This window comes from Sesamum indicum, linkage group LG11 (genome assembly GCF_026168435.1).
Source record: "Sesamum indicum cultivar Baizhima isolate 11 linkage group LG11, ASM2616843v1, whole genome shotgun sequence".
Lineage (NCBI taxonomy): Eukaryota > Viridiplantae > Streptophyta > Magnoliopsida > Lamiales > Pedaliaceae > Sesamum > Sesamum indicum.
Window position 1 is genome coordinate 212,662 of NC_142667.1, and position 71,932 is coordinate 284,593.

The window sequence follows — 71,932 nt, forward strand, 5'->3', positions numbered from 1 at the left end:
TATTATTTGCTAACTTCTCAAGTTCATTTTTAAATTTAATTAGCATCCTTAAATTTTAGTTTTGTCTTAAATTGACCCCTTTGACCATATTATAATTGAGAATAAAATGATGAGGTTAGGCTTTTTTACTTCGCTTTTGGTTCTAAGTTCGTAAGTTGTCAATTTGAAGTTAGTGTCACTTCAAACAATGAAAATTAGATTTATAAAATGATAATTTGTTCAGCTCAGCAAGAGGCTCGGATGTGTTTGGTAATTTTGCAGCTGGCATACGTGCCGAGGGTAGTCAAGGGACTAAAGTTAAGCAGGTGGCTCAAAAGGGGCTCGAAGATGATGGCACGAGGAAGGGCTCAATGGCTCGGGTTGATTTGAATCTGGTGGATTGGAGCAGGCAGGGCCGGACCCAGTCGTATTCACCAACAACCAGCTTGAGTTCTCGTGTTCTGGAGATGGCTGAGACTAAGAGTGACGGGCAGATGCAGTATACTAGCAAGGATAAGGATCTAGGTATAGATAGAAAAAAAGTGATAGCGTCACAACTAGTTTAGAGCCAGATCCTATGCTAGTCGACATAGGACTAGACATAGGACTAGTGCGGGTTCTGGTGGTCTTTTCCGTAGAGCAACAGGGGGACAGGGTCATCACTGGAGGGGTCTGAGGGCAGCGGGTAGAAGAGGTACAGTGCCATGGAAGCGAGGTCGACCTATTGGTATCATCGATTTGGGCGAGGGTAGGGACCGTGAGGCGAAGCGTCGTCATTTGCTGGATGAGAATTCTGATGTCATATACTGCTCTGCCGGTTGCCATGAAAATGATAGCTTAGAAATGTCATTGGGGTCCCCTTGAAAAATTCATTATCTTAACGTGCTAATTCGACTCCACAACCCCCTATCTTCCTCTTTGAGACCAAGTGCAAGAAGCGTAAATGCGATATTCTAGAGGAGAAATTTAACATGTTTGGGGTGAATGTAGATTCTAAAGGGAATGGGGAAGGTCTGATTCTCCTGTGGCGAAAGGACATAAATGTTGTTCTTCATTCGTTTTCAGAGGCTCATATTGATGTAGGAATAACTAGTGACGAAGGAACACAAGGATGGAGGTTTACAGGAATTTATGTTCACCCGGAGGCTGCTAGAAGAGGAGAAACATGGAGATTACTTCAGACCCTTGGCACTTTGGTTCGTCCTTGGATTTGTGCAGGAGACTTTAACGAAATACTTTATCCCCATGAGAAAACTGGAGTATCGAGGCATTGACCTCAAATTGAGGAATTCAGCTCTTGCCTCTCGGATTGCCACCTCCTCGATCTCAGATTTAATGGAGATAAGTTCGCATGGTGCAACATGAGGGAGGCCCTAGACAGGGTTCGTTTCAGATTAGATCGAGCTTGTGTGACGCCGGGCTGGAAGGCGTTGTTCTCGGATGCTAATGTGCACATTGGAGCTGCTCGTGACTCTGACCATAACCCACTTACTGTTAGCATGCAAGGAGACGAAGGAATAGCTTTAAAGCCAAAGAAATTATTTTGTTTCAAAGCCATGTGGGTTGGGGCGGATGGATGTGAGGGCACCATTCGCCATAGTTGGAGTTGTGACCGTACATGCCCAGCGGGAGAGAGGGTGATGGAGTGTATTCTGAACACTTGGGTTGGGCTTTTGGATTGGGTACAGATCAGCTTTGGGAGGATCAAGGATAAGGTGAAGGATATCGAGGAACATCTTGACCAACTGGCAAAAGGCCCAATTAACAGTGAAACGGCTCAACGAAGGGTGGTTTTGCGCAAGGAATTGTAAGAGGTCCTCTCGTGGGAAGAAATCATGTGAAAGCAGAGAGGAAAAGCTCAATGGCTATAGGGAAGTGATCAGAACACTGCCTACTTTCATTCTGGGCCGAACTCACGACAAAAGAAAATTTTGATTGCTCGCTTGAGGAATCGGGAGGGTCAATGGTGTGCTTTGGCGCGCGGATGAGATGTATCATACGGTTTTAGCGCACTTTGAGAACCAATTCTTAAGTACAAATCCGAGGGACGTGGATATCAGTCGTAGTGCTTGGGGGGAGGACAGCTAAAGTCCGTGAGCACATGAACAATGTGGCTTCGCATATTTTTTTACATACTTGAGAGACTAATTAGTAATTATTAAGAAATTTAAATTTAATTACAAATAAATTATCAATTAAAATTGAAATACATTAAAACATGAACGGAGTAAATTGAACCTCATTATAATATTTGGAAGAAAATTTTATTAATTATGAAATTCAATAGGATGTAATGGGAATTATCAAAAAAAAATTAAAAAAATTGAATAAATTAAAGAAAAAGGAGGAGCAGCACATGGCCACCCTCCTCACCCCGTTGCTTTTTTCCATTTCAATGCACACACATATAATATATATATATATATATATAAGCAAACAAAAATCATAAAACACGTAATAATTCACACATTATACATACTGACGAAATAGGTACGCTTATTTTGATTTTAATTATTATTAATTTATATAAATATATTATTTAATTAGTCTATTTATTAAATATTATTTATATTAAACGATATACTATTTAATCGAAATATTTTACGAGTTTGACTATTTAAATTAGTGCAGAATTAAATATTACATTGATATAAAAATGATATAAATGTTTAATTAAATTATTAAATTCATTAAATTTAAATATTACTATAATTAATTTAAACAATTCCATTATAATGATTAACCAAATACATAATTTTATGTATTGTCGTTTAATTATTTGTTGGAACTGGTTGCAATTGGAGTTAAATTGATTGCCTTTCTGTCTAAAATTGAAAATTCTTCCTCATTGCCTACTGCCAGTGAAACCATTAGTCTTTGTGTTAGAATAGCATATATTTGAGTGGAAAAGGAAAAGTGGTATTATTAATAGTTTATTCTTTTTTACTTAACAAATAGACAACATGTAAAAACCCAGAATCCCAAATGTTTCTAATTGTATCCTTGCCTTGGTTTTAGGTACTCTCAAAAAAAACGTACCCAAAATCATATTAAGAAATATTATGCTATTTTGAGGAAAAACGAGATTTTTAATGAAAATCTAATTTAGGATGATATTAAAAACAACAATTATAAATATATAATGGTTTTGATTAAATAAATTTTTATGAGTCAGTTGATAAATTAAATACATACTTGGGAAGTTTAGAAATTATAGTTATTTAAAAGAAAATGGAACATAGGTTTGAACTTCAATATAGCTGAAATATTAAAAGATTGGTGGAAAATATACGAACATTATATAATATTTTATTTAGAGTTTATAATATTCTATATATATTGATTGTACATATAATACTCTATTATAAGAGGCGATAATAAAATAGAGGGTTGAGCAGTCCCGTGTGTTAATTGAAGCATTTTGAGATTTGAGGTAAGTATAGCTAATTGGATTTATATATATGTATATATATTTATATGTGAAGTATTATATACATATTGGTTTCTTGTATTTCACAGTGAACTTGGATTTATATTTATATATATGTGGATTTTGTATATTGGTTATTTACATATTTAGTTGTGGACAATTTGTTGGGTCACCTTAATATCGGTGGAATTGTTACTATGCGATATATGTGATTGTAATGTATGGACGTGAGAAGTGTGATTATGTGATCGTATAATTGACTATTATATGAAATCAAATTGGAAAATTATTACTGAGGAAATAATTATTATAGAGAGAATTGAATGATAAAGTTAGTGATATTATTGTTGTGAATAGAAATAAAAGATGGTGCTTACCTAGTTGGGAATATAGTCAATGATTTACGATAATGTGATTGATGATAATGTGGTTGATGATGTGATATAAAAAATAAATGAATTAAGTTAGGTACCATGGCGCGTAGTGTACCGAGGTATTTCGGGTAGTGAGGAGTATCTTGTGCTGTTAGCTACACATTAAGTGGTGTGGGGATGCGATGTTTGTCGTGATATCCTGTGATGATATTGCTACACACTGGGATAGAGAGTGTGGGGATATCACATACAACGCGGGTATCCTGTGCTGTATATGATATGACATTGATTGAGATGATGACAACCGACAAAATTATTGATTGATGTACCCTAATTAGAGCAAGCAAGTCCTTAGAAATAAACGATAATATTGAATATTATGTCGTAGACTGACTTATAGTTGTGGGTATGCATTAATCTACTGTTGCTATATAACGAATAATTGTTAGTTGATGTGATTGTATTTTACATGACCTTCTGTCTGTGTGTATATATATAGATTAGTTACCTATACTTACTGAGTAGGCAGCCCATTCCTTGCCATGTACTTTTCAGGAGATAAGTCACACTAACTAGTCACATTGGACTTTGAGCCATGTCGTTGTTTTTATTAAGTGGGTCAGCCGTGACATCTGAAGTTGGGATTTCAGGCTGTTTGGTTGTTAAATATTCTAGTCTTTTACCGGGTTTGTGTTTAAAATTTTGTACTGTTGGTTGATACACTATTTTCCTTTGAAGGTATGTATATAAGGATATCTGGTGAATATAAATATAAACTTTTGGCAATATCTATTATCACTTTGTGATATCTATATATTATATTGATAAAATAAAATTTATTTTATGGGTTGAAAAGAAATTACTTATAGAATGAGTTGTAATTAAGGAAATGATGAAATAGTGATAATTAAACATAGTGAGTAGGGGGTGCTACAAACGAAGTACTCAATCAACCTTTCTCCACTGATGAAGTGAGACTTGCTATCGCCCAGATGCATCCCATAAATCTCTTGGCCCCGACAGTATCTCTCCCGTTTTCTTTCAAAAGTATTAGCACATTATGGGTAGTGAAGTTACTTCTTTTGTTCTTGATTTCTTGAATAATAGTTAGTTTGATCCAAAGTTAAATTATACATACATTGTTTTGATTCCTAATCCTTAGCACAGAGCATGTCAATCAATTCAGACCTATTAGTCTCTGCAATATCACCTATAAGATTACCGCAAAAGTGTTAGCCAATCGTTTAAAACCTATCATGAATAACATCATTTCAGAGACTCAATCACTTTCTGTACCTGGTAGATTGATCATTGATAATGTTCTTGTGGCTTACGAGATTATACACTACTTAGCTCATAAGTATTGGGGTTCAGTGGGACATTTGGCGTTCAAACTTGATCTTAGCAAAGCTTATGATCGCGTTGAGTGGAATTTCCTTGAGAGAGTGTTAGCCAAGCTTGGTTTCCATTCAAATTTTATATCACTTATCCGGTTGTATGTCTCCACTATGTCTTATTCAATTATGCTAACTGGTAACAAGTTTGGTTATTTCCACCCCTAGCAAGGGCTCTGTCAAGGGGAACCACTTTCGCCATATCTTTTCTTGTTTTATGCAGAAATACTGAGCAATCTTTTGAGAATGGCTAAAGTGGGATAAAATTAAGGGCATGGAAATTAGCCGTCAAGGCCTTAGGGTGTCTTGCTTACTGTTCGCAGACAATACATTAGTGTTTTGGCAAGAAACTGGGGTGGAATTGGGGAGTGTGAAGTGTGTATTAGAACGGTTAGTAGCAGCTTTGCATCTCAGGTGAACCTTGAGAAGCCTTTGTTCGCTTTTAGTAATTTCAGCAACTAATTTTACCCCAAAAACAACAGCAATGTTTTCAGCAAATTAACGCCTAAATAACAGTTAAGAAACACTAGTAATTTTCGCCCCAAAAAACAACAATTTTCAATAGTAATTTCAGCAGCAATTTCAGCAATTTTCAGCACCAAATTAACGATAAAATCAACAGCAATTTCACAAAAAAATAAGAGGAGTGAGGTTTGATGTTACCGTGCATCTTCAAAATCATACAACCGTGTGGCTGTGATACCACTGTTGGATGGTGAGCCCATTTAGCGGAAGCTTTGTAATAATCTATTCAACTATTACAAACAATGGAGTACACAACTCCTCAAATATACAATAATAATAATTACAGAAGTAATAAAGAAAGCAGATAAAGAATATCGGCTCAGGGAGCCAAAGATCCGAGGTGGTCGACACGACCACAAGAAGGCCGGCAACCCACACACTCACGGTTGCTCCTTTCTCACCAAGAGTAACACCACTCGTTCACTAAGAACTTAGACGCAAAGCCAACCACAATGGTTTTCACAAAAATATTCAAGAGCGCCAAGGATTTACTCTAGTATATTCGGTTCTATTGATCCACAAAGGAGAGGAGATATTTATGCCGGTAGAAGGGATGAAAGAGAGGTGAGGAAGGCGGTGGAGAGGATTCCCAACACCCTAGGAATCCTCCATTGAAGATTCAAATGAGGAGGAGAAGCCAAGGAGGCGGATGAGAAAGAGAGAGGGAGAAAACGGCTGCTAGGAGAAGAAATGGGGGTTTAAAGCTAACTGAATCGGGTTATAGGCATGGGTTGGACCGGGTTGTGGGCTTGGTGATCAAAAGGGCCATCCAATGAGTGCATTGGACCTTCCAAATAATTGGTCATGGGCCACAAATATTTACAATATTAAACACGTACAACAGTATTTATAATTTACCAAAAAAGTTACAATTTATAGATGTACATACAACCATGAATAGATATGATCTTCAGTCAAAAAGATGGTCGTCGATGCTTCCCATACCACTAACACAATTCACTTTTAATAATTAGATATGTTACAAAGTTGACCACCTCAATAATTTTATTTGTTTATATATATATATGTATGTATGTCAAACAAATTAGAAAAAAATTATAATTTTCATTCGGTAAGTATGGGTTAGTCTTTTTTATTCTGTACAAATCTGTTTCACATTTTGGTCCTTTATAAGTTTTTTATTTTCGTGGTTTTGGTCAATAAAAATATGTATAAATTAGGAAAAACTATAATTTTGATTCCATAAGTATGGGAATTAATATTTTTAGTTTTATACGAATCTGTTTTTATATTTTGATCTGTAAGTTCTTAATTTTTGCAATTTTGGTCCTATTTCAAAAAACGTGGCCTAAAAAAGTCAGTGCCTTGCACATAACTTATTTCCAATCTGTTTGATGAGTTGGCTTTCAAGCTAATTTTTATGTTTTATTTTTTACTAAATGACATGAATTTAAAAGTCAACTTGGATTCTTTTTGCCAAGTCAACTAATTAGAGGGAGTGAGTCGGATCACGTGTTCCTTAGATCATAAAATAAAAATCTTTGGAAATTCCAAATAAAGTCTTCTTCCGTCTTCAACAGTCAAAATCCCAAATTCCCCTTTTCCCTTGAGCAATACTCCAATCGATCGGCGAGTCCGTTCCATCGTTATTTTCTGTTGTGAATCGATATGAAAGTTATTGTTGAAGGTTGAAAGACAATATTAAAAAACGGTGTAAGTTCGAAGCCAGAAGTGTGTCAACTGCCCCCACCCCCAATACCGTAAATGGGATCTTTGTAAATCTTTAGATTTTTGCTTAAAAAATGAATAGGGTTTTTCTTTTTTTTTTTTTACATAGAAATATTGACTTGTATTTGTATTCAATGGAGATTTTGTACTTTGTGGAATAAAAAGGAGAGCATGTAGTTCACACTTCTTTCTTTGTACTATTTTATGTTTAACTGTGGTCCATACTTACTTTTTTACTGTTTTATATTCGGTTGTTATCCTTCTTTGTAATTTTTATATGACTATGAAATGGTTGTTGCTTTTTTTTTTTTTTTAACTTTGTTGCACATCCTAGTACTATGAATAATGGCATCTCTTGCAAGCAGCCAAAATGCAATTTTCTTATTGAAAATGAGATGCCTGATGACTATGTGCTTGATTATTACTAATTTGACACATGTAAGAAACTATATGCACCTGTAATAATAGGGATTAGTTGAGAAACAATGTGGGAATACTCTTCATTTATTCCTCTCCTGCCACCAAATTTTGGAAGAATGCAACGAGAAGGGAACCTACTGCAGCCCCAAACAAGAGGAAAAGAAAATACGTTGGCAAGAAGGCAATGAGGCTTAAGAGGCAACTAACAATATATAGTGCATTGCGACATCTGTGGTGAGGAAGGGGCATAATCAGAGACTGTGACCACTCAAGACAGGTTTAGAAGATATAACACAGGAGGAGCATTAGGGGCGTAAGTATTAGAAATAGTGCAACGGGTAATTATATAGATAAATTCTATTTAAAACTAAAATTATATGAATTGATTAATACTGTAAGAATTGGTGATGGTGAGATGAGGGAAAACTCAAAGACATCTATAAATATAAATTCATATTGGACTATATTTCTGCACGATATAGGAGGTGTTTATTCTCTACATTTTGCATGTTGCAATAGGTGTTTGGCATATTTCTACCCCAATTGTTCACTATTTACTCCAAAATATTATGCATTGTTCCTTTAATCTCATAGCTCCAGTTATATAGTGTTCCAATACTCGTCAATTTTTGCCACAAATTTGGTCAATTTTTTTCCACATATTACTGCCAACATTCCTATTCTGCAGTCTTTCATTTAATCTAAAAGAAAAAGAAAAAAAGATTGCAAGTACGAACATAATCAGAATTAGTTTCAACAAATTATTCATTGATTCAACTTGAAATCCTTAAAACTCTGAACTTGCATAGATCATCTTCATCCCTGCTTCTGTTTTTTTTTTTTTCCCGACATATAACTGATGCACATCCAAGTAAGAAAAGAAAAACAAAAAATTACACCAACAATTAAAAATATCTTAAGTCTTCTATTGCACTTCTTCAAATTCTTCATTTTTTTCTTGCATACAATTGATTCTTCTAATAAACTCGGAATATTTCATTCGCCCTTGGGCATATTAGAGGATCCTCTCAGTCAAAGAAACGATAATCTCCTCTCTATAAATTGAGTTACCAAAAACAAAAAAGTTAAATCATAGCAAACATAAATATTCTGTTGGAATCATGCAACAATAAAATTTACACTTGGTTTTAAGAAGAAAAGCATGCAAAATCTATTTTTTTTCCTCACATTGAAATCATGGTATGTATGGATTCTTTTGGGAATTTTAGTTGTCCATGAAGTCCGAACTAAAAAAGAATCATTTTATTGGAACGGTTTTTAAATTATTTTATAACGTCTTTTTCATTTGTAATGAATTTTGTAAGGGAAAGGCCTACCGCGGCTAAATGAGACGTTACAAAGTATTTATAATGGCTTAGCAAAAAACCGTACAATTTGTAATAGTCTTTGTGATGGCTATCTGTAGTTGTTACAAACTTTGTGGCATGAAAAAGAATTAATTTGAAACAGCTTTTGTAACGGCTCGATCGAATTTGGTATAATTGTTATTGCAATGGTCTTTATAACACATTTAGATCTGATTTAGCCAAATATTTGGAACGATTTTTGTAATACTCTTTTAACTGTTTTGTATTATATTTGTATCTGTTTTTGCCACTGCATTTGAAGTTTTTTTATACTGCTTTTGTAACGGTCTATTTTCTAATTAATAACTGTTTGTGGCACATTCTTTGTAACGACTTGATGATTTGATCTTTTATTGGTGTTTTACAAATGTAGCTACAAAAATTATTATTTTTAATATATTTTAATTTTTTTTTACTTTATTTTATTTAAATTTATTTAATATGTTTTAAAATTTATTTTATATAATATATTTTAATATTTATTTTACTGAATATATTTTAATATTTTTTTTATAAAATTAAGTAAATGAATTTATATAAAACACACATAATATAATAAAAAAATAATAATTTAATTATAAAAATTAAAATACTATTACAAAATTTTATTTTTACAAAATACAAAAAAAAAGTTAATCTGAATTATTATCCCCAACGGCCCTGTGTTCGTCGTCGAGTGCCGGGGGATCAGCTGGAGGCTCGGGTTCTAGATAATCAGGTCGTCCTTCTTTCGGTAGACCTTCTCAAACACCTCCATCTGAGTGATGAGACGTCCAAGTTGTGTCTCCTAATCAAAAATTATAAAAATGATTAGAATTATAAAAAATTAAATGAAATTACAAATATGCATTGAAATACTTATCATCTTCCGCTTTTGGGCCCCAACGAATGACGACTCCCCACGGTAGACGATCACAACTGCTTCGGGGCTTGTTGTTCAGTTGACCTTATTTTTGGCCGGTTGTGCCTAGAATTCTGGGCTCGAAACAAAACTCCAGGAGATGGCGCTAGATCTCCTCAGCCAACCATAGCGGTCGGGCCAACTAGTTTCGGGCGTCAGCAAACCGCTTCAGCAAGAACTTCTCCGCCTGCGACTTGATGAGTTTGAACATGCTCTCGTTGTCGTAGTCCCACCAATACGGCATCTGAAAAATTGACAAATAAAAAAAAGTATAATTATTTGATAAAAAAATATAAATTTTAATTAAATTAAATAATGTTATACTTACCTTCAACTTTTGAAACCAGAATAGCTGTTGCTCGTACGGGATCTGCGATGTTGGCCCAGGGATGCAGATAATGCCCTTTGACTGCATTATTAATGGCTGCGTGAAAATTACGGTCAGACCTGAAAATAATAATTAAATATTAAAACAATTCAAAACTAAAAAAATTATTGAGTCAATTAATTAAATTATTCTACGTACTTCGCATCCCAAAAGCTGATGAAACGTCCCCGACCACTAGGGGAAGTAGTGGCATTAGTGATGGTTGTGGTGGTGGTGCATCCCACGGCCGAGCGGGAGCTTGTGTACTGTTGGCCCCCGCCGCCGCATTTGACCCCACTGCGGGGAAGTCTGTAGTGTATCGGCGGGGGCTGGAAGATTCCTTTGAGGATGGGGCGGCCGGAGATGCATCCGTTGGCTCATCCCGAGAAGGGCTAGGAGAGCCACGACCGCGGGCGCGACCACAGTCCCAGCCACGACCTCGTCCTAGAGGTGACAGAGCACCGATCAATATTATTTACCATTATAAAATTATGAAGATTAAAAACATATAAATATATTTTATTATTCATAATATTATATTTGTTTTTGTAGAATGTGCATTAAAGTTCAAATTTATCCTAAAAATTGCATTAAGACCTTAATTTTTTTCCTAAAATATTTATAAAAATTTCATTGAATTCCATTATTTTTCTAAAATTGGCATTAATTAATTATATAAAAGCTGTATTAAAGCCCTAACTTTTTCCCAAAAATATTTAAGAAAAAATCATTAAATTCCATTATTTTTCTAAAATAGGCACTAATTAATTATATAAGGTCCATTAATTAATATCCTAAATTTTGCCTAATATTACGTTAATGATCAATTTTAGCCTAAAATTCATAATTCTCCTGGAAATCAGATTTAGATTCAAGTTTTTGTTAAATTACATTAAAGTCCAAATTTCACCTAAAATTATATTAAGGTTCAGTTTTTTCCGTCTAATACATAATTCTCCTAGAAATTGCTTATAGGTAGAAATTTTGCATTAAATTACATTAACGTCTAAATTTCACTTAAAATTACATTAAGGTCTAAACTTATCCTAAATATACATTATGTTATACTTTTTTCTTACAAATTGCATTTAGGTCCATATTTTTTCTAAAATTACAAAAAATAAAAAAATTCAGAATTTTTTGAAAGTTTTTGAAATTTTTTTAAAATTACATAAAATAAAAAAATTTCAAAAAATGTCCAAAATTTTTTGAAAATCACATAAAAATATTTTAAGAATTTCAGTTAAATAAGAAAAAATTTAAAAATATTATAGCAAATTTTTAAAATAGATACATTTAAAAAAATATTATATAATTTAAAATTTCAAGAAAAAAAAAATTCATAAAATTTAAAACAAAAAAAATGTTACCTGGCAGGGGTGGTGGTGGCTGGTGGTGGGAGTGGCGGACGGGAGCGAGAAAGACAAGAGAGAGAAGAAGGAAACAAAAAATATGCAAGTGTTGTATATATAAAATTTTGGAACCGCCATGGCGGTGCCAAAGAGATTTACAATATTTGAAAAATCATTACAAAAGTCGTTACAAATTATATAGCGTAAGATAGCCATTTAAAAAGCCATTACAGAAATCGTACAATATAAGGATACAACGTCAGTTTTGTAAATTCCATTACAATTAATTAATTAATTTTATTAAAAATATTTAAAAAACGATATCATTTTTGATGATTTAATGCTGTGAAAACGTATCATTGTACTGGAACAATATAATTGAAATACATTAAAAAAATAGAAACTTTTATTTGACATCTATACATGTATGCAAAATGCAATAAATTTATATAATCATAAATATTAGTATTACATTGATGTAACTATTATCTTACAATGTTGAACTGCTTGGGTAAATTCGATCGTCAAAAGTACGATTAAACCGTCAGATATTGTCACACTTACAACAGAATTAATTCAGCCAAATTGTAGCCTTATTGGGTGTACGGATTCCGACATATCGTTCCTAGAACGTAATAGTAATAATTCAAGATGGTGTATTTCTAAATCAGGTCATGTGATTTAAAATCAGACTGTCTGATTTGATTTGATGGTTACATACTTGTATATATTTAAATTTGGTAAGAATCGGGTGCACCAATGTAAAGATATCATACTTTTTCGATCTGAATTTATGAGATGGCTCGTATTTTGTAACTGCTTTTGTAACAACTGGTATAACTTACAATTGTAACACTCTTTGTAACGGCCTTTGTTACAGCCATTCAAAATTAAAATGTTCACCTATTTTTTTATTTTGACTTCAAAAAATTTCATTTGTAACTACTTATGTAATGGCTTTTTGAATTTTGGCTGTTACAAAATTTTATTTTCCGCCTGGCGCCTAAAGTGGACCACTTTATTTTGGAACGACTTTTGTAATTGTTGTTGCTTAATTGGTAGATCCAAAATAATAAATTTTTAAAAAATATATATATATATTTTTTATTTTACAACATTGCAAAATAAGAATATTTCATTAAAACAGTGGTTTTTTTTTTTGTGGTCTCACTAGTTTGGATTTCTAGCCTGAGCTTGGCATACCTGATAGTGTTATTCTTGATCATGTTCCTCTGACATCAGAGATGTTTGGTAATGATCCATTTTCTTCACCTTTTAATCTTTTGTCTGTTGTTGCAGAGACTCATATATATATATATATATATATATAATGTAAGTTCGTATTCATCATCGTCAGTCTCGTAGTCCCTGAAGTTGTCTTCATCATCCTCTTCATCTTCATTATCAGTTTGACCAGCTTAAGTCCGTGAAGTACCTGTGCCCTATTGGTATGTAATCAAAAAATCGACCATAATTTATAAACTATTGAGATAACGTTGATCGTACAACTGATTGCCCGTAGAAACTTTAGGGACTAGTACGACTTCCTCCGGTTGATATGCGATCTCAGTCCATTTGGACTCATCAACGACTCTCCGAGTCTTGGTTTTGTAGACAGTCATCCAATCCGCTTTGTCCCTCTTCATACTTGGGTACTCAGTGTAGTACACTTGCACTGCTTGTTGTGCAAATACGAATAGCTCATCCTTTCGGTACACCTTTTTGAAGTTTACATCAATGAGGTGATAGCGTGGGTGTACCTTCATGTCTCTTACTGGATCAACTCAATGACACTTGACAGAATGATGTGCAAATTTGGAATAAGTGCATGTCAACTGAATGATCTTGTTGATGATTCCATAGAAGTTATTATCCTTGTCTGTACAAAACAAACTTTTAATACACACCCCACAATTCATTGTTGACTTGCCGACATTATGACGTTACGTTTGGAAGTTGTACCCATTCACAAAGTAGCAAGGCACCGATGTCATTTCTGCACTTGGACCACAATAATGACACTTGAGGACCTCATTGTCCGTGTAGTTCAACTCGAGATGTACCTGTTGCGCATTCATATATTAATCAGATACTTTGAACTTGAACACAATATACTTTTAAAAATTCAAAACAAAAAATATATTAACTTACACGTCGTTTGAACCAATCCTTGAACTCAGTCGATACAAGTCAATCAATAATTAGGTCGACCGAATACTGCTGCTGGTACAGTTCATTCAGTTATGACCTATAGATATATTAATCAAATAAATGATATGTATATACATGAATACACAAATTAACATATATGTGTAGCACCCCCTACTCACTACATTTAATTATCACTATTTCACCCTTTCCTTAATTACAATTCATTCTATAAGTAATTTTTTTCCAAACCCGTAACGTAAATTTTATTTTATCAATATAATATATAAATATCATAAAAGAGATAATAAATATCACAAAAAGTTTATATTACCCTCACCAGATGTCCTCATGTACATAACCTCAGAGGAAAATAGTACAAAATTTTAAACACAAACCAGAAAAAGATTAAATATTTAATGAACAAACAACCAAAAATCCCGACTTTAGATGTCATAGTTGACCTACCTAATAAGAACAACGATACCACTCAAAGTCCAATGTGGTCAGTCAATATGATCTATCTCTTGAAAAGTATGTGACAAGGAATGAGCTGCCTACTCAATAAGTATAGCAAACCAGTCTATATATATACATACAGGCAGCAGTTCACGTACCATGCAATCACATCAACTAACAAATATTCGTCATATCGCAACAACAGTTGTAAGGAATAATATATAACTACAACTATAAATCAATCCACGACATAATAGTTGACGTTTATCATTTACTATCTAAGGGCCCTACTTACTCTAATTGGAGTACAACAGTCAATGATTTTGTTGGTCATCATCATTTCAGTCAATGTCATATCATATACAGCACAGGATACCCGTTGTATGTGATATCCCTACACTATCTATCCCAGTGTGTAGCAATATCAGTACGGGACATCACAATAAACATGGCATCCCCACACCACCGCAATGTGTAGCTAACAACATAGAATATTCCCTGCTACCCAAAATATCCCGGTACCCTGTGCGTCATGTACCTAGCTTAATCCATTTATTTTTCATATTACATTATCAACCACATCATCATCAATCGCATTACCGTAAACCATTGATTATATTTCCAACTAGGTAAGCACCATTTTTTTTATTTCAATTCATAATAGCAATATCACCTAGTTATTTTCTTATTAAATGTTTTCCTTCGATTTCATTCAACAATCACCTATACGACCACATAATCATTTAACTCACGTTAGTACAATGCATACATATATAACACGTAATAATAATTTCATCGATATTAAAGTAATTCAATAGATAGTCCACGGTTATATATATATTAACAATCAATATACATCCACGTATATAAATATAAATTCAAACAATCAATATACTACATCCACGTATATAAATTCACGGTCGAATACATAAGCAACCTATAAATATAATACTACAAACACACACACACACATATATATATCAATTAGCTATACTTAGCTCAAATCTTAAAGTGATTTGGCTGACACAAGGAATTGCTCAAGCCTCTATTTTGTCGTCCCGTCCTCTAATAAATTATTATACGTATGATCAATATATATAAAATATCATAAACTCTAAATAAAATATTATATAATATTAGTACATTTTTCACCAAATCTTTTAATATTTCATTTATATTGAAGTCCAAACTCTGTTCATTTTCTTCTTTTTTTTTTTTTAACACCCGAAGGTGGAGGAAGCTTTTCGGAGTCCGCATCCCTTTTTCATTAAAATTTAACTAACAGTCATTGCTACATCATTACTGCAACAAAATCATAAAAGGAGGAGTACTACTCATTTACATTGTAACAATTTCTTCCAGCGACATCATGTTTTGTGTTTCTGCTGCCATCTTCTTTTGATTCGTCTTGTCCGAATTCTTGGACCACAAGAGTTGCTCCTTTGTTTCATCACTCGATTTTTCTCCTCCGAATTCTTGAACAGGTAATCCGGTTGCTCGTCCTGGTTGCAATTGGTCAAGCAAATTGGGACGCGAATCTTCAAAGGCCTGGCATTGCTGTCCATAATCTCCCCCTCATCTGAATTCTGTTTGATTAGCATGATAGCGTTTTCCACATGTGTCCAATTTCCATCAGCCACTTTATACTCCAAATTCTCATCACCCGTTTTATCATTATCACAGGTAGTGTCAGCAACATCAATAGAGACAATATTTTCATGCACAACCACGTGATCCTTTAATTTGCTCGCTGCATTTTCAAAAATAAAAATGGAATCAACACTAGCCACATAGTCAGTTCTATTTTCAGTGTGGTACCTGTCATCTTTTGTTATCTGAAACTGTTCTTCTCGGTCCATCGTCTTTGAGCATTCACATGCTTCCTTAGTTGGTGCTTTGTCCCGTTCACCACTTCAACAACCTGAGTTCCCTTCCTTTTCTCAATGTCAGCACCAACACGTTTGCTTGGCTTTCGGGGAGTTGGTTTGGTTGCATTGCCTGTCGAGTAGCACTCTGAGTCTCTATGCCAACATGTTTGCACAAAAAGTAGTAGTGTGGGATTTTCTCATATTCAATTCGTCGCACGATTGTCTCGCCAAAAGTCTGAAGCTTAAACTCTTGAAGGCGTGGTTTGAGAAGGTCCAATTCAATACATACCCGTGCCTTTGAGAGCTTAGACTGATTGAGCGTTGCGTCATCAATCTGCAGGGGGGTTCCAATCATGCTAGCCACTGTAAATAGGACATCTTTGCAGAACAAATATGCTGGAAGTTCTAAAAAATTAACCCAAATCGGAACGATCGAAGACTCCTGCAATGGCGTGAATATAGGAGTCCACTTGAAGACACGCATTGGGTATCCTTGAATACACCAAATTTGGCGGAGCCACAGGCGAGAGTAATCAGCTTCACTAGAAAGAAAAATTAAGGCATGTTTGCTGTTAAGCATACTAACCGTGAAATCGCCTTTGAGGCCAGTTCCAGCGATGAGTTTGTGCAGGTTGCTGTACAAAGGTGTTCCATGCGAGAATTTTCCAACAAGTGCAAATTGGAAAGGAGCTGCCAGAGCTTCAGTTTCTGCATCTGTGAACACCAGTGTTGGACCTTTGTCATCAGCCCAAACTGCACCGATTGAGGGTGGTAGTGAGTCTGCAAGAAAATATTTGTGGGATGCCGTGTGGAGGTTTTAGGTTTGTGAGGGTGCATAAATTTCAGCAAATGATTTTTTTGGAACATTCTCCGTCAAGTTCTGAGTTGCTTGCTGTTGTTTCTGTTCCATAGAGTTGACTGGCTGAGTTAACTGAGTCAACTCAATCAACCTGAGTCGCCGGCTATAGTTGTCGGAGAAGCCGCTACTTCCAAATCTCCAATGTCAACTTCTGATCGGATGGATAGCTCCGCCATGTTGAGGCGATTCCAGTGGTGGTACTCCGCCTGCGAACGGCTGTCGGACTGCGGCGAAGAGGTGGCGCGATTGTCGGTGATGGCGTGAAGGGAGGATTTTGAGATCTTTCCACAGAAGTGATGAAAATGGATGGGAATGGTCTCAATCGATTCGCAATGAGGAGAGGAAGCGAATGGTGGTGGTCCGCAATCGTGGTCGACGTGACGACGGCGAATCGAGGTGAGAACGTGCGACGGTCGTGATGTTAGCCCATTGATGAGTGTCGAAGTCACCAAAAATAATTCCTACTACACTTGTGAAAGTGGGAGTAGGGTCGATCCACAGGGATTGGTTTTAAGTTAATTTCTTTTAGAAAAATGGAAAATAATGGGGGAAGGATGTTGATAAAAAGATATGATCAAAAACTAAATAATTAAAAATACCTGATAGAGATATGAGAGAGAGATTTCCCGGTTAAGGTTAGGATTATGCTTGATTCTCGTGAGTTGATCATTGATGCAAGAATAACACATGTATGGACAAATAAACTAGTTATGGTCGTTGGTACGACCTAACAACCTCACCTTTCCTTACCTTTTCGTTAGCCAAGGTACGACCGTTCGCTAGATCTCTAATTAACAGACAATCCTGGGAACGTCCACAAGATTTAATCTATTAACAGCATTAAGAATTAGAAAGGCCTGATTCTAATCAACAAACTCCTACGAGGACAATTTGTTTAAACTAGATCATGCATTCCCCATAACATAATTAAATACTGTGACATAACTAATCATGCTACGTTGCCACTAAGTATTGAACTAAATAAACAATTACACGGATTTATAAAGTTCAATTAGCTAAGCAAACCTTCTTGATAATGAACAACCGGCCGAATCATTCATAAATCAAATGTTTGTAATTAAAGCACAGAGAATAACATGAATATTTGCTTGACAAGTGTAGAACGCAGATTAGATCTCACAACATAATGGGAATCAAGCAATCACCATACCTTAACCAGGAAATAAGGAATTTAGCCGGACATACTAATGGAAGAACACACTATAAAGTGGAATTCCATTAATTCCGGTAGTAAAATAAAATAAAAGAGAAGAGATGAACAGAGAATTCTATAGAGTTCTAAGATAAAAACTGAATGTCTTCTAATGAAGAGATCCCCCTATTTATAACAAAAGTCCCCTACGAATCTAAACGTAGTGGGGGGATAGATACGTGATAAACTCTAAAAAGGTAAATAGATTACAAAAGATAAGCTCAAAAGAATCCTTTCTAAATCTAAACACTTGATTCCTTTATCTCTTGGGGAAATCGTTCGTGCTTATCCTTATCCCGAGTTGACTACTCCATTAAGCGTGGGCGTACTTTGTCAATTTTGCAGAAACGTCCTTGTAATCTTCCTTTTTGCTGAATATGCAATAAAATCACATAATTAGGAATATTTTGGCTTAAAAAGGAAGATTAAATTGCTATAAAATCATTATAATTGCAGAGTTATCAAATACCCCCACACTTAGCCATTTGCTTGTCCTCAAGCAAAACCAAGATGCATTCAAAAATCCCTCCAAATTTTAAACTATTCAAGGCAGTTTGTAATCATGTGCAAAGTAAATGACATACTTTATGAAGGAGATAATTCAACATGTATCAAACAAGTTTTCACGTGATGACCATTATCAAAATCAATCGCATAAAACTAGTGGACTATTTTCTCTCCACTTTCCATTCTCTCAAGTGTATATATGGCTCAAGTGTATCTCTCGACACTTACTATGGCAGTGCTTCACCATAGGCTTGCCTATACACCACATCTCCACCACTTTTGAAATATGCACATATATGGATCAAAAGGTCTTTTATTTTGGTTGTAATGGGGCTTTGGTTTGGGGTAGGATAAAAGGATAATGAGGTTAAATTCCAAGAAACTAATTAGAGCACCAAAAGAATTTGAGTGAACAATAATTCGAAGCTCTCAAAGTTTACTTATCTCCCTTCAAGATCTTTTGACAATTCCTTGAACTATGCCTTTCTTATTCTTTTTGGAGAGTTCATACATTTTTTTTCTTTTTTTTTTTGTTTTTCTTTTTCTTTTTCTTTTTCTCCTCTCCAATTTTTGTGATAGGCATAGACCAAGGAAATTGATCTCGGTTCCCACAAAGTAAAGCAGAATATAATTTTGGAACCCCCACACTCATTTTGAGGTACATCTTTTAAGCATGTGAATCACAAAGATTTTGACGATCTCCTATTTTGAGAACTTGTTCTTTTGAACCTAAACCCAATTCCCTTGATGCTCTAGCAGTTCTTAGAGGGATCAAAATCAAGGTTTTAAACAAGCGACGGGATAGGTTTGTATATGACGGTTTATTCAACAAAATAGGTCAAAAGGCTCAAAGGAGTTCTCTAATGTTAAAAATGTGTTAGGTGGTTAAAGAAGGCCGAAAGTGGTTTCTAATGCCTTTATCATATCCAAATAAATGGACATTTGTGTGGCCTCGATGTGGTTCAAGGCAAATTCTAGGAAGACAAAGCCATAAAAGTGTTACTCTCTCAAGAAAGAATGAAGATTTTTATGAATATATCAAGCTCAAAATCTCACGAGGTATGTTTTAGTCCACTAATCCTATATCAGAAGATTTTAACTCAAGTCATTTTAGTAAAAATAAGCTTTCAACTAGTGAATTATCCTCAAACATAAAACATGTATTCTTTTTACACATAACATCATCAAGTCAAGATCAGTCCAAAATTAAAAGGGTTTTATCATGCCAAAATTTTCATGTTAAGCTCAACAACCACACCCCCACACTTAAAATTCACATTGTCCTCAATGTGGACATTGACATGCAACTCAAGGAAAAATTAAAATGAGAGAGAGTTTAAGGAAGCGTCCCTGAGTGCGTGCCGCGAAGAGTTCATGGCGTGGTTGGGCTGGTGGCAGATGATGGCGGCAACCTCCGGTGGATATGAGGGAGAGAGATCTTGGTGGTAGGTGAAGTTGCTGTGAGAGAAAGTGAGAGAGAAAGTTAATGAAGATAAAGATGAAGTCAAAGAAAATCTTGGTAAAATATATGAATAAAAGTGGAAAGATTTTCTTTTGATTTTTTTCGATTTTCTAAATTTTTTTTTTTTTTTTTTTTTTGAAATCAAGAAATAAAAATAAATAGAAGAAGATAGATGAACGTAAATAACAGCCTACGAAGTGCGACTAAGCGTGGGCACGCTTAGTGGCATCTCCAAATCTGTTTTTGTGAGGTGAGGTGAAACAGTTTTGAAAGATCGACTAAGCGTGGGCACGCTTAGTGGGATCTCCAAATCTGTTTTTGTGAGGTGAGTTGAAACAGTTTTGAAAGATCGACTAAGCGTGGGCACGCTTAGTGGGATCTCCAAATTTGTCAAATTCAGCCATCCAAACAGAATTGAGTAAAATTTGCAAAAACTAAAATTAAACGAAAGATGAAAGGAAAGGATAGAGATTTCATGGGTTGCCTCCCATGCAGCGCCTTTCTTTAATGTCTTTGGCTAGACATTGTTGTGCCTCAACTTGAATAAGTTGGACACTCTAAATCCACTTCTTCTATGTAATGCACCCGGTGATGGTGTGGATTTAGGGGAACTTGGTAGTCCATGGATGACTTCTTCCTTGAACTTATTTTGTCATGAAAGACTTTTTTCTTGTAAGTTCTTCGACTCGATCTTTTGACAATTGTTGTCTTGAATGCTTCTCTACCATTGAACATAGCATTTTTTTGCGATAAAGGATCAATAGAATCAATGAAAAAAATAGAACGCACATCGTTAGAATATTTCATGGCACCATCAATTTTAAAACTCATAACCTCATTATCAAATTCCATAGAGAGAATTCCGGCATCAACATCAATTTTAGTTTTTGAGGTTTTAAGGAATGGTCTTCCTAGCAAGATGGATGTAGAATTGGGAGAAATATCCCCCCTCATATCAAGCACATAAAAATCAGCAGGAAAAACCAATTCATTAACTTGCACAAGTACATCCTCAAGAACTCCTTCGGGGTAAACTACAGAACGATCGGCAAGTTGAAGAATAACCCCCGTTTCTTTCAATGGGCCAACATTCAAAGATTCATATATAGTAAGAGGCATAATATTGATAGAGGCACCTAAATCACACATTGCTTTTTCTATTCCAATCTTTCCAATTTTGCAAGGGATAGAAAACGTACCTGGATCATTGCATTTTGGGGGTAATTTTCGTTGGAGAATTGCGGAGACGTTCTCCCCCATACTTACCCGTTCGTTTCCCTTGAGTTTACCCTTGCTAGTGCACAATTCTTTGAGAAATTTCGCGTATCGGGGTATTTGCTTGATGGCATCGAGCAGCGGGATGTTTACCTCCACTTTGCGGAACGTTTCAAGGATCTCTTTTTCCTCCTCTTCCTTCTTCGCTTTGGTGAATCTTTGTGGGAATGGTGGTCTAGTTACCAAAGGCTGCGGATGGTCCACTTCGTGTTTGGTTTGTTCTTGTTCGACCTCAATTTCTTTTTCCGGCTTTCTTTTCACACCGAGCCCACGTTTGGTGTCATCTTCGTTCACATGTTCCTGCAATTCTTTTCCAATACAAAGCGTAATAGCACTAACATTTTGTCTAGGGTTAATCACAGATTGAGAAGGTAGCTTACCTTGGGACTCGAGCTTACCAACAGTTGACGCCAATTGACTGATTTGAGATTCTAGATTTTGAATGCTCGTCTGAGTCTGTTGTTGGACTTGTTGGAATTGTTGGAAGCTCGCCTGGGTCTGTTGCTGAAATTGTTGTGTGTTGGTCACTAGCGCTTTCATCATGTCTTCAAGAGATGTGTTTGGCGTGGGGTTAGGCTGTGGAGGTGGTCGGTATTAGGGTGTTTGAAAGTGTTGGTTGCCGTAATTCAGATTCGGGTGGTCCCTCCATCCAGGGTTAGAGAAAGGATCATATCTTCTCTGTTGTTGTCCGGCGAATCCTCCTACGGCGTTGGCATGTTCGGTAGTTGATTCTTGAAGAGTTGGGCACATGTCGGTGGCGTGTCCCGTTAAGGTGCAGATACCACATGCTTTGACTTGTTGATAGATATCTGCAACAACTTTTTCAACAACAGTTGTGAGTTGATTTAAACGTTCTTCAAGGTTACTTACCTCGTGGCTCTTCCTAGGTGGATCATCATGTCTAACCCCAAATTGTTGCGTGTTGGACGCCATAGTCGAGATTAGTTTACGCGCCTCGGTGGGGGTTTTGTCGAACAATGCTCCACCACTTGCCGCATCTATCAGTTTTCTATCCATATTTGATAGACCTTCATAGAAATATTGGATCAACAGGTGGTTCGGGATTTGATGATGGGGGAAACTCTCCACTAGTCGATTGAATCTTTCCCAATATTCGAAAAGACTTTCTCCCGTGAATTGTCGAATTCCGCTGATCTCCTTCCGGATTGTTGTGGCTCTTGAGGCAGGGAAGTATTTCTCAAGGAACTGTTTTTTGAGATCGTTCCATCTTGTAATGGATCCTGAAGGTAGGAGATACAACCAATCTTTCGCTTGATCGGCGAGAGAGAAGGGGAATGCTCTCAATTTGACTTGTTCCTCGCTTATGCCTTGTGGTCGCATTCCGGAACACACCACATGGAATTCTTTCAGATGCTTATGTGGATCTTCACCTGCGAGACCACGGAAGGTAGGAAGTAAATGAATTAATCCAGATTTCAGTTCAAAATCTACCTCTAAATCGGGGTATTCAATGCACAGTGGCTGCTGGTTTAGATCGGGTGACGTCATGTCATTGATCGATCTTTCAGGGATCAAAGCCATTGTCTCTTCTTCGGATTCGCTTACGGATTCCTCAAATTCAAAAGTTGGGTCTTCTTTGTCTTTGTATGGAGCGGATATTCCTTCCAATTGTTGCTTAGTCTCCTGACGAAGCCTTCGTGCGGTCTTTTCGATTTCGGGGTCGTATACCAATTTACCTGTACGAGAAGACCTTGGCATCAATGGTGATAAAATCGAGTAAAAGAAAATAAAGAAATATACTTAAAAACGCCAATCCCCGGCAACGGCGCCAAAATTTGATGAGTGTCGAAGTCACCAAAAATAATTCCTACTACACTTGTGAAAGTGGGAGTAGGGTCGATCCACAGGGATTGGTTTTAAGTTAATTTCTTTTAGAAAAATGGAAAATAATGGGGGAAGGATGTTGATAAAAAGATATGATCAAAAACTAAATAATTAAAAATACCTGATAGAGATATGAGAGAGAGATTTCCCGGTTAAGGTTAGGATTATGCTTGATTCTCGTGAGTTGATCATTGATGCAAGAATAACACATGTATGGACAAATAAACCAGTTATGGTCGTTGGTACGACCTAACAACCTCACCTTTCCTTACCTTTTCGTTAGCCAAGGTACGACCGTTCGCTAGATCTCTAATTAACAGACAATCCTGGGAACGTCCACAAGATTTAATCTATTAACAGCATTAAGAATTAGAAAGGCCTGATTCTAATCAACAAACTCCTACGAGGACAATTTGTTTAAACTAGATCATGCATTCCCCATAACATAATTAAATACTGTGACATAACTAATCATGCTACGTTGCCACTAAGTATTGAACTAAATAAACAATTACACGGATTTATAAAGTTCAATTAGCTAAGCAAACCTTCTTGATAATGAACAACCGGCCGAATCATTCATAAATCAGATGTTTGTAATTAAAGCACAGAGAATAACATGAATATTTGCTTGACAAGTGTAGAACGCAGATTAGATCTCACAACATAATGGGAATCAAGCAATCACCATACCTTAACCAGGAAATAAGGAATTTAGCCGGACATACTAATGGAAGAACACACTATAAAGTGGAATTCCATTAATTCCGGTAGTAAAATAAAATAAAAGAGAAGAGATGAACAGAGAATTCTATAGAGTTCTAAGATAAAAACTGAATGTCTTCTAATGAAGAGATCCCCCTATTTATAACAAAAGTCCCCTACGAATCTAAACGTAGTGGGGGGATAGATACGTGATAAACTCTAAAAAGGTAAATAGATTACAAAAGATAAGCTCAAAAGAATCCTTTCTAAATCTAAACACTTGATTCCTTTATCTCTTGGGGAAATCGTTCGTGCTTATCCTTATCCCGAGTTGACTACTCCATTAAGCGTGGGCGTACTTTGTCAATTTTGCAGAAACGTCCTTGTAATCTTCCTTTTTGCTGAATATGCAATAAAATCACATAATTAGGAATATTTTGGCTTAAAAAGGAAGATTAAATTGCTATAAAATCATTATAATTGCAGAGTTATCACCCATTCCTAGAGCTAACATCATATAACCCAATTGAGACATTGCCGAATAGGCTAAACCCCTCTTAATGTCTTTTTGAGCAAGAGCTAAAGTAGCTCCTAATAATACTGTGATTATGCCTATCAACGAGATAAAATTCATTATATAAGGAATAACTATGAAAAGAGGAAGAAGACGAGCTACAAGAAAAATCCCCGCTGCTACCATAGTAGCAGCATGTATAAGAGCGGAAATAGGAGTGGGTCCCTCCATAGCATCAGGTAACCATACATGAAGGGAAAATTGTGCAGATTTAGCAACTGCACCGGCAAATAATAGAGCAGCACACAAAGTAACAAATGGAGAATTAACTTGATTATTATAAATCAAGTTATTGAATATTTCGAATAAATCCTGAAATTCAAAACTACCGGTTATCCAATAAAAACCTAAAATTCCTAATAATGAACCAAAATCTCCTACACGATTAGTTACAAAGGCTTTTTGACAAGCATTTTCCGCAGAAGGTCGTTGAGGGAAAATGTTCTCCTCATCAAGGGATTCGAACGGTGTATGTATCGGCCGACAACTCGCCGTGGCAGCGCCGAATTTTTAGTGAGAAGTTTTCGGCGTTTTTTAGGGCGACGCAGCAATTTTTGAGGTGGCCATGGCGGCGCTTAGTACGAACTTCAGGCAACCCGCACCATGGTTGAATAGATCTAGAGACAGCGAGTCTGACGATGATGGTCGTGTCCTGAGACGTGCCGGCGAGATTTTCTGGCCAGCGACAGTGGCAGTGATGGGCTGTCTGCTGGTGGTGGTGGTTTGGCTGAAAAAGTGATGGTTTACCGTAACACCTGCCTTGTTTTACCGCATCATTTCTATTATTATCCAAATCCTAACAAAAGGTTAAGGTGTAAACATTGAAAATTTGAAAAAAAAATTATAAATTTCTAAACTTCTCAAATATATATTTAATTTATCAACTAATTCATAAAAATTCATTTAATCAAAACCCTTACATATTTATAATTATGATTTTTTAATATCATCCCTAAATTAGATTATCATTAAAAATCTCATTTTCTCTTATTAATATATATAATATTTCTTAAACATAATTTTTGAAATATTTTTATGAATTTTCTATCAATTTATCGTTACTATATAATTTAATTAAAAACCAATATATAGAATTACATATGTGGTTAATAATTCTAATGGGATTGCATAAATTAACTATATTAATATTGACATCTAATAATTTAATTAATCAACTATATCCTTTTTATATCAAATGTGATATTTAATTTAACACTAATTTAAATAACCAAACTCGTTAAATATTTCGATAAAATACTACATCGATCAATATAAACAATATTTAATAAATGGACTAATTAAATAATATAATTATGTTAATTAATAAAAATTAGAACAAAAATTTCTTACCTCGGTTTTCCACTCGAGAGCTGAATTGCAATTTATCAAACGTGTGCAATTGCACACTCAAATGCACAAATATATGTATTGAAAGAGAGGGGCAGTGGGTTGGCATGTGGCTACCCACCCCTTTTTCATATTCTTATTATTTTTTATTTAATTTTTTCAATAATTATCATTACATCATACGTAATTTCTTAATTAATATAATTTGCTCCCAAATATTATAATGAACTTCAATTTAATCAATTCAAATTTTATTATATTTCAATTATGACCTATATTTTATCTATAATCAAATTTGAATTTTTTTAATAGTTACCAATTAGTCTCTTGATTATGTGTAAAATACTACAGAAGTCACATATGTATATTGAAAATAACATCTTACTCATAATATGGGGTGACTACTTTACAATTGGTCAAAATATACGTACCGATGATGTGCCGTTCTGGTCCACTAAGCCATCTCTTCTTCGAGGCACCAATAGCCCTACCAGGGTAGTTGAAAATAGACACCTGGATTCCAGCATCACTGCTCGTGCGCTCATCATTTCTACGAAGCATGCTTCATTTGGAAGGCACGTCCGACTCAAAGTACTGTGAAGAAAACAAACCAATTTCCTCAACAATGTATGCCTCGACAATTGATGTCTCGACATGTACTTTATTTTTCACCTTTTTCTTCAACTGATGTAGGAACCTTTCAAATAGGTACATCCGCCTGTATTGCACTGACCCCCCCCCCCTACGCGAGCTTCACATGGTAAGTGAACAATGAGGTGCTCTATTGATCGAAAAAAGCTGGAGGAAATATCTTCTCAAGGTTGCACAGTGTGATGGCAACACTGTTTTTTAACCCATGTAGCTCGGCGACATGAAGCATGGTCGAGCATATGCTTTGGAATAAAAGACTAACCTCCCTTAAAGAACTCCATTCATGCTCGCGAAGCATCTCACAAAAGGCGGTCGGGATTAATTTCTACATGAATACATGATAGTAGTGGATCTTCATGCCGTGCATCCGCAATTTCATCATGTCAACGCAACAGACAAAGTTAGATGCGTAACCATCAGGAAACTTAAGGCCACGAATCCTTCGTCAGGGTACAGACTACTTTGGGCATAACGTTCGATCTACGTTCGTTCAACTCAAGCTCCGGGTGATTACAGATGATCTTCAAATCCCTACGTGCATTTAAATTATTCTTCGTCTTTCCCTTGATGTCCATGACCGTGTTGAATATATTATCAAACACATTCAGAAGATAATTTTCTTCGTCTACTTGTAGTCGCTACCATAGCCGAAAGGGAGTGTCAACAACATTTCAACGGCAGGACTAATGTCTGCAACCCAATCTAGGATTTGGTCTCCTATCAGCCTCGGACATGCAACCTTATATTCGACACGATTCTTCGTGAAAGCTTTCTTGTTCCTTCGGTAGGGATGGTGCTCAAAGAGAAACTGTCTGTGGAAGTCAAAGTTGCACGCCTTCTTTCCGTGCTACAGATGGAATGCTCGTATGTCATGCATACAAACTAGGCAACCCATAATACCGGTGGTACTCCATCCAAACGCCATCTCATAGGCTGGTAGATCGTTCACAGTCCACATCAACACCGCCCGTATGATGAATGCGTTGTCCGTGGCATTGTCGTAAGTTCGAACATCCACATGCTACAACTGCAGCAGCTCTTCGATCAATGGTTCCAAGTATATATTGATCAGACGCTTCGAATTAGAAGGGCCAAGGATCACCATCATCAGGAATATGTACTCAGAACTCATGCACATACTAGGGGGAGATTATACGGTGTAATGATAACGGACCAACATGAATATGTACGATCGTATTGACCGTGAAGTCTAAAACCATCTACTCAAAGGTCCAACCTAACATTAAGCAGCTCTTTTGCAAAATCGGGATACGTTTAGTCAAAATGATTCCAAGTCTCGGCATTGGATGGATGACACATTGATCCCTCCTCCATCTGATATGTGCCATGCCGCATTATGTGCTCGGCAGTTGCCCTCGAAGAATGCAACCTCTGCAAACAAAGAGTAAGCAGCAGGTACCTAAAGATGGCATACGGGGACTTCTTGCGGCGTGGGTCTAGCCCTCGGGTCATTTTATACCTAGCGTCCCCACAAAACTTGCCGTACTCAAAATCAACATCGTCCTTCCAGTTCAACATGCAGTCATTCTTACACGTATCGATCTTCTCAATGGATAAACCTAAATCCTTTATCAACTTCTTCGTGTTGTAGTAATCTCTCAGCGAGATGTGATCCGGGGATAATATTTTATTTGCCCATTGAGATATTCAATCATATGATCGCCGATAAATATGGTCATCCACCTTGATGTACACCAACCTAGCAACAGTTGTCAATTGAGATCGGATGCAACTATTCCATAATGGCTGATCGGCAACATGCACTACATTGTAAAAACGGTCTGTCAACCCTAACTCATAATCATAGGGACCACTGGCATGATAATATGGAGAAGGACCGGCATCAATAGGGCAGGACCTCGTACCATCATCAAGCACAACATCTTGAGAAGAAGAAAAATAACTCGGCCCGGTTGCATCAAAAACCATCCGATGCGCCCAATCCGTATGTTATTCATCACCCCAATGTGAATAATTACCCTCTACATAGGCGGTTGGGGTTTGCTCCTCAGGAATTAGAGGGACAGTCACAGCGTAAAAGTACTCTTGCACCCTATCATTGCCATGAGAGTCCAATTATAATATTTTGGCATAAACCCTCGCATACACAAGTGATAACTGGCATCATTGGGTGTTCTGAACTTTGCGTTTTTGCATTTTTGACAAGGGCACCTAATTTTGTCTCCATCCATTTGTCCACACTGACCCTTTGCACAATCTATGAAAGTCTTAAACCCATCCTCAAACTCCAATGTCAGACCTGCCCTCTTTGGGAGGTTTTTATTATACATCCATCTCTTCAATTCTCGTAATATGATGATATATATATTATTGCATTCATACATAAATATATATATATATATATATAATTAATGTTAGCTAGAAAGCCAAGTTATCAAACTGGTTAGAATTTCTTTTTAATGTGGTCATGTACAAAAGCATATGAACAAGCCACTTTCACTTGAATAGGACCCAAGTCATGAACTTATAGGACCAAAATTAGAAATAGATTCGTACAAAATTAAAAATACCAACCCATGGAACTAAAATTACTATTTTCCTAACAAATAAATATTCCAAATTGCAGGACATCCCCCTTCTCCTTCAGACAAGTACAATAGTGTATATATATATATATATATATAATCTCTTTTATAATATGTATATATTGCGCACAGTGAATATATTTTGCTTAATTAATGAACATGCATGCATGGTGGGTACTTATACAACCTACTTAATTATATATTCAATAAAAATTATCACACATTGATTAATTAACCTAGCTACTTGTAAGCTGCCAAAATCTTTTAAATTATGTACGATGATGATGTGCATGTTGTTGTTAGGTATAATTAATCAACTAATTAAATTCAATAACCACCGTGATTTACATTTATACCATGCAATAGATGCTTCATCAGGTTTAGGCACTAACAGATTCTCTACTACTATACAAGTAGCCTGATTCTTAAAAGCAACAGGATTATTATCATATCTCTATATATAAAGCCACCACCCTATTCTTCTTCTCTCTCTTTTTTTTTCTTTCTTTTTTTTTTTTTTTTTTTGTTTGGACCAATTGAATTTGGAAGAAGTCATTGATGAGGGTGTTTGCAAAAACCTTAGTTTTACTTTCTGAAAAGTACTAAAAGTGATTAACATATAGAAGTTAAGAGTATTTAAAAATAATAGTTGTAAGTAGAAACCTAATGATGGGTATATGGAAGTGTTTGGTAAAAAAGTTGGTTTATTAGTGACTTGTTTATGAAATTACTTTAAGTACTGTACTTGTTGGACTCATTGTGAAAGATATTAGATAGAGGATTCTTAGTGCTTTTTAAACTCGTTCGGTTAGTTATTGTGTGTTATATAGACTTTGGCCTATCCCTTGGCCTGTCGAGGGAGACGCCACTCATTGAGCAATTTTCTACTGTACGATTGTACTATTTATTTAATGAAAATTATATTTACTTAAAAAAAATTTACTTAAGTACTCTTAAAACATATATTATATAAAAGGTAGCTTAAATTTCAGCAATTATTTAAGGACATATTTTAAATATATAAAATTAGTTGGGACGAAAAAAAATCTATGAAAAATTAATTTATTCAAAAAAATATCTTAAATTGAAAAAAAAACACTCTCAGGGACTTTGATATTTCAGCTTATTTTAAGTTGAAAGAAGCATAAGCGGAAGAGCTATATTTCCAAATACTTTGATATAACAACTGTTTTTGTCAAAGCAGCAGTGGGAAATGAAAAAGGTTCCATCCAAAGAGAGGACCACGGAAGATAAGCTAAGCTGAAGAATCAACATATTCTTGAATAAAATCAATTCAGATTTTCGAAAAGAGATCTTTAGACCTCTCCCCATCCATCCCACCCAAACAAAAAGCGGATTTTCTCAGATTATGGCATCGAATCTAATCATATTACTATTTCTTTTGTTTATTATTTCATATCAAGAAGTGCACTAGCATTTTTATACCGTCACAATTATAAATTTGCGACGGACATTGACACAGTTAGACTGAAGTTGCGGGAGATTCAGTCGTAAAATAATTGCAATGGGATGGATCAATACCTCTGTTGCAAAGTTTTGGAATGGTGTGGATTTTCGTCACAAACAATGTAATTACGGGGGACAACAGAAGTTGTTTTTATTATGACAGCATTCGACACAGGTATTTTGTTGTGAAGATCTGAAATCTCGAAAACGGATTTTGGGACGCACAAAAATGACGAGATTTGTGTAAGTGATTCAGATGGAATTTGGCGACATTCATGTGTGCAAATGGTGGTCATTGTGCTTGGACAGGGTTGGGCATCACAAAATTTTGACCAATTATTATTTTAGGAGGGTTTGAGAATATTGGATGTTAAGTTGTTGAGCGTCTCAAATCCATTTGAAAAGTTGTTTTGACCACAACTTGCACACTTGACTTGGAATCCTTGTTAAGATTGAACAAGTAATTATCATTATATAATTAATAATTATATGTAGGATATATAAGAAAAAATTGGTTAAATTACAAACGACATTAATTATAAGCAAACATGAAAATTAAGCAAGGAATCAAATCCAAGAAAAAGGTAGAAAGGCAATCTTTGGATATGGGCCTTAATTAATAATAAAAAAATTAATGATGTCAGAAAAGCATCTGAGTGGCTGTCCAAGAATACCATTCCATGCAACTCTCAATTTACTTTATAGTAACTGTTTAGATAATCCCAACATACCATTAATTAATTAATTAGTGCACAGATTGAGATGGATAGATACCCACTACTTGTGAGTAATTCCCCTCTGAAAATGACTCACTTTTTTGCTCCTCCTCCTCTTTTTTTACCTTTAATTGCTCATAATAATAATCATCAATACGACTACTGCTATCTAACTATACTCAAAATCTGGTATTTCCGTATTATTATATTATGAGCAAAAATACAATTTTAATCAACTTAGTGATATTAAGGATTAGAATTCAAAGAAAATGCCACATTTACTCTAAATCTCGGTCCATAAAACGAATTTGCTTCGAAAGGCAAAATTGTATTTTCTCCCTAAATATAATTATTAAAATATTAAGCTTCCAAAAAAAATATATCAAATTTTTAATTTTTATAATTTAAATTAAAAAATAAAATTAACATCACATAAAAATTTAATATATTAATGTTCATTTTCCAAATTTAAACATCTATCTGAATATATATCAACTTACGAAAGTGTATGTGATGCAAGTAAATGAAAGTTAATTAGGAGGGGAAAAGTACGTAAATATATAAAGGAAGAAACAAGATTGAGGGGCTGAGCAGGGGATCCTCATGTTTGATGATGATCATATATAGAGAGAGGGGGTTTAATGCAATTTATTCGGTATGATATTGTAAATAAATATATTACATCTCTAAAAAAATAATAATTTACACTATTTTGTTAATTAAAATAAGCAATTTATCCCCCTACTCAAGAAGGTAAATTGCGTAATTTTAAAAAATACAAAAAGGTAAATGTTGAATTTTACAAAACATAAGAATTTTTTTTATAGGAGGTCAATTTATTCATTTACAACATGAGAGGAATTGCTTATGTTTGTTTTGTCCTATATACAAATGGACAGGGAATTAATGTTGAATTATGGACACAATTTGCAGGTGACAACAAATTCTGGCTTAGAACGTGCATAGGGTCCCCTCATCCCGGAAGGACGACGCCGCGTGTGCAGCAGGCAGATAAAAGGGAGGAAGGGGGGGATTCAGCCTCATCACTTGTCACCTCATCCTCACCTGGAGGTGTTGCATAACTATGTATTCCGGGCTGCCGAGACTATTAGTACTAGTACCACACTACCAGTACCTGCATGGACATGCAATGGACATATATAGAGTCAAGTCATCAGTCATGTCTTCCCGACACACTCACGCCACAATATGTACCTCATGTCTCTCCACCTTACATGCTCTCTCCCTCTAATTTTTGTCTATTTGTGGGGTAATGTCAATGCTAATCAAACTTGATTTGAATAATTCAAAAATATATTGTCTATAATTTTGAGGACTGCATATATATATGTACATGTACAAATTAATCAAACTTAATTTAGTAGATAAATCCCAAGCTAGTGAGTAATTAATGAAGTTCTTGATCAGCATACTATGTATATATTATATTTAACTTTGACAAATTCCAAAGACAACCTAATGACAAACAGTGTTGACATAATTAAGTGATCTCACAGATTTTGACCATAAAAAACAAACAAACAAAATGCAACTTTCCGGGACCCACCACATAACTAGCTACTAGCTACTAAATTTTTAATGTAATTATGAATAGTAATGTTTTATTGGGTCCAATCCAAGCATAATTAGCAGCACGCAATTAACTGCCATTCGAGGGTCTTTTAATTCATGTCCCACTTCATCACCTTTCTACTTCCCCCACTAATACTATACCCCTAAAATTAATTATATATTAATAATAAATTATAATTAAAAAAATTAATGTATAATTTTTTATATTGTACACCCTCCACAGTAATTCCGATACTCACCCAATAAATAAACAATTGAAAAAAGAAAAAGATGTCCGATGTTAAATGGAGAGTTATTGACCACTTAATTTGCTCTGCTCCCCCCCCCCCCCCCACCCTATATAAATCACCATATATTTTGCTTCCCATTTCAAGCCCTCAAAAGCAACCAACTTTCCACCATCTTCCATACTTAAAAAAACCCAAACATGATCATGATCATGATGATGACGATGACGACAGACGTCGAAAGCGTCTGGCTCTTCGCCCTCGCTTCCAATTTCAAATACTTCACTCCTCTAAACACCATCATCTTCGCATTTCTCTTCCTTCTTTCATGGCTCTTCCTCAACCTATTCTTCTGGGCTCACCCCGGCGGCCCATCTTGGGGCAGGCACAACTGGGGCAACCTCTTTTCCACTTACCGCCCCATTCCCGGCCCTAAAGGACTTCCAATCATCGGTAGTATCAATCTTATGTCGGGCTTAGCCCACTCCAAATTAGCTGCCGCTGCTCATGCCTGCCAAGCCAAACGCCTCATGGCTTTCAGCCTCGGAGAGACGCGCGCCGTCGTTACTTGCAACCCTGACGTCGCTAAAGATATTCTCAACAGCTCCGCATTCGTCGACCGTCCCGCCAAAGAATCTGCTTACAACTTGATGTTCAACCGCGCCATTGGTTTTGCGCCCTACGGTGTCTACTGGAATACACTCCGTAAAATCGCTGCAACACACCTCTTTTGCCCAAAGCAAATTAAAGCTTCGGAACGTCAACGGATGGAAATAGCAAACCAGGTGGTGTCTATATTTCATTCAAGCAAACGCAGTGATATTCGGGTTAGGGACGCATTAAAACTCGCTTCGCTTAACAACATGATGTGCTCTATATTTGGACGCAAGTACGACCTGGATAATTCCGCCAACTCCGACACGGCAGAGTTAGAAGATTTGGTTGAACAAGGATACAATTTATTAGGCGAGTTGAACTGGTCTGATCACTTCTCCTTCTTGGCTGATTTCGACATACAAAAGATTCGACTCAGGTGCTCCCAGCTCGTGCCGCGGGTCAATAGATTTGTCGGCAGAATAATCGCTGAGCACAAGGCGAAACCGGGCGAGATGAACCGTGATTTTGTGGATGTTTTGCTGTCTCTTCAGGGAGCTGATAGATTGTCGGATTCAGACATGATCTCCGTTCTTTGGGTAAGAATATTAAATAAGCGGCTTTATTGATTATCCGTATATCAGGGTGACAATACAAGAACTTTAAATATAGGGATAGCAAAATGTACTCTAAAATTAATTATTTTTTGGTAATTGAAATACTTTGGCCATCGAATTTTTAAAAGTTACTGGAATTTCCTTACATGGACAAAATTTAAGGTTTTTATTTTGGGGCTTTTGCTGATTAGATTTTTTTTAAAAAATCAACCGCCAACTAAACATTTAAGTGTAAAAATCTTGCCATATGAGCAATGATGTGGAAAAAAATAGTTTTTATTGATCGAACATTTTTTTTTTATTTCTCTTCTGCTGCATAACCGATCACATGAAAAAAAAATATCAAATTGCTAAAAAAATAAAATTTTATTCATATTATATGCTAGCTGTCGTGAACGGCATCTCTTATTATGTATACATAATTTTACATACTTTAATATATATCACTTAAATATATATACATAAAATATAAGTACTTAAAATATAAAATATTATATTATAATATTATAGAAAATTTTAAATCTTAAAAATGAAAATAATACAAATTTAAATAAAAAAACTGATCCACGATATTTTTGAAAGCGTGGTTGATTTGTATTTTGACACGATTTCCTTTTTAACTATAGCAATTACCCGTAGTAGAAAATTATATTTTTTCTAGTGTAAAGTAAAATATGATCGGGAATTTTCTAGTGCATGAAATTTGAGCGGTGGTATTGATTCCGACAATAAATCAGTTTCATGAAAATATCAAAAGAAGATTCTTTTAAATAATTAATAATAAATAATTGGTTATATATATATATATAATTATGACCAGAAAAGGAGCTGGTCGACCAAGAAATGGGACAAAATCATGGGCATAATTGTGTACATATGTGATGGTATCATAGTTAAATGAGTATTGTTTTTGCAGGAAATGATATTTCGGGGCACAGACGCAGTGGCAGTTCTGATTGAGTGGATACTTGCGAGATTAGTGTTGCATCCTGATGTCCAGTCCAAGGTTCATGATGAGCTGGACAAGGTTGTAGGGAGGTCACGTCCGGTAACAGAGTCTGATATAACGGAGATGGTCTACTTACCGGCGGTTGTTAAAGAAGTCTTAAGATTGCATCCTCCAGGCCCACTTCTTTCCTGGTCCCGTTTGTCAATAAGGGATTCCGTGGTGGAGGGGTACCATGTGCCTGCTGGAACAACTGCCATGGTAAATATGTGGGCAATTACCAGAGATCCGGATGTCTGGTCAGATCCGCTTGAGTTTAAGCCTGAGAGATTTCTGGGCCAAGGCCCAATCCTAGATCATGATTTCTCTGTGTTAGGATCGGACTTGAGGCTGGCACCATTCGGGTCAGGGCGCAGGTCATGTCCTGGTAAAACATTGGGCATGACCACTGTGAACTATTGGGTGGGGAGGCTTTTGCATGAATTTGAGTTTGTGAGTGGTTATAAAAGTTTGGACATGTCTGAAGTGCTGAGGCTGTCTTGTGAAATGGTTAACCCACTGGTGGTCAGGGTCCTTCCAAGGCGTTGTGTCTCAAATTCATAGTATCGTACGGGAAAGAACAGAAGCGAGAAAATTAAGGGAAGCAGTTGGTGGCGATGTGGCCGGTCTGTCTTTCTTTCTTTCTTTCTTTACAAAGTGGAGTGTGAGAGTTGGTGCATGAGATTTTTCCTTGACAGGCTGAGTTTCGTGCAAAGATGTTACATTAAATGTTGCAGAAATCAAATTGTTGTAGTTTGTCTTATAGTACATTACAGTTTTATGAATAGTTTAGCTTTGGTTTTGACTTGAAATGAGCTTGTGTATGAATGCAAAAGGTTTTCAGGACCAAAGGATATCGAGGACAGATTTTCAACCCTGCTTCTAGTTAATAAACTAAGGGCTTGATTTAGTCCAAACGACTTGTATTTAAGTTTCAATGCTTTGGATACGGTCAATTCATATTCATCCCGGACACTAGTACATTTAATTGTAATTAAACAAACGACAAGTTTAAACAAACCAATTCAAATTGTAAGTGAAATTAATAGCAAATGTGTTTGTAAATTTGCTGAAAACGAGAGGACAAGCTTAATTCTCTTGAGAATTCTCAACACATTCCACCTAACTTTGCGGAGATATTTCAAATGTCGATTGCTACTCATCTCCAGGGTAATCATAGTGCTTCCATATTCATCCATGCGATTGCTCCAACAGGTATAACATAATGCACTAGTGTACTGGGAAAAGGACCTGTCCTTGCATTTTATTGAGTAGCTGCAGGTTCTGGTTCCAACACAAGGAAAAAGTTGTGAAGAAAGATACAAAATCTTGGATGGATCTGCTTTATGCTTGGATGGACTGGTTTGTCGATTACAATTTTCCCATGTATCACAAACTGTTGTTCTCCCTATGGCAAAAATCGCAATCTATGTGAACTTGAAGCTTAACCCGGAGAGAACAATGTTTCATTCTCTCTCTAAATTTAAATATTGTCGTTCTAACATGGTTAAGCGCTTCTTAATTAATTACGTGCGACTCATATTGAAAGATACAAAATACAAAAGAGTCATGCAATGTAGCTACACAAGACTGCAAGAGCTACCGGAACTGATATCAATAACCAATAACACCCAACTCGGGACAAATGAGAAATATATGACCACCTAACGTTAGTGGCCAATTATTTTATAGCTTAGACTCAGTGAATCAACACACTCTAGAGAAAGCAGTTTGTTGTTTGCTGCACTTGTTTAACCTATTCCTTTTTAGAGTAGAAACGGAGAAGAAATGCCACTGTCAATATCAACAGGGGCACGATATATAGCAGTATCTTGGATGAATCGCCCGAGTCCAAGTTTGCTGTGGAAGAAACAGTTGGAGGGGTGTAGCTTTGTTTCACTGGAAGAGTGGATTTGTCAATTTCCCCAATGTAGAATTCCTTCATCTTCTCTCGTGCATCATCGCTATGCCCAACATCTTCGAAATCGTCTGTTGCATCCTTCCCTGCATAATTTGAAGATGAAACTCAGCAAGCGACAAGTAGAAAATATGTTATAAAATTGAACAACTGGGGACAGCACCAAAGTGGACTTCATCACCCCAGGATGCTGTTACCTGATGCATTTATAAGGACTTCATCACCCCCAGGATGCTCCTCTAGAAATGCTGTCACATCATACACCTAATATATTGACAGAAAAGCCATTAGGATACTGAATAAAAGATTCCCGAATTTAATTGGTTATCAAGTTGCTAAAAGAATAGATTAACAATGATCTATAAAATTACCAGAAGGTGGAAAAGCACCATTGTTATTGCGATAAGAAGAACTCGGTTGGTTCATTATAATTGCGGACTCAATTAGCAATAACTCTTTTTGTAACATTGTTCATATAATCAATTCTCTGCCACAAATCTCATATGAATGCCTTTCCATAAAACTTAAGTTGTCTTTCCCCCATCCATGTGAATGTGTGCTATAAAAGCTATATTTGGTTGTTTAAGAATTTCATCAAACTTAAACTAGATCAAGTCACAATCCAGGCCTACATACAAGACATAAAGAGGACCAAACAATTCTTTTAGCATTTATGAAAAACAATTCAAACAAACCATTTCATTTGGTGATTCATCTCTCTCAAACCCCAACTTGATCATCCTAACGTAATTTTGATGAAACCAATTAGTACTAATAGAAGAAAGATGTTATCGAATTAAAACTAAAAATAAAACAACATCAATAACAATAATACTAAACAAAAAGCTGCAAATTATAGCCCATGATTGAAAACAACTATGTGATTATAAAAAGTGCAAGCAGTTTCAGTTTAGTTGTGATCCACACCCCAAAAAGCATCTCTCATGCTGCACAAAGTATACAACTATAGTTTCCATCGGTCGTTTGAACTTCTCAGAAACCAATATTTGCATGTATTTCTTTGGCTGTAACAGAAATTATCTAATAAACTAATGAATAACAAAATTAAAGCCATCGTATTTGAGAAAACTAGTATTCCATAGTCACAAGTAATAGGAAGTGTTATAATAAGCTTCAATTCTTACACATATCCAGCGGGGAACTCAAACCATTTATTTGATTTTATCTGACAAACAAAGCTCTAGTCAACTGCAGGCCACTTGAAGTACGCATCATAGAAGTTATTATTTAGAGATAATTTGAACAAAAAGCCCAATTTTAAGTTCTATCTAATACCAACTCAAATTCCCCCCAACTCATCATTTATTGTGTTAAAAGAACCAGAGCCCTCTTATCTTCGAGTTCATATTTCAAGATCGTGACTTCAACAAGCACAAGTTAATTGGAGATTCCACACAAAATTGCAATTTTTCCACAACCCTGAATCAACTTGTTTTGAGTCTGCTTGAACTCAACAAGTACATCTCTTGTTCAAGATTCTGCAAAAAAGTTGCAGATTTTCCACATGAAGGCAAATAAGGAAAGAAATTCAGACCTTCCCAGAGATGATAAGCCAACAATCCCCTTTCTGATCGTGCTTCACTACCTCCTCAAAGTCGTGGAGTTTTCCAGCCATTTTTCTGCAAGTGAACCCAACAACCAGAGAGAGAGAGAGAGTCCTTCCTTTTTTCTCCCAAAAAAATGGGTCAACAAGCAGAGCAAGAAATGACATAAATACTTGTAAGAATGCTATCTACATCACATGAAAATCGTGTGGCCAATATTAATCAAACTACCATTGTCTCTATCTCTCGGCCAACTTTTATCCTTTATTATAATTATTGTTATTTTCAGTCTTTTGGTGCCCCTTTGCTTTTTTTGTGTTCTATTTTTCTTTTTTTCTCTTTTTGTTGGATGAATTGTCTTTTGGCGACTTTGATGACTCTGCCTAATTAGGTTGAAATTGTAAGCAGACTTTGATGACTCTGCCTTATTAGGCAGAAATTACAACCATACGCCCTTACCAGCGTAGATGCTACGTTGCGTTATATGTGGGTGTTCATTAAAATCGCATGGCTGCCGCATTTGATCAGTTCAATTCAAATGGCACCGCAATTGAAGGTTTAAGATGGAATTGGGTTGATCATGAGCTGGTAACAAAAACATCACATTTTAGCAATCGAGTTTTATTTTATACTTATGTAAACTACATAGACCGTATTCTACCGTAAATAATAATAATAATAATAAGATCATCATCAACAACAATAATAATTTATTAGAACTTATATAAATTTTTTTATAATACATACTGTAATATTCAAGTCAATAATAATAATTACGATATATTATAAATGTGTGAATAATTTGCCATGGTTTATTTTTCTTCTTTTTTTGTGATGTCAATATATCCTTTTATATAACAATAGAATTATAAATTTATTTGTCCAAATAAATAATTTTGCAATTAGTTTTTATAATATAGTTGTTAATTATGTCCATCGTTGAACTGAAAAAGAATTATAATAAAATAAATAATAATAAAGAGTTTTAGTCATAAATAAAAATATTTAAAAAATTTAATAGTAATTAGAAAAACTATATAGGCTACATAAATAGTAGAAGATACGATGTAAAAATTTGAAAAAGCGTACTTTTTATGTGCGAAGTAATCTGTGGGTCAATGTCCCATTATATTCATTGTTTGTTTATGTAATATAATCATCAAGGTAGAGTAATATATATTGAGAATGTATGAAGCTTACAGAAAAATATTTGACAACAAATAATAAACATAATTATAGAAATGAACAATTAAAAGAATGCTAAAAATTGTACGAATATTATTTAATATTCTATTTAGAAATTTCGATATTCTCGATGTATTGATTACATACATTATATTGTTATCGGATATGGAGATAAAGTAGATGAGTGAAAAACTCTTATATGCGAATTAGATCGTTCTAATATCGAGGTAAGTAAATGATTAGTGTCATCTACATATGTCTCTTTTATCATGATATTACTTTTATTTGAAGTCTATGATATGTGGTGCTAATAATCTACGAGAAAAATATGATCGTTGACAGTTTAAGGTGAATAATTAATAGGCGAAAGTAAGATATGTAAATAATTAGTATTATCTATATATATTTTCTTTCTTTGTGATACTACTTTGTGTAAGTTTGTGATTCGTGTTGGAACTAATGTAGATGGAGTTGTATGAGTGGTCGATGATTTAATTTGAATGGTTATATTGTGAAAGTGAGATGATGAAATATATTGAAATATTCTATTCGTTGAATACTGTGGTGTTAATGTTTGCAAATGAACAAGTATAATCTTATTGATGAGATGATAACTTTGTTAGTGGTGATGATAGGATTACGTGTGTATATATACTCCGCAAGGACTGGATATGTACATAATTACTTGTAGAAGCAGAGTTTACTTTAAATGTGATATTTAGATAAAATATAGTCATAGTTCCTTTAGGGGCTGCCACAAGCTCTCTTTTTTGCTGGTAGCTATATCAAGTCCATCTCATGTTGCAACATTCTCAGCTTGATCGTACATCTTCACTCGCGCAGATTTTGCCCCAATTTCCACTAGAATTACTACTTCTGAACCATATACTAAGCAGAAAGGGGTTTCACTTGTGGCATTTCTGGCAGTGGTGTGGTATGCACATAACACACCTGGTAACTCTTCTGCCCATTTCTCTTTGGGACCTTCTAAGCGAGTTTTTAGGTGCTGCAATATGATTCTGTTCACTACCTCCACTTGCCAATTTGCCTGCAGATTTGACATCGAGGTGAAGTTCTGTTGTATTTTCATCTCCCGACACCAATCTTGTACTTTTTTCCTTTGGAATTGGGTACCCTTGTCTAATATCAGTATCGTTGGAATCCCAAATCTGCATACAATATTTTTTTAGAGGAATTTCATTACCTCCTTTTCATTTATCTTTGCCACAGCTTCTATCTCTACCCACTTACTAAAATGCTCCACTACTACAATAGCAAACTGTCTTTGTCCAGGGGCCGAAGGGAAAGATCTTAGGATATCAATCCCCCACTGATCGAAAGGATATGATACAGGAATGCTTACCAAATTTGTCGGGAGAATGTGAGGTATGTTGGAATGATATTGGCAGCTTCTGCAATTCTTCGAGAATTTCAGTGCATCTTTAGATAATCTGGGCCGAAAATATCCTTACCTTAAAACTTTCTAGGCAAATGCTCTTCCTCCAGAATGGTTTCCACAACTCCCTTCGTGTATTTTCCTGAGTATATACTCAGTTTCATCTCTAACAACATATTTCAACAGTACCCCTCGTGGTGTTCTTTTGTACAACTCCCGTTCGTACAGTGTGAATCTGACCGATTGTATTCTCATTCAAGATTTTGGGTTTCATCTGCTAATCTTTCTCCTTGGAGAAATCTTATGATTGAAGCTTTCCTATCGTTGTTAGGACCTTGAACATTTTAGCAGCGGGATACCTTCATCCTCTTAAGTTAGATCTCTGCCATCGGGGAGGTCCCTGTTTTCGAGATGTTCTGACACCAATAACGTTATTTTCCTGAATTTCACTGTAAAAGCTGCGTTTCCAAAATTTGATAGGGAATCTGCTCTTTCGTTCTCCTCTCTTGGAACTTGATGCAACTCAAACATTCAAAAGTTTGTTGGAGGTTACGTACCCTTTGATGATGATTGTTTCCTTAACTTCATAAGTCTTCCCAAACTCTTGTGCGACCAGCTGAGAATCCGTGTAGGTGATTACCTCTTTAACCCCCAGTTGCAATGCCAGTTCATCCCTGCCATTAGTGCCTCATACTCGACCTCATTATTTGTTACAAAAAACTTAGCTTTATTGCTACCTTGAACTCAATACCTTCAGGATCTCTGAGAACTATCCCTGCTCCCGCCAATTGAGTTTGAGGATCCATCTAAATGAAAAAAATTATTTGCCCTGATCTTTTCCTCTTTCCAAACTGCTCATTTCGACTAGAAAATCTGCATACACTTGGGCTGCTCATTTCGACTAGAAAATCTGCATACACTTGGGATTTATAGTTGTTCGCGTCTAGAACATTTGACTAATCTCCATGAAGAATCTAGTTTTGTTAACACTTATTTCAAAGGTTGTTTAGTTAACACTATTACAGGATGAGACTGGAAATGAAGTCTCAACTTCCTAGTAGTGACAATCAGTGCCAATGCACATCTTTCAATCAATAAGTAATTTTTCTCTACTCCTTAGAACATGCAACTTGCGTCATAAGCTGGTCACTGATCACGATCCAGGAGTTTTATTAAAATATAGCTTACAGCATGTTCAGTCACTGCCATATACATGTATAATGACTCTCCTTCTATAGGTTTTTCTAGGGAGGGAATACAGATATTCTTTCAGGTTACTAAAAGTCTTATCACACTCCGTGGTCCACTTAAAATTTTTCACATGTCTCAAAATCTTAAAGAATCATAAACCTTCGTTTGCAGCTTTCGAAATGAACCTGCTGAGAGATGCCATTCTACCAGCCAACTTTTGGATGTCTTTCACAGTTTTAGGGGTTGGTATCTGTAGGGTTGCTTCAATCTTCTCCGGCTGGCTTCTATTCCTCTCTCGATGACTATGTATCACAGAAATTTTCCTCCTCTGACCCCGAAGGTACATTTCGCTAGATTTAGTTTCATTCCATATTTCCTCATAATTGCAAATGATTCCTCCAAATGCTTCAAGTGTGGTGTTTGTTCTATGCTCTTGACTAACATGTTATCAACATATGCCTCAATGGTTCTTCCAAGCAATTCTTTGAACATCCAATTTACCACCCTTTGATAAGTTGCTCCAACATTTTTCAGGCTGAACGCCATAACCTTGTAGCGGTATATGCCGTTCTTTGTAAAAAATGAAGCCTTCACTCTATCTTCTTCTACCAAAAGTATCTGATGGTATCCCTGAAACGTCCATCATACATAAGAGTGCACAACCCTGGTCGATGGGAGGCAAGGGATACGGATTCCTTGGGCAAGCTTTTTTGAGGTCTTCGAAATTAATGCACATCCTCCATTTTCCCCAAGTTTGGGGACGATCACCACATTTTCCAACCATTCGGTCTATTGAACCTCTTGAATGTATCCTTTTGCCAGCAACTTGTTGATTTCATTCTTAATAATCAGATTCCTTTCTGGTCCAAAGTTCCTTCTTTTCTACCTTACTGGCTTCACATTCGTATCCACATTCAATCGATGCTCAATGACTTTTGGATTGATACCTTGAAAGTTAGAAGCTGACCAAGCAAACATATCTACATTCTTTCTGAAGAACTCAATCATCAGCAACTCCATACCCTCGGGAAGTTGGCTTCTTATCTGAGTTGTTCGCTCTTTGTCACCTAAGACTAGATCAATTGTCTTATGCTCGGCAGGTTCAATCCTTTCAACCTTTTTCTTCTTGATTTCTAGTTTAATGTTAAGGTCCAATATCTCTATTTTCTCTTTGGTTCCAAAATTTTTTGATAGGCCAAACTTTTCTTTCATTGCTGTGATGTAGCACTTTCTTATTTCTTGCTCGTCTCCCTTCACCAGTCCAATTTCATGCTCCTCGAGAATTTAATATTTAGGTGGTACGTTGATATTACCACCTGAAACTGATTTAAAGTAGGTATTCCCATTATAATATTATATGTGAAAGATGTGTCAACAACTAAATACCTGACCATTAGGGTCTTCTGGTAGGTATCTATCCCGAGTGATGTTGGCAAGCTTACGACTCCAGAGGGGGCTATGCTCACTCCTCCGAACCCCATGAGCGGGGTATTAGCAGGTTTTAAATCCGTCATTGGTAAATCCATTCTGTCTACCACGTTATTAAAAATGATATCAATCGAGCTGCCACTGTCCACTAGTACCTTCTGCATAGCAAAGTTGGCTACATCTATGGTGATGACCACGGGATCATTATGCGGGAAGAGTATGTCCGCAATGTCTCGATTATCAAAGGTTATGCCGATGGATCTTCGCCAATTGATAACATAGAGGGTTTTGAACGTCTTTAGTATAACTTCACATACCTTCTCTTTCGCTTCGTGGAGTCTCCACAAAAGGGTCCTCCTGAAATAGCATTGATCACCCCTCTATGCGGTTGGTTATCATTACTAAGGTCATATCTTCTCTTGGGACTTTCATGCTTACTCTCACAGCTTCAAAACCTACTCCTTCTTCTTTGAGAACTGCATTCTTTATGCTTTTTGCCTTCTTGCTTAGCAATGAACTCCTTCAAATAACCTTGCCCGATTAGCATCCCGATTTCATCTTTCAATTGAAAACAGTCCTCAGTATCTGATAACTCTGCAATTATCATGATTTTATAGCGATTTAATCTTTCTTTTTAAGCCAAAATATCCGTAATTATGTGATTTTATTGCATATTCAGCAAAAAAGGAGATATGAGACAAAGATGGCAAAAAGTCAAGACAAAATCGAAATTGAAGACATCAAAAAGAAAAAAAAAGGAAGATTACAAGGAAATTTCTACAGAATTGACTAAGCGTGCCCACGCTTAGTAGCACGCTTAGTGGAGTGGTCAACTCGAGATAAGGATAAGCACGAGCAATTTCCGCAAAAGATAAAGGAATGAAGTGTTTAGGTTTAGAAAGGATTCCTTAAAGCTTATCTCTTGTAATTTATTTACTTTTTTAGAGTTTATCACGTATCTACCCCCCCCCCCCACGTCTAGATTCGTAGGAGACTTTTATTATAAATAGGGGGGTCTCTTCATTTGGGGAGGAGTCGGTTATTGATTAGAACTCTATGGAATTCTTTGTTCGTCCTTTCTCTTTTATTTTTATTTTACTACCGGAATTAATGGAATTTCACTTTTTAGTGTGTTCTTCCATTAACATATCCGGCTAAATTCCTTATTTTCTGGTTAAGGTATGGTGATTGCTTGATTCTCATTATGTTGTGAGATCTAATCTGTGTTCTACACTTGTCAAACGAATATTCATGCTATTCTCTGTGCTTTAATTACAAATATCTGATTTATGAATGATTCGGTCGGTTGTTCATTATCAAGAAGGTTTGCTTAGCTAATTAGACTTTATAAATCCGTGTAATTGTTTATTTGGTTCAATGCTTAGTAGCAACGTAGCATGATTAATTATGTCATAGTAATTAGTTATGTTATGGGGAATGCATGATCTAGTTTAAACGAATTATCCTCGTAGGAGTTTGTTAATTAGAATAAGGCCTTTCTAATTCTTAACGCTGTTAATAGATTAAATCTTGTGGACGTTCCCAGGGTTGTCTGTTAATTAGGGATCTAGCCAACGGTCGTACCTTGGCTGTCGAAAAGGTAAGGAAAGGTGAGGTTGTTAGGTCGTACCAACAACCATAACTGGTTTATTTGTTTATACATGTGTTATTCTTGCATCAATGATCAACTCACAAGAATCAAGCATTTGTAGGAATTATTTTTGGTGGTCTCAACACCCATCAGTATCATGACCTTTGTCTTTGTGGAATTTGCAGTATAGCTTGGAATATTTCTTAGCTGGGTTTGGCCTAGTTTTTTGGAGGCCATTGCGACAACTTCTTCTCAATGTTTAGCAAGATTTCCATTCTTGTCGTCATGAGGGGAGTATACTCATGAAACCTGGAACATTATATTTGGTTTTATTTTCTAAGTGTTTTGTTTTGTGTTTTGGAGACAGAGAGAGAAAAATAGAGACAAATAAATATGTGTTGGAGATAGAATGTATGTTTGAATTTGTTTTTTGAGGTAATTAAAAATAAGTGGCATAGGTTTGATGTTGGGATTTGGTAGATAAAAATCACTATTCATTGTCAAATCATATCTCTTTTATATATATTTTTATATATAAATATGTATATATATAAATATTGTATATTTCATGTTGTATTTTTTGAAGACAAAAATTATTGTTTATTGTCCAATCATGTATTTTCATATTATATTTATATGTATAAGTGTGTGTATTATACATAGAAAGTTTAAAAATAAAAAAACACAAATAAAAGGTGTAAAAATTAGTAGGCAAACATTGTGTGTTTTGTCTTGTCTTGAGAATTGCCCAAAAATGAAACCAAACATAGGAAAATATCTTCATAATGTTTGGATTCATTTTCTGAGTGTTTTGTTGTGTTTTGTGGAAATAGAGAGAGAAAAACAAAGATAAATAAGTTTGTGTTAGAGATAGTATGTATGTTTGGATTTGTTTTTGGAGATAATTTAAAATAAGTATTATATATTTAATGTTGTGTTTTGGGAGACAAAAATTACTATTCATTGTCAAATCATGTCTTTGGAGATAATTTAAAATAAGTATTATATGTTTAATGTTGTATTTTAGGAGACAAAAATTACTATTCATTGTCAAATCATGCATTTTATGTATATATTTATGTATATATGTGTGTATATATATATGTATGTTTTTATGCTAAAACAGTTAAAAACACCTAAATGAAAACACCTAAATAAAACAATAAGGTGTTTTTGAATGATGGCAAACATTGGGTATGTTTTGACTTATCTCAAAAATAAGTTGGAAATGAAAACAAACATAGTGCTTGGGGTTTGCTCCTTTTTAGAATCTGTCTTTGTTTCATCCTTCCCTTTCTTGTGTTTCTTATGATCATCATCCTTTGATGCCTATACCTTCCATTCATTTTCCTTTACAGTATCCATTTCTTTCTCTAAAATGTACATTTTAGCAATAACGAGAAGCTCCTCAACATCAGCAGGAGGGTCTCTAGCCAGTGTAGATGCAAGGGTTCCTTTTATCAACCTATGAATTAGCATCGAGGTCATCAGGTCTACCCTTAGGTCAGGCACCTCTAGGACCTCCGTGTTGAATCTGTCGATGAAAGCCCTCAAGGTCTCATCGTCTTTCTACTTGATGGTGAACAGATATGTTCATGATCTTTTAGCTTTTTTCTTACTCGCAAAGTGATGCAGGAATTTTCGAGCCAACTAGTCATAAGAAACCATAGTAGCGAGGAGCAACGAGCTAAACCATTTTTGTGCTCTCCCATATAGGGTGGTAAGAGATATTCGACAGCAAAGAGGGTCTGACATTCCATACAACTGCAAGATGTTGTCGAAGGCTGTCAAGTGCTCTTTGGGTCTGTCTCACCATGGTATTATGGTAAGTCCGGAATCTTTACTTTGTGTCCCAAGCTTTCGGCTAAGATCTCAGGGATGAAAGGTGACCCTGTTCGGATAACAGCATTCTCCATTTCCAAGGGCGCTCCTACGCCCATTTCAATGGGTTGCCTTAACTCCTCCATTCTTCTACTGATTCTATCCACTTGCTCACTGATTTTGTGGAGCTCTTCATCTCGTTGCATCTCCGCCTCTGCTTCAATGTTTCTTCTGTTGTTAACTTCTTCTAATGGGGCTCTCTGTGCCCTATCATGTGTCCTGTGTCTTTGCACGGGAGGCTCTGGGAGTTCCTCTTCCCCTTTTGCAGGAAAAAGTCTTCTTCTCACACTAGGGTGCGAAATTGGCTCTGGTACATACGGTTCTACAGAAGGCTCATGTGGTTCCGTCTCAGGCAACGGTTCCTGAGGCAGTGGAGGCGGCGGAATCATGCCCTCTCCATCGCCCACTCCTCAAACATCCGTTTGAGGTCGTTTTTAGAGCAATGATCATATCCACTGGCTCTTAGGATTCACCGGTTAAGTAGTTATGACCCTGTCACGACTTGCTTTCCATGTCCCTAACTAGATTTGTGAGAGTATCCGTCTTCCTTATTCTCCCAGCAGTTGCATCCTCGAAATACAAAAGTATCTGCAGATAACCGAAAAGGGCTCCGAAGGTCTCAAGAACAAGTATTCAACTGGATTTTATGAAATGTGGGTGAATCTTCAAGAAAGAAACATGTTAGAGCCAAGTCAAAAGAGAATCGGGGGATGGCTCTTCGATAGTCAAGTCAATAAGAATCCCAAAACTATATAGTGAGTATATGAGTCCCTGGTTATGGAGGTGGAGAGTCATATTTATATGTAAGAGTTGACTCGTACGATGTAATATGATCTATTGGATCGTGTGATAGCCGATAAAAACAGGAGGTGGTCCAGGGGACCAACACTATGCGAACAAGGTAGTGCAGGCGGCTCCGATAGTGCTTTCCTGACACACTGTCCTTTGTCTTCAGAGGTCTCCGATGACCTTCAAATACTTTCACTTCATAGGTCCTCCAAGGTCCTATTCCTGTTACGTATACCTTTAGTATGTTTCTTGCCTTAATCTCTGTAGGTCTCATTTCAAGTGATGTAGAAAATATCTCCCACATCAAAAATAAACAGTTAGCACAAAAACAGAGCGAAAGGAAAAAACGATTATACAAAGGAAAAGACGCCTCTTACGGGACTTAGAAATTATCCAGCATCAAGGTGGAATTGAGCAACAGCAGCAGCATCACCAAGCTGGGTGCATCAGTCCAACAATGTGCCGCAAAAAGTATTGAAATGTGCATGAGATGATTTCAGAAACTGCTATGGGCATATGGATAAGGATCTTTTTCCATATCAGGATATCAAATATCTGATCTGGTCCATGTGTATTAGTAGATAGGTATGCCACACATTAATATCCATAAGCCTAAATCATTAAATGTAATACCATAATCTTCCTGTCCCCATAATTATGTTATTCATTAAAACAAAAAGGTCCTACATTTTGCTTTTGTGGGTTTTGCCATGTAATGGTAACTGATCTCTGTATAACAAAATGATAGAAACTAAAAGGAATGCTAACATACCAGCATAATACCAACATTATCCCCTTCAGTTGCTTTATATGTGTACAATTATCTCGCATTTTGCATTAAAATCTTTCAAAAAACTATGGAAATTTTAGGGTAACAAATAAGCTAGTTTTAAGTTGGTTGTTGTATGAGCATTGATGTTTTCCAAGAATTACTATTATTTAGACTGACAAGTCAAAAATCAATATAGATATATATGGTTAAGCTTCAATGTTGTTCTGTGTGTATCGGGGTGTTCCCTTGTTCACCTCGACTATGTATATGCAAGTGCAATTCAAGAGTGAGTTGAATAAACTATAGCAATTGAGGTAATAAGGGGGAATTTATCAAACTTTTATGGAGGCTTATCAAAGATGTAGAAGATCTTTCAGAAAAGTAGCAATGTATATGACTCAAGTTTGATTCCAGTTTTACAAATTCAATGAGATATGATTCTAAAACATGTTTTCAGTTCTAACTTCAAATGTAACATTAAACTGAATGTGAAGGTGAATATTAATCAAGATTCAGATGTACTGTGACGCTCAGGATGTTGATTCTGTTGTCCATTTTCACCTTTGTTTCCTTCAACTTCATTATTTAATTATGGAAGTCTTCACTTTGCAGGCTTTGTACTTCATAATGAGTCTTGTGTACAATCTTCATACCTAGTCTCCCTGTTCTTGATCTTATTCCTGCTTTAGCCTTCATTTGATTAATTCGATAAAGTGTTGACTCTTTGTTTTTTCCCTATATCTTTGTGTCTTTGAGGTGTTCTAAATGATTTCGATTCTTATAAGATATTGAACTAGCAATTCGGAATCATTTCCTTCGTGCACTTTGAGAAGTTCCTCGTTATTTTTTCTTTTTCTGAATAGTTGAGTATGTTACAGAGGGTAGAATTTTTCTCAAGCAATTAAAGTTGCATATAGGAATAAGAATCTTGTATGCAAATGCTGGACATGCATGTTACTCTCAGAACATACTACTATGTTATATTTGTCTTCCGCTCATTTTTTGTTGGATGGGGGAGAGAGAGACATGTATCTTGAACAGTCCCTGACATGAAACTATTGTTTCATCAATAAAAGTATCCTGGATGCGACCTCTAGCTTTAGAGACAATAATCAAACATAGCTCACTTAATTCTAACTACAGCACAGTACATAATAATTTTGTTCATGCTTAAACAGGGTAAGATGCATATCCTTGAGTTACCTCCTCTAGAAACACGACCAAGTTGAGTTTGTTATTCCATGATCTACTAAGGTATTTTATTTGATGAGCTAACCAAAAATAAAGGGCTGATAACTCACGAGCTGTGTAAGTTCTTTCTTCATGGTGCTTCATCCTTTGGAGCGGCCTCCATCGTCCTTTGTTGCCACAGAGATGTTGATGCCGGGATCATTATGTCGAAAACTAGAGTTGTAGAGAATGGAATTGTTTAATCCCTGAATGTTGCTATTTAAGAATGATCTTGATGGATACTTCATTTTCACAGCCCTGTTACTTTTGTCCTTGTTGCTAGATTTTCCTCCTTCGCCACTCTCATTGCTTGATTGATTGCCATTAGGACCCTGGGACTTGGCATCTTTGTTCATCCGCAGGCTGTGAAGTTTGTCCAGAGAGTAAATTTTCTTGTTAGCGGGACTTAATTCCATTACAGCGCCTTTGTTTTCTCCTGCAAGCGTGATCAACCTCACTCCCGACTCGTCAGAATAGGGAAGTTGCTTGTGTTCTATTGGTTCTCTCTTTCCATTGGAAGCAGTACCATCAATTTTATGAGCTCTGGACATTTTCATTGGCTTCTCAATGGTTTGCTGCACCAGAACAGTTTTTTGCTCAATTATCGGCTCATGCTTGTTGTCTGTCTTTGCTTGAGCAGGTCGTAGCATTGAGAAGGATGGATGATGAGACAGAGGCTTAGTTTTAGGAGATTGTTCTGAGGTCCTTTCCAAAGGTTTGACTATTTTTGGAGATGATACTGGTGCAGCAGCCTTGCCGTTGACTGTTTCACTGGAGGTTGCAGCTGCAATAGGTTTTGGGACAGGAGAATTTGGCACTGCTTTTGTTTTAGGAGATGCAGGTACGTTAGAAGATAATGCTGGAGCACTTGTTGAAGTGGCCAAGGTTTCTTTTTGGACTGTAGAAGTTGGTGACGAGGACAGGGTAGCAGGAGGTGGCGCTGCAGTCTTTGCAGGAGACCGTGGAGCAGAGGCAGCAGTGGGTGGTGATATGGCTGTAGGCCTTGGTGAAGATGGTTGAGGAGGAGGTGTGGCAACTGGATATGATCTTGGTGGAGTTACAGCTGAGGCAGGTGGTGTAACTGGAGACCTTGTTGGAGCTGCAGCTGGTGCAGGAGGAGATGGGGGTGGTGCAGCGGGAGGAGGGGATGAAGCTGGGGGAGGGGGCGGTGGAGGGACTTGCTCTTGAGTTTGAGTTGGTGGAATTGGGGGCCTAATAGGAGGTCGAGCTACAGGTTGAGGTGGAGGTGGTGGACGAGCAGGGACTGGTTGTGGAGCAGGAGCTGATGCAGGAGGACGTCTAGCTAGAGCAGACAATCGAAACCACGCTGGGCGAGGCTGTTGGCTTGCCATTTCAATTTAATCTAAAATGTTGTTTTAGAGCTTGTGTATGGACTAGGAGAAGTTGGATAAAATGGAAAGGATTAAGCATGTAATTTATAATGTTAAAGACATGGGAGAACGAGCATGAAACACGGCCATGTCGAGAAGGAAGCATGGAAGATGGCAAGTAAAGTATCAGATTCACAGGGGAAACATTACAGCTCGGAAAAGTTGCCATAGTTAAGGAGCGGGTCACCTCTCCCAGGGGTCATGCACTGAAAAGAGAGCTAAAGTGCAGGCATTCCGTAAGTGGTCTCTTGTCTTGTACTTCACACAATCCCCATTCCAGCTTTCCGGAACAACATAGCCGCTCACAATTTGTCATTTTTCTTGTGCAACTTTTTTCAGATTCCTGCACTTGAAACTATTGGCTCTTGTTTCTGCAGCATGATTCAATGTTCACGTTTTCGGAGTGAATGGCAAATTCTATTCCAGTGTCGACGATTCTTTTCATGTGTAAATCACCAAAAAAGTGGTTCAAACTATTCACAATATGCGTAACAGATAATTTTCATTGCAAAAGTTCGTCTTTTTCTTTTGCAGATTGAGATTCGAATGAGCTCTGTAGTTCCACTACTGCTGACTTTGTTTGTTGAAGTGGATTCTATATGTTATTCTTGCTCTACATTTTCCAGATCTTTACCACGAATGCTGCTGCTTTTCAATTTTCATCCGTCCATAGTTGGCCACTAACTATGGAGTCAATTACGCCAGAAAAACGGCATTTTCAGTCATACTTAGTTTTCAAGGTTGCTGCCAGGGCACTTGCTTATAGGCCGCTTTTAAAGCTGATGAACTTCTCTTTTTCTGTATGTTCATCTGTCCACCATACGAGCGTAAGCTCCGCGAAAGCATTAGTGGTTTGAGAAAACAAATGCTTTTCTTTTGTTTACGGGTTCATTGGACAAATAAGTCCTGAAATTCACCAGTAAATTTTGGTTTCACATTGTTTGTCTTTCGTTCATTACAGCATTCAAGCTCAGGGAAGATGACTGGCAAAAGTGGACAGAACATATTCTTGATTTCTCAACACAAAGTTACTCTGTGTAGAATCAAACCAATCTCTGGGTGACCCCTTTCCCCGACAAGATATAATAAAATAAAGTTACTTACTAATTACAACCTTAAAGCATCACTGAAAAAGTCTAATTCTGCCATAGTTCCCCCACTATTTGGTTCTTTTTTCAGTGAGGGACTAACATAAGCACAAGACATTTCGTATACACAGATACCAATTCAACTTTCCTATTAATCAGAGTTATATCTGCATAAATTGAATTGAGGAAATTAAATCATCTGATACAAACATATCAAAAACTCCATCTCGGAGTTCACTAATTCAAGGCCATTTGGTGAACTCGAATACTTTAAAGACAATGTCGATTCCAGTAGGTATCTGCCAAATGAAGAGAATTACGTTCAACACATTCAATGCAATGTGAAGATTTCTGGCAGTTTCACTTCCCTTCTGCATTGGAGGGACTAATGCTGCGGCTGCTGCCCAAAGGACCGTAATGGCTGTCTCATGATGTAATAAAACCAAACGGGATTGTATTAGTTGTCAGCATAGTATGGAGATGTGGTTAACTGAGGGAAATAGTGAAGTAACCAACAGGCAAATGCAGCTGTGTTGTATACGAATAGAACGGAGAAGATGAAATTGATTAGATTGGTTACCTGCCCCGGCAAACAAATGAGGTCCAGGGAATAGCTTTCCGGTCCTGAACCACGTGTTGAGCCCTCCAAACACGGATTCAAACACCCCGAATCCCAGCAATATGGAGCCAGCGTTGAAGTGTTTATCTCTGTATGACCCTTTGATTAACGCCTTTCTTTCCTGTGTTGAATTGATAATGTCAAGAACAGAGCAAGTTGACACTGCCCCCAACAACAGTCTTTACAATTTCCATTAATCAATCCTAATACAGATCTCACAACTCCTTAAACTACCATTATTTCCAACACAGTATCTCATATTCACATTATTTAATCCTGAACGTGATTATAATGCAATAGTTTAATCCGTCTCATGAAAAATTGTGTAATCCTTGTATGTTGAATCCCAAAACAGAAGTTGGAGAGAGCAGAGGTTGAGTTTGAACGCAATTTGATGTCTTACCTCAGTGAGCTGCTGAATCTTGGCCTCAACAGGGGACGGCTTGGGGGGCTCGGCTGGTGGGGTGCCATCAGGAGTGACAGCGACAGGCTTCACTTGCTTCTTTAGCTCATTAATCTCATCCTGGATAGTGCGAACTCTCCTCCACTGCCACCCAAGATATCCAGCATACAACGTGTACAAAAATAGGCCACTCATCACAATAGGATGAACCAAAGCAAATGATCTCCCTTCAAGAATCCCGAATTGCCCACCAGCAGCAACTGCATCCTATTCAACTTCCACAAACACAAACTTGAGAAAACCAAGCATTCAAATCAATAACAAGAAGAATTAATTACAAAATCATCTCTTTTTTCCTTTTGCTTTTTTGGAGAAACGGGCTAAAATGTTTGTGTCAAGAACATACATACCTCGGGGTGTAGAAAGAAAGGCAATGTGAGTGCTGTAAGAGGGAGCGAAGCTGATTTCAGGTGGATAGTTGTTTGATTGAGGAGGTTTTGAGGATCATGTGAATCTTTGGAAGAATGGTTTTGGGATTTTGAAGTCTTGAGGGAAATGGGGAGCAATTTTGAGTGGATTTGTGGTTGCGACTTTCTTGGATGATTAAGGAGTTTTGGGAGGCCGAGTGTGGCTGCCATACTTGTAAATGGTTATTTGGATTGAGGGGGAACCACTGCACAACTTCTCAGACAGACACGTGCAGACACACACACACAGAGAAATGAAAGGCGGAAGGCAGCAGAGATTTTCTTAGGAAGGATGCACTCAGGGGAATGGGACGGGAAAGAGAGAGACACACATACAACACGACTGGAGTAGTGGTCGAGAAAGATAAGGTAGATGAGGACAAGTTTTGGCCTTACAGACACTCTTTACAACTTTTGTGATTGTAAATCTATTTTTTAAATGAAATTACCATATTACATGTTCATTGAATTTAATTTGGTGATTTAGTAAATTGAGGTTTTACAAATTAGTTAAATTATTTGCTAACAAGGCATAGAAATATAGATGGGACAATTTCACTTTTACTATCCCAAAGTCATCACTAATTTATTTTTGGTGCCCAAAATTTCAAATTTTGATTTTACTCCTCCATCTTTCAAAATAACATTGGTTTTGGTACACTCAATTAATGACTATTTTGCCTTTTTTCAAAATATAACCAAGTAATCCAACTTCATTCTCTCAATTAGGCTTAACATGCTTTTGAAATAAAATTAAACCTTCATAAATTCATACCTTGATTTGACTGTTTTGCCAATCGAGTATTCGAAACCCTCTATTTTACAAACTTCTTCCAACCACACAACTGCAATAGATGGTTCGTATGTATTTGGTTTCTTCAGTGCTAATCAATACAACTCTATTTTGTTTCCTAACCTTAGGGCGTAAAAGACTCCGAAATATAGACTTAATAAAATATTGGACAAAATGTGTAAAACTCCCTGTGTTTTAAAAAGTCGACTAAAATCTCTTTATATTTTAAGAATAGGCTAAACCCCCCCCCCCCCTGTGTTTATCAAACGTAGCTCAATGGCCCTCTCTCCGTTAAATGTAACTAACAGTGTAAATTTTTTTAGAAAATGACCGTTACACCTTACTAAATATATATTATTTCTTATTTTAATGATCGTTGGATATTTTTTGATCAAATATTGATCGTTAGATCTAATTAATTGATCTCAATCTTTAGATTTTAAAACAATGAAAGGTTTAGATTTAACAAATTATTAACTTATATTATATATAAATAATTTAAAATTAAAAAATATATTATTATAATATATATAAAACAAAGCTAAATACCCCACCCCCATTTTATAATATATATAAAACAAAGCTAATATATAATTTATATTAAATTATAAATTATTATAATTTATATATTATATATATAATATATAAATTATTATAATATATTATTATAATACCCCACCCCCATCCCACCCCACCCCGCACTGCCCGCCTCCCCCCACTCCCACCACCATCTTCATTGCGTTAGAAGCGGGCCGAATTCTTCAAATCTTTGGATCTCCACAAATGCTTTATTAAAATAAGTGAGGCCGTTAGAATCGTCTTAAAGAGACGAGTCTGATGGTGGTGGTCTGAGACTGAGATTCGACCGGACGACAATAAATCCACGATAAATATATTCGGAGGACGTGGCTTGAGCCCAGTCTCTGATAGGATCGCATTTTGTGCTTATTTCATATAATATTTTAACCTATTTTGTGACCAAATACTCATAATTAAATATTATTTTGTAGCATTAGGACAAAAGAAATGGAAAATGAAGAAAAGCACCAAAATGGAAATTCAAATAAGACTCAAACTCAATTTTTGGCAAGAGCTTGGAGCTGCTTGGACTACCTCTGATGAAGGAAGAGTTTAACTAGGATTATAATTTTATCTCTATAAGTGTTTTAGTTCAACTAGGAATCTACTTCTAATCCTAGTAGAACTAGGTATCTAGCTATTATAAATAGGTGATGTAATTCACTTTAAGAGACAACTTTTGAACTCTTCTATTTCTCTACGTTTTTATAATATTTTCTTACTTTGTTTTTCATGTTTTTTTTCCATTAGCATGTCTAGCTAGTTCTCTTATTCCGGTTGAAGACTTGGTGAACACTTAAATCCAACGAGTTGTGAGATCTAATTTATGCTTTTTACTTTTATTCATATTGGTATTTGTGTTGTTCTCTGTGCTTTTATTACAAATAATCTGATTTATTGTCAAAATTATTTGCCTAGCCAATTGAACTTCCAAATCCGTAATTATTTGTTTAGTTCGATAACTAGTGGAACATAGTATAATTGATTATGTAGAATTTTTCGATTATGTTGTGGGGAATGCACAATCTAACTTAAATAAATTCTCGTAGGAATTTATTGGTTAGAATTGGGCCTTTCTAGTTCTTAATGCTGTCGGTAAATTAAATCTTGAGAACGTTCCCAAGGTTGTTTACTGATTAGGGATTTAGTCAATGGACGTTCCTTGACTATCCACAAGGTAAGGAAAGGTGAGGTGTTAGGTCGTACCAATGGCCATAACCAATTTATCTATCATGAATAATTGTTATCTTTGCATCTATGATCAACCGTGGAATTAAGCGTGATCCTGTCTTTAACTGGAATACTCTTCTCTTATATTTATCTCTTCTAATTTTATTAGCTTTTTAGTTTTATTCTTCTTCACAATCAAAACTCCCCCTAATTATTTTTATTTTTGAAGGAATTAATTTAAAACCAATCTCTGTGGATTCGACCTACTCACACATCTACAAAAATATTTGTAGGAATTATTTTTTGTGGATTCGACACCCATCAGTCTATCCGATTGACAAAAACTCAAATTGAAGGTATGAAAATGTTCCTCTTGAAGAGAGATTCAAATAGTACCACTGGCGGCCGAAAACTCATCTTGACGGCGGCGAAAACTTGTCCGCAAAATCATTTTCTGTTCAGTTTTTTCTTTTTTTTTAAATTTTTTAATCAATTTTAATTATATTAATTAAAATATATTTTAGTTAATTAAGAATATTTTAACTAATTATAATAGTTAAATATTTTAGCTAATTAAGAATAATTATTGTAATTAAATATATATTTTAATTAATTAAAATAATTTTAGATTTAACAATTAACAATTATAAAATTATTTGAATTTAAATATAATCTAATTTAATATTTAATATTAAATAAATTGAATATAATTTAATATATTAATTTAAATTAAAAAAAATATAAAAACAAAAAAGGACATTTTAGTAAAAACACCTAAGAACAAGGTCAAAAAACAGTTAAAAAATACCCCTACATGCACAAAGAGCGTGTGTCATGCACCTTTCATTAATTACTAATAAAAGGGGTGTGTTGTTGCTGAGTTTTATAAAATATAGGGGAATTTTTAGCCTATTTTAAAACAGAAAAGGTTTTTAGCCGACTTTTTAAAACACATGGGGTTTTATGCATTTTGTCCTAAAATATTGGATAAATAGGTACCTTGAATTTATTGAAGAAATATTTAAAATATTGTGTAGATATTCTCTTCCTCTATTGGAGGAGATAACTGCTTAACATCTCGTAGGTAAGAGAACTAGACTTGTTGGAAAAATCCTCATACATTGAAAAAATCGGGATAAAGACATTTTTTGTCCTCAAATATAGCCAATAATGCTATTTTGGTCCTCAAATTTTTACTTTTTTGGCATTTTTGGTCCTTTTGTTAATTTTTCGTTAAACTTAACGGAATTTTCATTTAGAGTGGAAAAAAAGTGCTATTTTTCTTCCATTTTGTTGTGTTTTTCAAGTTTAAATCCAACACATATTTTTTTTTCAAATTTCAAATGAAAATAAACCAAAAAGAATTAAATTTAAGCAACAATTTTCTAAATAATCTTACCAAAAAATTGTCAATAAAAGAAAATTTATCAATAAAATTTTCAAAAGTTGTTTAAATTTATTTTTTTTTTGTTTATTCTCTTTTGAAATTTGAAGAAAAATTGAAAAAAATTAATGCATTGGATTAGAACTTAAGAAACACCACAAAATGGGAGAAAAATAGCAATTTTTCCATTTTAAATAAAAGGAGATGGGTATGACCCAAAAGATTTGACCCAAGAAGAAGTGCTAATATAGGTCTGCCAGCCCAAGAGAGGACAGTCTGTCCAAGTCGCTATGCCTAACCCAAGAAGGGGACAACTCATCATCTGGTCCGGCCCAAAGTGGAGGCGCACTAGGCCCGGTCCAAGAGGGTACCCCCTATACCAAAGTCCAATTAAGGAAGGCAACCTACTTTTTCATAATTGGCCCAAGGAGGAAGCCCAATCCAAAGGCCTCTAAAGCTAGCTTGTAGGAGGGAAGGTATCCTCAAAAGGTTGGACTCTTCAGCTTGGAAGTACTCCTCACCAGGTAGGAGTCTGCATGTAGAAAGAGTCCCCCACCCAGAGCCTTGTTGCTTGAGAAACGGATAAGGAGGAGCCTTATCTATAGAATCCCGCATTTCTCACTGATCATGCAGATTCCCCTCAGTAGGACTTCTATTGCAGGGGAACTCCTCCTCTATAAATAGAGGAGGTACCCCCCAGCAAGCAGTCTCTTCCATACTCTAAGACTCTTCTTGCTGCTCCTCTATTACTTTTTTCGTGCTCTTGCATATGGAATTCTCACTTTTATCATAATTTCTTGTTATAATTCATTTTTATATTTATATATTCTTAAATCCAGGACTAACTTAAGCATCGGAATGCTAACCCTTTGTTTTGCAAGTCCTCTTTCTCAAGTGCTTTCACTCAATTAGCCCAAATGCAACATCAAGATCTAAAAGCTTTGGACCCGTGCTAAAATCGCACGCATGAATTGGCGTCGTCTGTGAAAAACTTGAGTTAAGAGCGTGAGATATCATGGAGATCCCCAACAATCCCGTTAACAAGCAGAAAACTGCAGAGGTACCCGGCAACAATCAGCTTCTGCAGGTTGTTGCAGGGGCCTCCTTAGCACCAGTAGGAGGGTCCACCCCAGCCTTCCGGGCTCCGATGCTGTCTCCCCGAGTGACGGAGCCATTAGCTAATCATCCAAGGCGAAGCACCTACTCCGATACTTCATCAGGCGAACTTTCCCCAGCCTACTAGCGCGATTCAACAAGTGCTTGCAGCAACCGTACGAGAGCAGATGACGATACTAGTCCCTACTTGTCCAGCCCCCGTGCTAGGAGCAAGTACCCTTCAAGGAGGAATGGAAGGAACTCCGCCAGGAGAAGGCGTTGTTGTGATAGCCGCCCCCCTTATCGGGGTACAAGGGTGCCTAAGCAAACCCACCAGAGGTCCGCTAGCAGTGGCTGGCTCATTTGGAGTGTCATAAAATAGGCCTGCAAGACGTGCAACACCAGATAGCGGGAATTCCAGAAGAAGAACTACAGGGTGTCCCCTTCACAAACACTGTGATGGCGGATGAGCTCCCTGCGAATTGTTGTACCCTCGATTGCTAAATACGATGGGTCAACTGACCCCAGGAACACCTTTTGTAATTTAAGAATGCAGCCCTACTGCACAGGTATACGGACGGGATCAAGTGTCGAGTCTTCGTGACTACCTTCGCCAGGGCTGCGTAGCAATGATTTAACCAACTGCCCCTAGAGCGATAGGGAGCTTCGGGAATTCAGGTCCCTATTCTTGCACTAGTTTGCTAGTAGCAGGAAGCTGCGGAAGACTGAGCTTAGCCTCTTCACTGTGCAAGAAAGGGAGAACGAGCCTTTGAGGGTGTATATACATAGATTTAATGCTACAGCCTTGGAGGTACCCTCCGCCATGCAAAAAGTAAAGGCCAACACCTTCTAGTAGGGTCTACTGGATGGGGACTTCTTTAAGTCCCTAGCCAAGAACACCATGAAATTTGACACCCTTTTGGCTCAGGCAGCCAAGTACATTAACATGGAAGACGCCCAAGCTACCAAAAAGGAAAGTTGGGGAAAGAAGAGGAAATAGGTCAGGGAGGAAGCCCCCTCAAAGAAACAATGCACCGAGTTTAGGGACAAGAAGCTACCCTTCCACAGGATTCATGTTGTTTGTACTCCTCTCACGGTGCTTATCACCCAGGCCCTCATGGCAGTTGAAGGAAAAGGTCTGCTCACCCGCCCCCGATCATGAAGAGAACAGCCTCAACGCCCAAAATCCGACAAGTTTTGTTGTTTTCACAATGATTATGGTCATACTACTGAAGAATGCTGACACGTAAAGAATGAGATAGAAAGGCCCATTCAAAACGGGTACCTCATGGAATACATCTGTTGGGAGAAAGACCGGGGAACAAAACCCTACATCAAGCAAGAAGCAAACAAAGGAAGAGAAGTGAAGGTCTCCCCTCCAGAACCTCACTCAATGAAGAACGCAAAAACATCCTTGAAGGGAAACGTAAAGCCAACGACCCTCCCAAGAAGGGGGTCATATGGATGATTGTAGGGGGACTGTAGGGAAGTGATTTCCATCATGCCAGGAAGGCACAAATCAGAGAGGCGCACAACATGATCATAAAAGAAGTTTAGGATGTTGGTGCCATGGAGGATGCCCCTTTGATCCAGTTCAGGAGGGCTGAACGTTTGGGTCCTAAAAGCCCCCATAATGATGCTATAGTCATCACCGCTCTATTAGCCAATTATGAAATGGGATGCCTCTTCATAGATTCAGGGAGTTCCGCGGACATATTATTTGGAGAAGCATACAATCAAATGTAGCTAGGGGATACCCACCTGGAAATAGTGAATACCTCCCTTTACGGATTTGCAGGAGATGTAGTCTACCCTAGAGGTAATATCTCCCTCCCTCTGACTTTAGCCAGCAAAGCTACTCGAAAAACATTCCTGTTAAAATTCCTGGTGGTGGATACCCCTTCGACCTATAATGTCATTCTAGGAAGGCCCAATTGGTCGTACCTTGGCTGACGAAAAGGTAAGAAAAGGTGAGGTTGTTAGGTCGTACCAACAACCATAACTGATTTGTTTGTTTTTATAGTGTTATTTTTGCATCAATGATCAACTCGCAAGAATCAAACATGATCCTAGCCTTAACCGGAAAATCTCTCTCTCGTATCTTCGTCAGGTAATTTCAATTGGTTTCTAGCTTATTTAGTTTTTTATTATTTCTTTTTATCATTAAATCTCCCCCCATTATTTTCTTTTTCCTCAAAGAAATCAACTTAACGTCAGTCTCTATGGAATCGACCCTACTCCCACTTTCACAAGTGTTGTAGGAATTATTATTGGTGGTCTCAACACCCTTCAAATTTTGGCGCCCTTGCCGGAGACTGGCGTTTTTAAGAAGATTTCTTTTCTTGTTACTTGATTTTTATTTTTTATTTTTTGTTACTTGGTTTAATACTATAATCTTCTCATACAGGTGAACTTGAGTCTGATTCAAGATTGAGAAGACTGGACAGAGATTTCGAAAGGAAACCAAGCAACAAGTTGAAAGGATACCCGCTTCTTCAGAGCCATAGTTAGCACAAGAGATATTGGACACTTTGAGTGGACCATAGCACACAACCCAATTGTAATTATGTGGGCCAATACTCAACAATTTGGGACTAGATACGGCAATCCTCCGGTGAATGAGGGAAATGTATCTTCCATTTATGATCATTTTGATAAACTTTTGTCCCTTGTTGAAAGAGTTGTCGAAGACGAATTCCAACAAATGAAAGCTTGTCGAATATGTAATTCTATGGCACATTCCACCGATTTGTGCCCTATGCTTCAAGAAGAAACCATCGAGCATGTAATGTTGTTGGAGGACTTTAAGAGGATATGGTCCTTATTTCAACATGTACAATCCAAGAAGGACAGATTATCCCAGTCTTAGCTACATTTCGCAATCTCAAAACTGGCCACCACCTCCTCCACCTAATCCCACACCTGGTCCATCTCTCGAAGACATGATAAAAGCACTAGTGACCAATACACAACCATTCCAACAGCAAACTCCGATAAGCATTCAGAATCTAGAGTCTCAAATCAGTCAATTGGCGTCATCTGTTAGTAAATTGGAATCCCAAGGTAAATTACCTTCTCAGTCTGTTGTTAACCCTAAACAAAATGCTGGTGTTTTTGTCCTTCGCAGAAAAAGAGTTGTGACCAAACATGGACGAAAATGACACTAAGCATGCACATGTCAAGCAGACCAACAAGCCAAAAACGACCGATAGCAAACATCACAAGGTGTTGATGGTCAAACCTCCATTGTCAGAAGGATTTGCTGAAAAGGAAGAAGGGGAGAAGAAGGAAACACTTGAAATTGTTAGCAAAGTGGTTGTAAACATTCAATTGATCGACGCAATCAAAAGAGTACCTCACTATGCAAAGTTCCTCAAGGTCTCTGGTCCGAGGACTTATAAGAACAAAGCATTTCACGACAAAATAAGTTCAAGGAAGAATTCTCTCATGAACCTCAAAGTTTTCCTCGGTCCACACCATCTCTGGGTGCACTACGGAGAAAAAGGAGTGGATTTAAAGTGCCCAACTTATTTAAGTTGAGGCACAACAATGTCTAGCCAAAGATATTAAAGAAAGGCGCTACATGGGAGGCAACCCATGAAATTTTTTTCAATTTCTTTTCTCTTTCATTTGATTTTTAGTTTTAGTGTTCTTATTGGAGTTTTGCGATGCGTGCCCACGTTTAATGGAACATCCAAATCTGTTTGGACAACCAACTCGGACAGATTTGGTGATTTCATTAAGCGTGCCCACGCTTAATGGGTCTTCCTAATATGTTTGGCTCACTTCATCAAAACAGATTTGAAGTTTCCATTAAGCGTGTCCACGCTTAGTTGAAGCTGTTAGTCACTTCACCAACTTTCATTTACTTTCTTTTTTATTTATTTATATTTATTTAAAAAAATTGGAGAATCGAAAAATCAAAAGAAAGAAGGAAATCAGTCAAAATATTTCCATCACAATTCAAAATTTTTTCATCATCTATTTGACTGATAATTTCTCTTTCTCTCTCATCTCACCAGCTCTCTCTCACTTTTCCTTTCTCTCAACAAAAGTCCCACGCCTTCTTGTCGTCGTCGTTACTCCCAGTCACCAACAACTCCCTCTCGCCGTCTCTCTGTTCACCTTCCACCGCTGCTCCATCGAAGGAAACCCAGATCCACCGTCTCCTCTCTCACCGTTTTTGTCTCGCCGCCACAAACCCGTTTTCTGTCACCACATTAAGAAGCCGTAGCCATCGCCATTTTTCTCGCCCAAGCCGTTGTTCACCGTCGCCATTCGTGAAGCCCTTTTCCGACAGTCACTTGATTTCTCCCTCTCCAACGTTGATCCACTGCTATTTCTCATCTCTTTCGCGACGCCACAGAAACCCATCTCCACCATTGCTGCTACTCGCGCCTCTGAGACCATCAGTGCACAGTTTTTCTACTTATTTTCTCTCATTCTTCATCTATTTTATTTTTCTGCTTTATTTTCTCTTTAGTTGATTTAGGATGAGTAGCCGAAAAATGAGCCGAGAAGAAGGAACATCCTCCAGATTGGGACCCTGTTCCCATAGCATACTTCCACCAGCGTACTTCCACAAGAAATCACCGCCGCTGTCTGCCACTAGCCCACCCACGACATGAACTCTTTGCGGCATGCACTCAGGGATGCTTTCTTAAACTCTCTCTCATTTTAATGTTTAATCTTTGAGTTGCATGACAATGCCCACATTGAGGACAATGTGAATTTTAAGTGTGGGGGTGTGGTTGTTGAGCTTATACTTGATAATTTTTTGTTGATGTGCTTGGTGGTAGATGAATTTTCTTTGTGCCTAGCGAAAAATTTTTCCTTTTCTTTTTCAAGTTCACTTGAAAAGAGAAAATTTCTTTTTGGCAAATTTCTGGAAAACTTTGGCATGATAAAACCCTTTCAATTTTAGACGACTCTTGGCTTGATGGTGTTATGTGCAAAAAGAATACATGTTTTATATTTAAAGATAATTCACAAGTTGAAAGCTTGCTTTTACCAAAATGACTTGAGTTAAAATCTTTTGATGTAGGATTAGTGGACTAAAACATACCTTGTGAGATTTTGAGCTTGACATATTCATAAAAACGTTTTCATTCTTTCTCGAGAGAATAACACTTCTATGGCTTTGACTTTCTAGAACTTGCCTTGAACCACATCGAGACCACACAAATGTGCATTTATTTGGATATGATAAAGGCATTAGAAACCATTTTCGGCCTTCTTTAGCCACCCAACACACTTTAACTTTAGAGAACCCCTTTGAGCTTTTTTGACCTATTTTGTTGATATAACCCATCATAAACAAACCTATCCCGTCATTTGTTTTACCCCTTTATTTTGACCCTTCCAAAAATTATTAGAGCAGGAAATGGGTTTATGTTCGAAAGAGTAAGTTCTCAAAATGGGGGATTGAACTTTATGATTTATGTGATTAGAAGATATATCTCGAAATGAGCGTGGGAGTTCCAAAATTGTGACCTTCTTTACTTTGTGAGAGCCGATAACAATTTTCTTGTTCTATGCCTGTCATAAAAAGAATGGAGAGGAGAAAAAGAAAAAGGAAAAACCCAAGTGGCAAAAAGAAAAAAACGAAAGTGATTTTCTTGCCACCAAAAAATATATATATAAATATATATATATGAACTCTCCAAAAGAAAATAAGAAAGGCATAGTTCAAGGATTTGTTCAAAAATCTTGAAGGAAGATGAGTAAACTTCAAGAGTTTCGAATTATTGTTCCCTCATATTTTTTGGTGCTCTAATTAATTTCTTGGAATTTAACCTCATTATCCTTTTATCCTACCCCAAACAAAGCCCCATTACAACCAAAATTAAAGACCTTTTGATCCATATATGTTCATATTTCAAAGTGGTGAGATGTGGTGAATAGGCAAGCCTATGGTGAAGCATTATCGTAGTAAGTGTCGAGAGATACACTAGAGTCATATATACACTTGAGAGAATGGAAAACGGAGAGAAAATAGTCTACTAGTTTTATACGATTGGTTTTGATGATGGTCATCACGTGAAAACTTGTTTGATACATGTTCAATTGTCTTTTTCATAAAGTAAGTCATTTAATTTGCACATGATTACAATTTGCCTTGAGTATGTTCGAAATTTGGAGGGAATTTTTGAATGCATAATCCATCTTGATTTTGCTTGAGGACAAGCAAAAAGCTAAGTGTGGGGGTGTTTGATAACTCTGCAATTATCACGATTTTATAGCAATTTAATCTTCCTTTTTAAGCCAAAACATTCCTAATCATGTGATTTTATTGCATATTCAGCCAAAAAGGAAGATATGAGATAAAGACGGCAAAAATCAAGCTAAAACCGGAATTGAAGGCATCAAAAAGAAAAAAAGATATTACAAGGGAATTTCTGCAGGATTGACTAAACGTGCCCACGCTCAGTGGAATGGTCAACTCGGGTGAAAAAGGAAAATGAGTGATTTCCGCGAGAGAAAAAGGAATGAAGTGCTTAGATTTGGAAAGGATTCCTTAAAACATGTTATTTGAGATTTATTTATCTTTTTAGAATTAATTATTATTTATCCCCCCTATGTCTAGATTCGTAGGAGACTTTTATTATAAATAGTGGGTGTCTCTTAATTTGGAGGGAGTTTGTTATAGTTGGAACTCAATAGAATACTTTATTTCAGCTTATTTCATCCTCTCTCTCTTTTACTTTTAATTTATAATCGGAGTTAATGGAATTCCACTTTTAGTGTGTTCTTCCATTAATATGTCCAGCTAAATTCCTTATTTTCTGATTAAGGTATGTCGATTGCTTGATTCGTAATATGTTTTGAGATCTAATATGCTCCTTTTACACTTGTTAAATGAATATTCATGCTATTCTCTGTGCTTTAGTTACAAACATCTGATTTATGAATGATTCATTTGGTTGTTCATTATCAAGAGGGTTTGCTTAGCTAATTGGACTTTATAAATCCATGTAATTATTTATTTAGTTCAATGCTTAGTAGCAACGTAGCATGATTAATTTTGTCATAGTAATTAGTTGTATTATGGGGAATGCATGATCCAGTTTAAACGAATTATCCTCGTAGGAATTTGTTGATTAGAATCAGGCTTTTCTAATTCTTAATGTTGTTAATAGATTAAATCTTGTGGACGTTCCCAGAGTTGTCTGTTAATTAGGAATCTAGCCAATGGTCGTACCTTAGCTGACAAAAAGGTAAGGAAAGGTGAGGTTGTTAGGTCGTACCAACAACCATAACTGATTTATTTGTTTACATAGTGTTATTTTTGCATCAATGATCAACTCGCAAGAATCAAGCATGATCCTAGCCTTAACCAAAAAATCTCTCTCTCGTATCTTCGTCAGGTAATTTCAATTATTTTCTAGCTTATTTAGTTTTTAATTATTTCTTTTTATCAATAAATCTCCCCCCACTATTTTCTTTTTTTCTCAAAGAAATCAACTTAAAGCCAGTCTCTGTGGAATCGACCCTACTCCCACTTTCACAAGTGTTGTAAAAATTATTTTTGGTAGTCTCGACATCCATCAACTGCGGGTGGGGTATTTATGGTCTTCCATGAAGCAAGATGCAAAACAGCTAGTGATGAAATGTGAGAAATGTCAAAAACATTCCTCGCTTATACATCAACCTGCAAAGCCCCTTACAACCATGCTGTCACCCTGTCCCTTTGTACAATGGGGATAGACATTGTGGGACCATGCTGTCACCCTGTCCCTTGGCACCCGATCAAAGAAAAATTCTGTTAGTAGCTATCGACTACTTCACCAAGTGGATGGAAGCTGAGCCACTTGCCAGCATCACGATAACAGAAGTGATGAAATTAATATGGAATAATGTCATTTGCCCCTTCGGACTCCCTTGAAAAATAATCGCAAACAATGATCGGCAATTTCAAGGTCAAAAAATACAAGATTGGTGTAAGGATTTATATATCAAATAGAGGTTTATGTCAGTAGCACACTCCCAAACCAATGGGCAAGTAGAGGTCACCAATTGAATACTTGTTTAAGGGATTAAAAGACGTTTAGAACGGGTTGGAGGAAATTGAATGGAGGAGCTAACCAGTGTCTTATGGGCATATTGCACAACCCCTAGAGGATCCACAGGAGAAAGCCCCTTCATGATGGTGTATGGGATCGAAGTAATCATCCCAGCAGAGTTGGGGGTACCCTCCTGCAGGGCATCCTCCATAGGCTCTCCAGAAGGGTCCCCTCTAAAATTTGTCCTCCCAAGGGACATCCCCTAACGAGCCCTCCTGTACGGACTCCCTTCACTAAGTCTACCTCTACAGGCGTCCTTCTAAAAAATGTATGGTGCATTACATTTATCAAAGTGAGGCGTAAAACTTGTCTAGGAGTAAGTCCTGCCAAAATTCGTGTAGGCTTCCATAACTGAAGGGACCTCCCGAAGCTCCCATCCTAAACCCGCATTTACTTTATACTTCATTGCTTTTTATAAACATATATTTTTGTAATATACTGTTCAAACACTCACTTACGGAAAGGGTTAAGGGGGCCTCCTGCAAGGAAAAATAAAAGGAACCAACCCACCAAGAAAATTCAAGAGGGTACCCAGCCAAAGAAAGCAAGGAGGACTTTCTTGCTTGGAGACCTTGGAAGGCACCTGTCCAGAAGAATGACCAGAATCTCCAATCAAGGACCTCCGTGGAAGGTTCTTCCATGAAAGAGAAAGCACAAAGAACCCTCAATTCAGAAAGGTTTTGGTTACCTCCATCCAAAAACGTAAAGGGGACCCCTCATCATAACAAAACCTGTGGATACCAGCATATCAAAAAGACAAGTCCCATATCACACAATGAATCGCAAGTATGGAAGAGGAAATCAATCAAATCACAATACCAGGCCCCTGACCTAAAAAGCGTGGCTATGGGCGAATTAAAAATATCCCAATGGAGCAGAAAATTAAATTTGTTTCATCCCCATTTTAAATAGGGGATAGCAGGCAAAGAAAAGGACATAAATTATTTTTAGCCAGCAGTCACATTACATTGATTTTTCTCCTCACAAGCGGGGTCTTCCACTTCTTTCACTGGAGGAGTATCGGCAACAAGCTAGGGGGCAATAAGAGGAGCTGTATCACTGGCTTAGGGAGGTCCTTCCTCTTTCCCTTCGTGGGCACCTTCTCCCTGGAGATCCCCGTTATGGTATCAATTACGGATTCATAGGGGGGGACTCCCTACTTCTTCCTCAACTTCCTCCAGTAGATTGTCCAAATCTCCTTCTGCGAGATATCACAAAAGATCACTATAAAGACAGAAGAGATACAAGCCAAAGAGGAAGAAGGAAACTAACCTGAGTCTAGGGGGAGGGCTCCCACTCCTTGGACAAAGGGTTCGACAATTGAATCAGGTGCATTGTATAAAGCGGTGGCAATATCAAGCAAAGAGGGCTCCTCTCCTGCAGGGGGGTACCCTTGAGCTTGAAATTGCTCCTTACAAGTTGAGATCCATACTCGAAGAAGGGCCCCGCTATCTTAGCCACCTACTGCTGGTAATCTAGAGACTCCTTGAACTCTTTCAGGCAACTCTCCTTGTAGACCTCCAAGAAATTTTTGCCTTCTGAATCACCGCCTTCTCCACTGCCTTCTTTAGGACACCATCGTGGCTGGCCGCCTCCTTCCTCATCTCCCTCACTTCCCTCTCCAATTGTTGACAGCGCCCTATTACCTCCTTCTTAGTCTCCCTCAAATTGGCATTTTCATTCCCTAGACACTCCAGCCTATCCTCTAGTTTGCGTCTCTAGGCATCACTAGAAGGAGCAAGAGGGGTTTCTTGAAGTCTGGAGGAGAGCTCTTCATGGACTTAGGCAGCCTATGGAAAACACAAATTATCAAGAAGGAATGTACAAACAAAAGGCATAAGACACATGCAAAGATATACCTTAAAGACCCCCACTCCCTCTAGCTTTTCCTGAGAGAGAGGAGAGAACAGCTGGTTATCCCCGAGGGATAAGGTCCCCATCCTAAAATCCACCACCAGAGCGGCCTTCCCCTTGTCTTTCTCCAACAAATGGCGACTGTGAAAGCAGGCGGAGGGTGCACGGGAAGATCGGTGGAGAGTATCCGCTTCTTACTTGGGAGGAGGAACAGGCGGTGGCATAGAAGAGGTGCGGAAAGAGGTGTCCCCACAGAGCCAGTACGAGGTTTTCTCGAGAAGCTTCCCACCATGGGACCAAGGGAGAAAAAGGAAGAGGGGCGTTTACCTTTCTAGTTGCTAGAGGCAGGGGCCCACTCGGAGGATGTGGGAGTAGGGGTCCCTTCGGAGCGACCCCCCATCACTTGGTCTCTCAGCAGCTTGCTTAACATGGTATTCTATGCACAAAACTGAACAATAAGAATCAGTATGCCAAAAAGAAAATAGGAAATGAGAAGCAACAGATGAAAACTAGAGAATACCTAGGGGATCCCCCAAGGGCTCTGTCATGGAAATCAGCCCAAATTGCCCCAACAACCTCTCATCTATTAAGGACCGGCAATCATTGGGGCAACTTCAAAATAAAATAAAGGAACAGGGAAGCGAATACCTAACCTCAACTGGGCGGCAAAAAAAGCATAAAAAGTTAGAAGGAAGAAAAAATGGGCAACTTACAGGAGATGGTGTATACACAATAAACTCAAAGGGGACATGGTACTCCTGGAGGAGCTCATTTATGGAGGAGGTTCGTAAGATGGAAGGCCCTACGCCCAAAGGCGATTAAGGAACTCTCTCCTCCTCTTCCAACTCCTCCTCCACTAGAGAGATCTCCCTTGAGGAAAGCCTAGAGGGTCTCCCTGCAAAAGAGAACTCCAGTGTCTCTTCCAACGAAGGCCTCACCCTCTCCTCTTTGAGGAGGAGTCCTCCCCTTCATTTTCTCCCTCCTCTCCTCATTTTTATCCTCATTTATCAGGCAGCGAGCAGCAGCAGAGGCCTGCCTGAGGCCCCTCCTCAAACCCCTTCCAAAATGGGGCGGAATAGGGCCCCCTCTCTTGGAAGTGGCTTCCGAGGGATCATCGCCCACGAAGATCTCCTTAAGAAAATGAACAGATTTTTTAGAGGAAGACATTTTCCAAGGAACAAAGAAACTTTGAAGAAAGAAAGAAGAGATACTTACAGAGAAAAACGATGACTGGAATGGAGGCACTGATGCTTCTAATAGGAACTTTTTTAGAGAGACGAAGGAGAAATCGAGAGGTTGCTAAAGGAGGGTTTTTAACCTACGTCTCTGATAATCGCCCTACGAAGGAGCAGTCACCAAGCGCTTGGAGGAGAGACCCTCGAACGTGCGTATTGCAGTTACACCAAGGGCGCGCCCTTCTTGCCATCATTGCAGCCGTCAGATGTACCTGCCAAAAGTTGCTGCCTCGTTTTCCAATAACGCAAAGCTATGGCAGCTGGACAGATGAGCAAACACTAGACAGAGAGGTCCTCTCTTTCGAGAAATATCAAGGCCTCCCATTCAAGGAATGAGGGGATACCCTCCTCCTTCACGAGTAAAAATAGGTCCTCCCTTCCGATGAAGCAGGGTATCCTACTCTAAGGATTAAGGGGGTACCCTTCCTCCTTAGAGTGGGGGGAGGTCTGGAGATGAGTATGGCGTAAAAGAGATTAACCTAAAAAGAAGTGCTAGACCAAGATATAGGCCCGCCAGCCCAAGAGAGGGACAACCTGCCCAAGTCGCCATGCCTGACCTAAGAATGGGACAACTTACCATCTGGTTCGGTTCAAAGAGGAGGCCCACTTGGCCCAGTCCAAGAGGGTACCCCTTACACTAAAGTCCAGTCAAATAAGGAAGCCTACTTTGTCATATTTGGCCCAAGGAAGAAGCCCGATCCAGAGACCTCCAAAGCTAGCTTGTATGAAGGAAGGTGCCCTCAAAAGGTTGGACTCTTTAGCTTGGAAGGACTCCTTACCAGGTAGGAGCCTGCATGTAGAAAGAGTCCCCCTTCACCCGGAGACTTGTTGCTTAAAGAACGGATAAGGAAGAATCTTATCCACAGAATTTCGCCTTTTTCGCTGATCATGCGGATTTTCTCAGCAGGACTCCTATTCCAGGGGAACTCCTCCTCTATAAATAGAGGAGGTACCCCCCGGCAAATCGTCTCTTCCATACTCTAGGACTCTTCTTGCTGCTCCTCTATTACTTTTTTCGTGCTTTTGCATACGGAATTCTCACTTTTATCATAATTTCTCATGATTCATTTTATATTTATCTATTCTTAAATCCAGAACTAACTTAAGCATTGGAGTGCTGACCCTTTATTTTGCAGGTCCTCTTTCTCAAGAACTTTCACTCAATTTACCCAAATCCAACATCAAAATCCAAGAGGTTTAGACTCATGCTAAAATCGCACAAATCAAAAAAAAATTTGTTAAGTTTAACGGAAGCACCAAAAGTGCCAAAAAATGAAAAGTTTGCACTACGAAAAAAAAAAAGCGGAATTTGGGGAGGATTTCGTAACGTTCTTTTTTTTTTTTCCTTTGGAACGATTTGGAATTGAC

At 37.1% G+C, this 71,932-nt stretch overlaps 5 protein-coding genes and 1 long non-coding RNA gene across 8 annotated transcripts; 2 read left to right on the forward strand and 4 right to left on the reverse strand.

Moving 5' to 3' along the window:
- Positions 1–20,848: 20,848 nt before the first annotated feature.
- On the reverse strand, positions 20,849–26,621 carry LOC148784957 (uncharacterized). Its single transcript, XM_088875627.1, has 4 exons — positions 26,492–26,621; positions 24,635–24,931; positions 22,460–23,286; positions 20,849–22,165 (listed from the first exon to the last, which is right to left on the reverse strand). The coding sequence occupies exons 1-4, from the start codon at positions 26,619–26,621 to the stop codon at positions 20,849–20,851; spliced, it is 2,571 nt and encodes an 856-aa protein (XP_088731753.1).
- Positions 26,622–33,439: 6,818 nt separating this feature from the next.
- LOC105173061 (cytochrome P450 78A3) lies at positions 33,440–36,282 on the forward strand. Its single transcript, XM_011094708.3, has 2 exons — positions 33,440–34,474; positions 35,409–36,282. The coding sequence occupies exons 1-2, from the start codon at positions 33,482–33,484 to the stop codon at positions 36,039–36,041; spliced, it is 1,626 nt and encodes a 541-aa protein (XP_011093010.1). The 5' UTR covers positions 33,440–33,481; the 3' UTR covers positions 36,042–36,282.
- Positions 36,283–36,992: 710 nt separating this feature from the next.
- LOC105173062 (cytochrome b5) lies at positions 36,993–39,111 on the reverse strand. The gene is made up of 3 exons (XM_011094709.3): positions 38,951–39,111; positions 37,593–37,659; positions 36,993–37,481 (listed from the first exon to the last, which is right to left on the reverse strand). Exons 1-3 carry the CDS (start codon positions 39,029–39,031, stop codon positions 37,234–37,236), a joined length of 396 nt encoding a protein of 131 aa, XP_011093011.1. The 5' UTR covers positions 39,032–39,111; the 3' UTR covers positions 36,993–37,233.
- A 7,781-nt stretch (positions 39,112–46,892) lies between these two features.
- On the forward strand, positions 46,893–52,330 carry LOC148784958 (uncharacterized). The gene is made up of 3 exons (XR_016062860.1): positions 46,893–49,006; positions 50,752–52,050; positions 52,154–52,330. It is a non-coding gene; the product is annotated as an uncharacterized LOC148784958 (long non-coding RNA).
- LOC105173132 (serine/arginine repetitive matrix protein) lies at positions 48,550–51,775 on the reverse strand. 3 transcript variants are annotated; one of them, XR_016062859.1, is made up of 3 exons: positions 50,495–51,775; positions 48,799–48,924; positions 48,550–48,643 (listed from the first exon to the last, which is right to left on the reverse strand). XR_016062859.1 is itself a non-coding variant. In XM_088875704.1 (2 exons), the coding sequence occupies exon 1, from the start codon at positions 51,773–51,775 to the stop codon at positions 50,525–50,527; it is 1,251 nt and encodes a 416-aa protein (XP_088731830.1). In that variant the 3' UTR covers positions 48,621–48,643; positions 50,495–50,524. The 3 variants fall into 3 exon arrangements, 2 of the variants coding, with proteins under 2 accessions (XP_088731830.1, XP_088731829.1); XM_088875704.1 differs by lacking the exon at positions 48,799–48,924 and having other exon boundaries at positions 48,621–48,643; XM_088875703.1 differs by lacking the exon at positions 48,550–48,643 and having other exon boundaries at positions 48,742–48,858.
- A 716-nt stretch (positions 52,331–53,046) lies between the features above and the next one.
- LOC105173063 (plant/protein) lies at positions 53,047–54,751 on the reverse strand. Its single transcript, XM_011094710.3, has 4 exons — positions 54,335–54,751; positions 53,925–54,191; positions 53,483–53,642; positions 53,047–53,323 (listed from the first exon to the last, which is right to left on the reverse strand). The coding sequence occupies exons 1-4, from the start codon at positions 54,560–54,562 to the stop codon at positions 53,145–53,147; spliced, it is 834 nt and encodes a 277-aa protein (XP_011093012.1). The 5' UTR covers positions 54,563–54,751; the 3' UTR covers positions 53,047–53,144.
- Between the last annotated feature and the right edge of the window lie 17,181 nt (positions 54,752–71,932).

Excerpts from the sequence above, each read along its gene's own strand:
- LOC105173063 (XM_011094710.3), bottom strand. The coding sequence starts at position 54,562 with ATGGCAGCCACACTCGGCCTCCCAAAACTCCTTAATCATCCAAGAAAG. Across the intron at positions 54,192-54,334 it reads CTTTCTTTCTACACCCCGAG|GATGCAGTTGCTGCTGGTGG; the intron begins GTATGTATGTTC and ends GAAGTTGAATAG. Across the intron at positions 53,643-53,924 it reads AGATTCAGCAGCTCACTGAG|GAAAGAAAGGCGTTAATCAA; the intron begins GTAAGACATCAA and ends AATTCAACACAG.
- LOC148784957 (XM_088875627.1), bottom strand. The coding sequence starts at position 26,621 with ATGCTTCGTAGAAATGATGAGCGCACGAGCAGTGATGCTGGAATCCAG. Across the intron at positions 24,932-26,491 it reads ACCAGAACGGCACATCATCG|TTGCTAAATCTGCACAATTT; the intron begins GTACGTATATTT and ends TTGCCGGTGCAG. Across the intron at positions 23,287-24,634 it reads GATGTTAGCTCTAGGAATGG|GTAAATTGGTATACGACCCC; the intron begins GTGATAACTCTG and ends CTTCTCGTACAG.
- LOC105173061 (XM_011094708.3), top strand. The coding sequence starts at position 33,482 with ATGATCATGATCATGATGATGACGATGACGACAGACGTCGAAAGCGTC. Across the intron at positions 34,475-35,408 it reads ACATGATCTCCGTTCTTTGG|GAAATGATATTTCGGGGCAC; the intron begins GTAAGAATATTA and ends TTGTTTTTGCAG.
- LOC105173062 (XM_011094709.3), bottom strand. The coding sequence starts at position 39,031 with ATGGCTGGAAAACTCCACGACTTTGAGGAGGTAGTGAAGCACGATCAG. Across the intron at positions 37,660-38,950 it reads GGCTTATCATCTCTGGGAAG|GTGTATGATGTGACAGCATT; the intron begins GTCTGAATTTCT and ends TCAATATATTAG. Across the intron at positions 37,482-37,592 it reads AGTCCTTATAAATGCATCAG|GGAAGGATGCAACAGACGAT; the intron begins GTAACAGCATCC and ends CAAATTATGCAG.
- LOC105173132 (XM_088875704.1), bottom strand. The coding sequence starts at position 51,775 with ATGGCAAGCCAACAGCCTCGCCCAGCGTGGTTTCGATTGTCTGCTCTA.